The 68114-nt window shown below is 38.4% G+C and overlaps 8 protein-coding genes, 1 long non-coding RNA gene and 1 pseudogene across 16 annotated transcripts; 5 read left to right on the plus strand and 5 right to left on the minus strand.

Annotated features, from left to right (window-relative positions):
* Window positions 1-385: 385 nt before the first annotated feature.
* Window positions 386-4641, minus strand: LOC137715971 (YTH domain-containing protein ECT2-like; annotated as a pseudogene).
* A 1169-nt stretch (window positions 4642-5810) lies between these two features.
* Window positions 5811-10395, minus strand: LOC137715970 (YTH domain-containing protein ECT4-like). Of its 6 annotated transcripts, none has more exons than XM_068455348.1 (9): window positions 10165-10395; window positions 9491-9561; window positions 9217-9319; window positions 8969-9042; window positions 8257-8850; window positions 7313-7900; window positions 7012-7224; window positions 6781-6927; window positions 5811-6656 (listed from the first exon to the last, which is right to left on the minus strand). In XM_068455348.1, the coding sequence occupies exons 1-9, from the start codon at window positions 10190-10192 to the stop codon at window positions 6420-6422; spliced, it is 2055 nt and encodes a 684-aa protein (XP_068311449.1). In that variant the 5' UTR covers window positions 10193-10395; the 3' UTR covers window positions 5811-6419. The 6 variants fall into 6 exon arrangements, with proteins under 6 accessions (XP_068311449.1, XP_068311445.1, XP_068311447.1 ...); XM_068455344.1 differs by having other exon boundaries at window positions 9217-9373; XM_068455346.1 differs by having other exon boundaries at window positions 9491-9564.
* A 1517-nt stretch (window positions 10396-11912) lies between these two features.
* Window positions 11913-15650, minus strand: LOC137715544 (subtilisin-like protease SBT3.18). The gene is made up of 10 exons (XM_068454892.1): window positions 15567-15650; window positions 15386-15480; window positions 15156-15253; window positions 14855-15022; window positions 14089-14762; window positions 13814-13881; window positions 13488-13730; window positions 13197-13311; window positions 12855-13068; window positions 11913-12707 (listed from the first exon to the last, which is right to left on the minus strand). The coding sequence occupies exons 1-10, from the start codon at window positions 15648-15650 to the stop codon at window positions 12088-12090; spliced, it is 2379 nt and encodes a 792-aa protein (XP_068310993.1). The 3' UTR covers window positions 11913-12087.
* Window positions 15651-24710: 9060 nt separating this feature from the next.
* Window positions 24711-28110, plus strand: LOC137715850 (probable serine/threonine-protein kinase PBL16). Its single transcript, XM_068455200.1, has 6 exons — window positions 24711-25268; window positions 26255-26562; window positions 26652-26787; window positions 26874-27010; window positions 27264-27387; window positions 27586-28110. The coding sequence occupies exons 1-6, from the start codon at window positions 25205-25207 to the stop codon at window positions 27963-27965; spliced, it is 1149 nt and encodes a 382-aa protein (XP_068311301.1). The 5' UTR covers window positions 24711-25204; the 3' UTR covers window positions 27966-28110.
* A 4046-nt stretch (window positions 28111-32156) lies between these two features.
* LOC137715547 (uncharacterized mitochondrial protein AtMg00240-like) lies at window positions 32157-33220 on the minus strand. Its single transcript, XM_068454895.1, has 2 exons — window positions 32890-33220; window positions 32157-32227 (listed from the first exon to the last, which is right to left on the minus strand). The coding sequence occupies exons 1-2, from the start codon at window positions 33218-33220 to the stop codon at window positions 32157-32159; spliced, it is 402 nt and encodes a 133-aa protein (XP_068310996.1).
* Window positions 33221-38963: 5743 nt separating this feature from the next.
* LOC137714914 (chaperonin 60 subunit beta 2, chloroplastic-like) lies at window positions 38964-43091 on the plus strand. 2 transcript variants are annotated; one of them, XM_068454074.1, is made up of 15 exons: window positions 38964-39104; window positions 39439-39672; window positions 39767-39892; window positions 40230-40367; window positions 40445-40540; window positions 40686-40928; window positions 41016-41250; window positions 41421-41590; window positions 41686-41763; window positions 41853-41924; window positions 42030-42134; window positions 42252-42344; window positions 42422-42514; window positions 42628-42754; window positions 42840-43091. In XM_068454074.1, the coding sequence occupies exons 2-15, from the start codon at window positions 39445-39447 to the stop codon at window positions 42851-42853; spliced, it is 1818 nt and encodes a 605-aa protein (XP_068310175.1). In that variant the 5' UTR covers window positions 38964-39104; window positions 39439-39444; the 3' UTR covers window positions 42854-43091. The 2 variants fall into 2 exon arrangements, with proteins under 2 accessions (XP_068310175.1, XP_068310176.1); XM_068454075.1 differs by having other exon boundaries at window positions 38970-39109.
* A 1872-nt stretch (window positions 43092-44963) lies between these two features.
* LOC137716295 (pumilio homolog 12-like) lies at window positions 44964-49724 on the plus strand. Of its 2 annotated transcripts, XM_068455733.1 has the most exons (9): window positions 44964-45298; window positions 45486-45536; window positions 46090-47807; window positions 47997-48159; window positions 48391-48554; window positions 48644-48902; window positions 49123-49237; window positions 49347-49390; window positions 49476-49724. In XM_068455733.1, the coding sequence occupies exons 3-7, from the start codon at window positions 46171-46173 to the stop codon at window positions 49228-49230; spliced, it is 2331 nt and encodes a 776-aa protein (XP_068311834.1). In that variant the 5' UTR covers window positions 44964-45298; window positions 45486-45536; window positions 46090-46170; the 3' UTR covers window positions 49231-49237; window positions 49347-49390; window positions 49476-49724. The 2 variants fall into 2 exon arrangements, with proteins under 2 accessions (XP_068311834.1, XP_068311833.1); XM_068455732.1 differs by having other exon boundaries at window positions 44964-45536.
* A 1494-nt stretch (window positions 49725-51218) lies between these two features.
* LOC137716113 (protein MET1, chloroplastic-like) lies at window positions 51219-53775 on the plus strand. Its single transcript, XM_068455508.1, has 7 exons — window positions 51219-51732; window positions 52053-52159; window positions 52303-52397; window positions 52520-52596; window positions 52794-52914; window positions 53165-53224; window positions 53304-53775. Exons 1-7 carry the CDS (start codon window positions 51323-51325, stop codon window positions 53445-53447), a joined length of 1014 nt encoding a protein of 337 aa, XP_068311609.1. The 5' UTR covers window positions 51219-51322; the 3' UTR covers window positions 53448-53775.
* Window positions 53776-58233: 4458 nt separating this feature from the next.
* On the minus strand, window positions 58234-62771 carry LOC137715787 (lysine--tRNA ligase, chloroplastic/mitochondrial-like). Its single transcript, XM_068455135.1, has 14 exons — window positions 62473-62771; window positions 62129-62347; window positions 61869-61980; window positions 61497-61605; window positions 61182-61239; window positions 60965-61033; window positions 60336-60443; window positions 60059-60151; window positions 59810-59914; window positions 59455-59661; window positions 59146-59240; window positions 58969-59059; window positions 58684-58857; window positions 58234-58587 (listed from the first exon to the last, which is right to left on the minus strand). The coding sequence occupies exons 1-14, from the start codon at window positions 62734-62736 to the stop codon at window positions 58495-58497; spliced, it is 1797 nt and encodes a 598-aa protein (XP_068311236.1). The 5' UTR covers window positions 62737-62771; the 3' UTR covers window positions 58234-58494.
* Window positions 62772-63681: 910 nt separating this feature from the next.
* Window positions 63682-65936, plus strand: LOC137715923 (uncharacterized). Its single transcript, XR_011065611.1, has 2 exons — window positions 63682-64043; window positions 65576-65936. It is a non-coding gene; the product is annotated as an uncharacterized lncRNA (long non-coding RNA).
* Window positions 65937-68114: the final 2178 nt, after the last annotated feature.

The following is a 68114-nucleotide window of genomic DNA, read 5'->3' on the forward strand; positions in this document are numbered from 1 at the left end:
TTTTGAGAAGATAAAAAAATCTGCAATTTTGTTAAAAAAAACATAGGTTTTAGGCGGGCTCGACTCACGCAAAACGAGACAGACTTAGCTCATGCAAAACGAAGCGAACCATGACACGTAAAACAAGGCAGGCTCCGCTCACAGAAAACAGGGCAAAGTTCTGGATGCAAAACGAGGCAAGCTCCGCACACAAAAACGAGACGGAATACATCGCACAAATGTGACAACCACGTCAGCTCCTAACGGACCAATAGATGGAAAATGTAAGATGTATTATATCGAAATAAAATAGTATGTTAGGTATGAAAGTGAAATTTTTTGAAGATATGTGAAACTCAATTTTGTTTTTTCACAAAAACTAACAGCTATAATTCGTTTTTCACAAAAACAATAAGCTATAAGTCACGATTTTTTATCTAAATTGGTTGTTTGTCCATGTGGCACATGTGATAACACATTAGTAAAAAATTGACACATCATCATTTAACAATCAATTTAACGGATGTGTGACATTACAACGAATCCGTAAGTTGATGTACTGCAATGTTCAAAAGATTTTAAGGTATAAATTTGCCATGTGACCCAAATTTAAGGGTGCAAAATGTAATTTACACAAACAAATAGAAAGCCACAAAGCCAAGCCATTTTCACAGCATAAGGGCAGATTCTAGCATACAATCAAGGGTTTTATCCCCCGAAACAGCCAATAATCTCCCCACAAACAAGGAGTAGCAAAAACAGCATAAGAGGGAGATGGGAGCAACTATTGTTAAAACAAACCGACCCACATTAAGAATAACCTGGCGCATGGAAATCTCTAAATTACACCTATTCATACTCTGACTAATAGACTTCACTGAATGCAGTCAATCCTACTAATAAAACCTTCAATGGTACGAGCCACTAATGTGCATTGAACAAACTAGCAAACTAGCAACCATTTGCAACCTCTTTTGTTACGATCATCTTGGTCACAGCTAGTTCTGGACCCTTGGGATTACCTCCTGTTTCAGCAACTGATCCATTCTCCGACAACTTCAGTTCTTCACCAGTCTCAGCACTTAGTGTCGTTTCCTTGATCAAATCTAAGGCAGTTCCCAATGAATCTAGTAATTTGAGCGCCTCATTTAGATAATCAACAGAGAATACAATCAATTCTTCTCAATCAAAGTGGCTTAATTAATAGCAATTATAAATGTAGCAGTAAGAAAAGAAAAAGAGCTTAATGCATACGAAACAGTTGCATCGCATGGAGGTCCTGAAGGGAAAGGATAAAACTACGCTTCTAAAATAAGAATTACTGGATGAAGGGCAAAAGTCTTGCCTGTTTCCGGATCTGCTGCTTTGCTTTATTTTCCTGAATTGTCTTCTGGCGAGCTTCATAGAACTCAAAATCATCCAAAAGGCTTGTTTTACTGGAATGATCCTTGAATATCTTGATCATTCTAAGCCCCTGCTCTGGCTTGACCTGTGTAAACACATAAAGCTTAACCCCAGACAAGATAAAGGAATAACAAGATGAAGAAAATAAGTAGACATACCTCTTGAGTGTCCCTGCTGTTAGCGACAGGTTTGTTTTCATTGTTCTCTAGGATAATGTGCTTTAGCAAACTGTTGGGTACATCCTTTACAATGTGCCACTTAACTGGAAAACAGCCAGTCCACTTGTCTTGTTGCCAATATTCCACATTCTTGTTAAAATCTACCAGCCCCACCATCTCTGCTATGCCAACAAATTGGCCACTGGCATTCACCTAGGGAAAGAAGAAGCAGCTAAGCCAAGGAAAGCAACAAATGAAATAATGGACTAATGCAGTGGATAATGGTGCTCACCGAGAAAAACAGAAACACAGGGCAGCCACCTGATTTCTCCTGAGCGTCCTGGTACGCCGCATGAAGCTTATTGTTTCCATTTGGTGTGCTGGCCCAAACATTATACTTGACACACTTATGGACATCATCCTCACTATATGACTTAATAACAAAGAACTTAGCATCAGCATAATGATCACAGATATCTGTCCCGATGTACTGCTCCTGCTCTGCCACTATGCTAATTGCATCCTTCTCATCATCAGCTTTATTCAGCGGCGTGTTACTCCCCTTAACTGCTACAGCATCAGGTGAATTTCCCTTTTGATTTCTTGAACTTTTACCTCTAGGTCCCTTGTTCAACTCATCCAAGCCTTCTAAGTCCTGGTTACCAAAGCGAAAGGAACTGCCTTGCCCGCTGATTTTATACTTGTTTTGAAGAGCTGTCCACCCACTTCCATTTCTATGCATACCAAAACCATTGACTCCAAATCCCATACCAAGGCTAATTGGGTCCCAATACTGACCATACAATTCATTGGTATACATTCCATTCACAAGTCCGTTAGCTGTATCCATACCGTACCCCATCCTCGTGTGGTGCAAACCCTACAAAGTCACGTAACAGAAATCCTTGAGAGGCCACCTCCAAGAACAATCTATAAAAGTCAGATCATTCGGTCAAATATAAAATCACTCCACAATAGATGAAATATGACCTAAAGCATAACTAGTAATAAAAAAGGAGGGTTGCAATCGGATCAATCAATTTTCCAGTGAGGTGAACTCCAAGAGAAAAGCTACTACTACTACCCATTTGGTTCCCCATCCAAATTCAAAAGGGAAAAATCTGAAGCTTGTAGTTAACTCGCTGCTCAATTAACCAGATCACAGGTAAATGTGTTTAATATCACACAGATATACTAGGTACAAACATTTGAACAGAAGATTGATTAATCCTAAGAACGGGTCAGCGTGACATTTCATTCCAATTTTACTTGGAGATCTGTCCCAACTTTCTCGGATCTAACTATATATGTTTCAACTAGCCGGGAAGGAGGGAAGCAAAAAGAAAGTAGTACGAAATGTAAACAGTGATAGGCAAGCGTACCATGAATTGAGAATTTGATCGGGAAGTCTGATTCTTGGAAGATGGAGTTCTGTTGACTGTATTTCCAGTCATTGGTTTACCCAGTCCATTTGAACACATTGGCCATTCAAACCATGGGGTAGGAGTTAGCAACCCATCAAAACCATATATTGTATCAAAAGTGTCCACTGAAGGAACCCTTTACATTCAGTGATGAGTTTTTATTTGTTGGTTTTGAGAAACCGGAAGGAGTATTTCCCTTCTTGCCCACACTGGTCGCAACACCATTAGGATTCCCATTAGCTGTTCCCACAAGTGAGGGCTTTTGGCCAGCATCCTTCGCTGTAGAGACAGTCCCCTGGGAAGGAACAGCTGAATTAGGGGTGTGTGAACCACTGTTAGGTTTAAGCTGCTTAAAATACGGAGGATATTGGTACTGCTGAGGTCCATAAAGCTGACCATCACTTCCAACAGTTGAAACTGGGGACCCCGATGTCGAATATGTGCCGTAGGGTGCATAACCATAACCATGATGACACAAAAGAGTTTCTCAGAAAATATCCACCTTAGAATTCAAATCACCTGAGAGGTGTAAGAATATTTAAACAGAAAAATACAACTCTGGTAGGTAGAGACCCTTTGACAAAACAGACTACGTAGAACTCACAGAATTCACATCGCTTCCATTTGGATTAACATAACTTGAGATCCCGCCCCACTCATTTCCAGTCCCACCATAGCCTATAAAACCCAGACCATCAACAACAGAATCATCAATACCATATAAACCATAAGAGCGTTCACTGCCTAATGGGTTTTCAACATGACAATGGAATTCGAAACTCGTAGCTGAGCACTTATATAATAAAATCCAATAACAGATGTGATAATGGAAGACAGCACATAAGCATTACCTCCATAGTAATAGGCAGAAGGTGTGTAACCATTAGGGAGATAGCACGCAGATGGATTCATAAAATCCTTATGTAATGGGGATGTAGACTGAACATAAGACTTGCTCTTAGCAGTCACGACAATGGGCTGAAAATCACGAAATTGATAATCAAGCTCGAAACACAAATTCACTGATCAATCGATCAATCTCCATTACAGTTTATTCACATGTTAAAACGAAAAAAGTTTATAATTATTTTAAAAAATAAAGACGAGAGAATAAGCGCAGAGACGAGAATTACCTTCCTGGCAGTGGCAGGGTCAGGGATATCATCAGGTCCCTTGGTCTGAGATTCCAAGGCCAAATTCTGCAGCAAGTCTGCAGCTTCTGAAGAAAACCCTGAGGGTCAAGGAAATACAAAATACAACAGTAGATACAAACAAGCGGAAAATACAACTCATATAAAAATAAGAGCAGAACTTTTTTTGAAAGAAATACAAAATCCCAATTCAAAAGTAGAAAAGCAACAGCTTTTATGTCACAGAGAAACCCTAATAGCACTCAAAGACGAAGCAAGTGGCAGATCTAGTGATGTATCCCCACACATACATCTATAACAAAGCCAACATTCCTAAATACGAAAACAAAAAGTTGAAAGAAGCCCAAAAAACGAAGAATCAGTGCAAAGTGTAAGGATACGATCCGCAGGCGGGGAAACGGTGGTCGCCACGACGAAGAGTGACTCTTGAGAGAGCGGCCTCAGCTGCTTGCTTAAAACACGAAAGGGTTTTAGGGGTTTTACAGGGGTTTTTGGGAAGAGGGAGAAATTTATAGATGTCTTGGTTTAGCAGCGTCCCTAACCAAGTCATTCATTCAAATTTGGCTTTAGCCGTGGTATTTATATTTTCTCTCTTTATGGAAGATTATATTTACACACCCTAAATTACTTCTCCCACATCTTTTTAATTTTTTAATATTTTCCTATCAAGTGTTAGTGATGTGTAGAAACTATTAAAAAAGTATGAAAGAAGTAATTTGGGATGTGTGAATATAATCTCTCTTTATAATATGAATTATGGAATATCCTTTTATCAACCAATCCCAACAAAAATATTATGATTTATCTAAATATATGAAGAAAAAAAATTCTTCGTCTAAAGGGCTAAAGATATGTTAGATTATTTACATCCTTTTTATCTTGACAAAAATAACTTTTTAATTTCAAAATATTGTAATTTATAAGACGAGAATTCAAATTCGAGTATAAATACATTATGTTGATCAATTAGTCGAACAAGCATGACACATTTAATATTTTGTATTGGTACAGGGCGAGTTTGGGCCAGTATTAGCCTCGATACAACAATATAATTCTATTAGATAACTTTTCAAAAATAGAAAACTCTATGATTCGAATATTCATAACCCTAATTTAGTAGGCCATACCCTCCTAACCGGTTGAGCTAATTTCAAAGACTTTAGACTTGAAAAACTTCATAGACACCAATGATAAGGGACATTTGGATCCTACAACAAAATCTACAAGTATTTTTCAGACATGGTGAGGCAAATATAGCGACAAATAATTTTACTCGTACTTTTAACTAGTGTTTGGTTCAGAAAATTTGCCCTACGTGTTACTAATTTACTAGGGTGCAATTTTAAACGGTTGGATTAGTATCCAACGCGACTCTTCATCGTAAGCCCTAGCAAAGAGAGGAAAGAGAGTGAATGGTTTATAAAAGTTATTTACATATGAATCATGCATACCAGACCGTAACAAAAGGGCCAGCGGAGCTTATCCTCTTCTCCATCATAATTCGTAAGTTAGGTTCCAGAGGCTGCGATGCTATTGCTTTCAACAAAATAAAACTAAAGGAAAGAAAAAGAATAGCTACCATACCAACTTTTACAAGTAGTCAAGTTATCCCCTTTGATTTAATTTTTGGCACTAAAATTTTCAGCAAAATAATTCTATGAGCACAACAAACAGAGACACGACACGAAACAAAGTAAATTCTTAAAGCTGACTATATTGCAATATTTTCCCACCTTGCTTCTAGCTCACTTACAAATACAAACGCAAAAAACTTACTCCCCAACGGAGGAGGAGGTATGATCTAGACATACAAGACAGGAAATAACCAAACTAGTAAAAGGCAAAAGGTAAAACATGGAGAAAGTTAAAAAAAAATTAAAGAAAAAAAAAACACATAGTAGAGATATAAGCACGACTGGAATAGAAGAAACCCTAAACCCAAAATCCTAGGCAACCCAAAACCTGTTAGAGCTTCTGCGAAAACACCTGTAAATAGACAGCCCAAATGAAAAACTGTGGGGGAGGGAGGAGGGGTGGAACTACTACGATTACTCGGATCCCTAGCCTGCCTCAAGAACAAGATACAAGAAATTCTAGACATTATTGACTTGCCATTCCTCAATGAACTATTGACTATTCTAGCAGGGCAAGTCATGGTCATCAGGACGGCGGTCCACACAAGTAGGCAGAGCATTGGATACTAGTTTTCTTCAACATATTCATTAACACCAGCACACTTCCAACGCAAACCTTTACAAGAACACCACAAGAGCATGGACCGCCATTACGCAAGGCAGAAACTATCAACCATTCGCAACCCCGTTCGCTACAACCCTCTTCTCTGACACAACTGGCTTAGCACCCTTTGGGGCATCTCCAGATGCAATTGATCCATTTTCTGCAACTGTCGGGTCCTCACTTCCATTCACAGCCGGAACAGATTCCTTGGTCAACTCGGCGGGAACCTCCAATGAATTTTGAGTCTTCAGTTGCCCATTTGCCACCACTTTCTTCTCATCATTGGTTTTTCCTTCCCATACCTGTTTTTTGGTATTTTCAACAGGGTAAATGTCAAGTATTTGGAATTGTTAAACTTTATCTCCTAACAGCAAAATAAGAAAGAATACAAAAGGGGTAGCAAAATTAACAGGAAGGCATATTTACCTGTTTCTGAAACTGCTGTTGCTTAGCCTTCTTCTCCTGGATTGTCTTCTGACGGGCTTCATAGAACCCAAAGTCATCCAGAATGCAAGTTTTGCTTATATGTTCCTTGAAGATTTTAATTATTTTAAGCCCTGGCTCCAATTTAACCTACATAAACCCATAAGATTAACATTCACAAGGGAAGAATAAAGAAGGTCAAAGAAAAAATGAAACACTAAGATGTGGACATACCTCCTGAGTGTCCCTACTGTTGGTAACAGGCTTGTTCTCATTATTTTCAAGAGTAATGTGCTTCAGCAAACTGTTGGGAACATCTTTAACGATATGCCACTTGACAGGAAAACAGCCATTCCACTTGTCTTGCTGCCAGTATTCCAAGTTCTTGTTAAAATCAACGGGGCCCAACATCTCGGAAAGGCCAACAAACTGTCCACTGGTATTGACCTAAAAAGAAAACAAGTAAATTACTACAAACCCAATAAAACTTTAATTTATAACCTCACAAGTCCTAACAGCAATGGATGATGCTTACCGAAAAGAGAAGAAAAACAGGGCAGCCACCAGATTTCTCCTGAGCCTCCTGGTACGCAGCATGAAGCTTCTTGTTGCCATTTGGCGTACTGGCCCAAACATTGTACTTAATGCTCTTATGAACATCATCCTCACTGTATGACTTAATGATGAAGAATTTGGCATCGGTATACTCCTCGGGAAAATCTGCTTTGTTGTATTGTTCTCGGTCTGGGACACTGATTTTTTCCTTTTCCTCATCATTACTAGGATTCGTTGGTACCTGCCCTTTGATTGCTAATGCATTAGGGGCAAATCCCTTTTGATTCTTGGAGCTCTTCGCCCGAGGTCCCCTGTTTAGTTCATTTAATCCATCCATGTTCTCATTACCATATCCGTAGTAGCCACCATTTCTTCCCCTGGGTTTATACTTGTTGTCAACAGCAAGCCATGAGCGTCCATTGGTTCGTGAATCATAACCATGAGACCCAAAGCCCATACCAGATCTAACTGTGTTTCCATAGTGACCATACAGCTTGCTTGGGTACATCCTATTTATAAACCCTTGAGATGTACCCATTCCTGACAATGGCCTTGGGTGGTGCAAACCCTGTGGATAAAATAAATGAAATTTGTTTTGTAAGGGTGAACACATCTCAGTAGAACATTTAAAGTAAATATTCAGATTCAGCTGCACAGAACATCTATTAGATTGGAAGACTGCTAAGTGTTAACCATCAAGGCTTCAACAAGTTAAAGGATATCCAATAACAAGATTCCTCCCTGCCTTAGATGTTCTCACACCAAAAGGTTAGAGGTTTGGTTTCCAGCCAAGGCCAAAATTGAACAGTCATGTCATACAATGCAGATGACATTTCCACTGGTGGAATAAGGTAGTCTCCAGAAGTAAGACTACGAAGCAAAGTATATAAAAATAATTAAATATAAAGCATATGACCAACATACCATGTAATGAGAATTTGGACGGTAATTCTGATTCCTCGAGGACAAATTGGTATTGCCATTGGAGATTGACGAAGTAATTGTTGTACTTGTCACTGGTCTAGGTTGCCCATCTGAAAAAAGTGGGGCATCTAACCATGGAAGAGGAGAACGCAACCCATCAAAACCAAATCTTGGGTCTTGGTATCCAGGAGTAGGAACACGTCCTGGCAAAGCACCCCTTCCATATGAACCATTGGAGTTGAAAGACGAGTTTTGATATGTTGATAAGGGAGCTGAAATGCTATTTCCTTTCACACTTCCACCGTTCGAAATGCCGTTAGAAATTCCATTTGCTGTTTCCACAGAAAGAGGCTTTTGGTCAGCAGCTGCAGAGGTGGAGACATCAGTTTGAGGGGCAGCAGGGCTGGGAGTGTACGGTCCACTGGTTGGAGTCAGAGGCTGGAAATAAGGAGGGTATTGGTACTGCTGAGGTCCATATAACTGACCATCATTTCCCATAGTCGGAACAGGGGAACCCGCCGGAGAATATGGGCCATATGGTGCATACCCATACCCATGGTGGTATAACAGAGACCCGTTGTCCCCATAAACACCCTAAAAACACACAAGCAGATTACAAAAGTATAAACTTAAGAGAATGAACTTACTCATGTTAAACCCAAATCAAACTCAATAACCATGAAACATTACCCAAAAGGGAAAAAGAACTTACAGAAGTCATCTCTACTCCCTCAGGATTTACATATCTCGAGTAGTCATCCCACTCATTGCCAGTCCCATCATAGCCTAAAAGAAATTCACAAAACCATCCATATCATACACATGAATTACCTTATCAAAAAATACACATAGAATTTCCTTATCAGAAAGTACACATGAATTTCAAGTAGAATCTAACAATCCACCAATAAATCAATAAACCATTCTCAAGCTAAGAAAGAGTTCAGCCGTAAGTTTTACCTCCATAGTAATACGCAGTAGACGGATAACCGTTCGGGAGATAGCACATAGATGGATCCACAAAATCAGGTAACAAAGGGGTAACAGAGCGCTCTGATGGGATCTGTCCATTTGCAGCATTGCCAGAATCAATAGAACCGTATTGGTTAACAGAAGGCTGAATGAAAATGAAATTAACCTTAGAATCACACATAACGTAAATGGCAGAATGTTTCAAATGCAGTTTGTTAATACTTTTTCACGATCCAATTCTTGTGGTCAAATTGTACGGTACCTTCTTGGTAGGCTCAGGAATTTCCAGAGTCTTGGTTTGAGAGTCTAATGACATCTTCTGTAGCAAATCTGCTGCTTCTAAAAAACGTAAACAGTGAAGGAAATACACAATTTTATAAAATCGATCGAGATGTCTAATTGTCAGTGCGTGTTTTACTGTGTCTATTGTAATAGTCATATACAATCTACAAACACAAACAAAATATAGGTCCTGGAGCAATGAACATAGCTTGAATTTTACCACTTTACGCGGAGGTAAAATTCAACAGTAAATCATTCAGTCCATCCACAAGTTATAAACAATTCAGAAAAATCACCTGATATGAAACTTCAATTCAATCAAGTACACACCAATCTTTACTTATCAAACAACACCAATTTCAAAAAATTAAGCAAACCAATACCAAGAACTTTAATTGTTACACATACAGCCATAAATTTACAGAGACGGTCTACAAAACCACAAATCAAGCATAAAAATCCAAAAATCAACACAAAGCGCCACAATTCAAAAGCTAAACAAACGCCATAGAAGAAACTCACTGCGATCTACAAATTTAAGGTAGAGAAGATCTAGTTTCATCGAAAACCAATCACAAAAGAACAGATCCAATTAGAATAAGAAAAATCGAAAACATACAATACCCAGATGGCTAAAGTTTTAGATTAGGATACGTTCCACAGGAGGAGCAACGGTGGCCATGACCGTCAATTGATAGCTAGATCTTCTACTTCTCCTTCTCTGCCCCAAGTATTACCAAAAACCCTAAATCCCAGAGAGAGGTGATATGGGTTTTAGCAATCGGAGAGAGAAATCTCGATGCTCAGAGACAGAGTCCGAGTGAGAGAGAGATAAGAGAGAACAATGGGTCTCACAGCCGCCAAGGGTTTGGGTTTTTGGAAAGAGGGTTTTGTTCATCCAAAAGCGGTGATTCAAATAGCACCACGGCTCCTCTACAACACTCGCATTCAATCACCTGCGGGTCACGTTGTGAGCTCATCGGGCCACTCCTATAGGGCAGATTATCCACGTGGCCTTTAGTAATTGGGGCTCCACAATGTCCTTTTTGGTCTTTCCGGGTCAAGGTGAAATGTGATTGGCTTGGTGATCTTAATCTGAATCAATCTATCCCTCTTAGGAGGAGTTTGAAAACCCTAATTACAAAATGACATCGATGTCCCCGTCGCACTCGGGTATGTGGTAAAACCCTACAAAGATCTAGGATGTGATATCTATACATCTTTTTTTACTTTTCACACATTCTTTTAATTTTTGGGTGTCGGATTGGATAAACTGAAAAATATCAACGGACAAAAATTAACAAAAGATATGTAAAAAATAAAATAAAATGTGTGGATAGCACATTCCAAGATCTATCACGCAACGATAAAATAGTCTCTTCCTCTTCGAGGCATCAATTGACAAGTACCTTTTGATTTTTCATAAGTTCACCAACGATCATTCTTCTACGGTTCTACTCTCTCTGAGTTTGTGAAATTAAAATAAGCTAAATTATAGTTACTTTTTGTCCATGTAACATAACCTTGATTCTCTTCGATAGAAATGAGGAGGGTCCGATTGTGCACCGTTCACCTTAATAATCGAAAAATATAACTAATTCGGTTCAGTTCTAACTAAAATAGAAAAAAATTCTAATACTTGCTCGTCATTTCATGTGGCTATGCAGTCCAACAGACAAATAGAGAGCTCAGGGAATTGCATTTTTTTTCCAAATTCTATATGGTCTCTCCTGATTCTCTTTAAGACTATCTCCAACCGAAAGGGTTAAATATAATCATGTCCAGAATTATAGCCTGACAAAATATTATTTTTAAATTAATAATGTCAGGTCATACTCATATATCATCTCCAACAGTAAGGGCTAAACATAACCCCTCAATAATTTATTAGGTTTAAGTTATACTTTAAATTTATTGCTTAATTTAATTAAACTGACATTAGATGTTTTCAAATTTAGCCGTTAAATTTGAATTAATTATTGCTTAATTTAATTAAATTGACATTAGATGTTTTCAAATCTAACCGTTGAATTTGAATTAATTATTGCTTAATTTAATTAAACTGACGTTAGATGTTTTCAAATTTAGTCGTTGAATTTGAATTAATTATTGCAACTGATGAGCTGAGCGCCAAAATAAGGGCTTAGTGGAGAGCCACATTTAGCCAGCTAATACCTATTTAGCCAAATAATAGCCTAATGAGCTCTATAGAATTATAGTCTGGTCATCGGTTGGAGATGAGTTTTTTGTAAATGAGGCCTTTTTTTTTTTTTTTTACTTGTAGACCTCTAGCCCTCTCTATTGAAGATAACCTAAAGAGTCAGTAGGACAAATATTTTCTGCATGCCAGGGTCAACCATCACGTTTGACAAAGTAAATCATAAAACATGACTCAGGACGTTTTGTTTATTACTTTATTGTCCATAATGATAGAAATGTTACAACTAAATTTATCCCCTAGAATTGAAAAATATAAAAACAAAAAACCAATTTAGTGAGTTGTTATTGATGAAAGTCGTCGTGCACATCGAGTGCAGAATAACTTTCTAGAGTGCCAATAATAGTTCTCAACGACATTTAAAATGAGCTTAAATTACGATAGTAGGAGTGATGCAAATATTCATAAGAGTCGCAGCATGTAGTGTTGACAGATACAACCAAGGGACTCCTGACCTTGTGGAAGCCATCGGACCACGCTATTTCTCCAAAATCATATCTCCCTTGAGACTTCTTATGCGGTTTGAGCGTCACATAATAAGTGTTTTCTAGTTTGAACCATGAAAATATCAAAACTCTAGGCCATATTTGTACCTCTACTCCATCAGGTTCCAAAACGGTACAAAAATAAATCGCATTCTTATTTTTCCCCACGTTACGGACGCTTCTTTTGATAGTCACGGTGTATTGGAGATTGGAAACTGTGATGGAGGGGTAGTTTATGTGGGAATTTGAAGTTGGCACTTGAGGACAGCTTGTATCAGTTCCGGGAGAGCAAAGAACAATCTTATTGATTTGATCACCGGTGTAGCCAATGTTGCAGAGGAACAGAATGTAATCGCGTGTTTTCATGTCGTAAACGAGGCCTGGATCCATCGCTTTGATGGGGTCAATATGGCCGGCACCAATGTCAAAGGGATCGGAGGCTTTCGTTGATCCATCTGCTAGAATGCTGTCAAGGGATGTGTCCCTCGTGTTTGCTGTGACAAATGATCATGAATGATTATCAATAGCTGTTTTTGTACGTGCATACTAATAGAATGTGAGCATCCATATCAAAACCAAGAATTTTCAAGCACTTTATGCAAGACTTTACATCTCCAATTTGAGATACTCTCAACACTTACCTGTTGTAATGAGAGCAGATCTAATGGCTGCAGGAGACCAATTTGGATGGGCAGATTTGATAAGGGCAACGACTCCGCACACATGAGGGCATGACATTGATGTTCCTGACTGAAAATTCCAGCTCACAGAACGTTTATCATCAAGTGTCAAAGTGGGAGATGTTTGAGGAGGCCATGCTGCCAATATATTGACCCCTGGACCACTTATGTCTGGCTGTTTGTAATGCGCCATAGTGGGAATGGGGATCATGTTATGTTACTGTATAATGCATATACATATAATCGGCCGTATAAAAGTACATCTTATGGTATATATACACTCAGCGTGATGCAGATTGATACCTTGAGAATATCAGGTGCAAGTGAGCTTGGTCCTCTCGAAGAAAAGTATGCAACTCTAGGCGCTGGAGACTTACCGATGACAGTTTTACTAGCTTCTATCTGCACGACAGGTTTCCTGTGTAGTATTGTGGTATAGTTCACAATATTAACACATGTCACGAATTTGAAATGTAATCAAGTTTGTCGACAACTTTGCCAACAATTAGTTTTTAGTATCGACAATATCAATAATATCAACAACATATTTACATTTTTAAAAAGTGCAGTTGACCACTCTAGAGAACTACTTACGTGGGAGATTGAGCAAGATAGTGCTTGATTTTAGTCCCCTGGTCAAGGTTGACATGGACTGAGGGAATGATGTCGATATCAACCTGCCTCGTCTCAGCTTCCACAAAGATCAAACCCGTTGCATTCGCTTTCTTGGCAGCTACTTCTGCCTCATCAATTTCGTATGGTCCTATGCTTGAGAAGCATAGAATTACTCTTCCGACCGCAAACTTTGATTTTATCCAATTCTCTGGCCTGCAAACCCTGCATTTTGATTTAATAGATTACATAGTTAACGAGTGATTAATAGATCAGATGGAAAATTATGAGAGAAAGAGAGAGGTCACCCATTGACAAAATATGTGGTTGCATCTGCTAATTTTGCCTTAATAGGTGTGGTAATAAAGCTTTCCCCCTGTACAGAAATGGAGCTTTATGGATGACTCAACTAATTAAAGTGCTGAAATATGTATCAACTATCAACGAAATGATTAGGGCTGTGACCCACTGTTAATTAAATTAGAGTATCACCACAAAGAAAGTAAACTTTGACTTGTTCATCATTGGTTCATAATTAACATGTAATGCCATGTATAATCCATGATTTATATGTATTGATTACCATAACAAAGAGCTTATTGTCTAGGATTATTCGGGTTGGAAACATTCGATCAACAGAGGAAGCAGCTACACAAATTCCCCAAGGAGCAACATTTGAGACCTGTGAGGGATCTGGCCCTTCATTACCTGCAGAGAACACCACACTAACACCTAACTGCATTGCATGAAATGAACCAATTGCAGCTTGTGATATAAACAGCGGCAACAATGGCGGCTTTGATCCAAACGACGCTGATATCACGTGAACTCCATCGTGCAAAGCATCATCGAAAGCTGCAAGAATGTCTGCTTCAGAGCACCTCCCATCATAGTCCTTTCCCCAACATACTTTATACACTGCTAGACGAGCCCTCGGTGCTCCTCCCCTAGCGGTTCCTGAGGCTAAGCCAAAGAAACTTGCATTGTTTTTCACTATTGAACCCACTGCTGTTGAGGCTGTGTGTGTACCATGACCTAAAAAATCTCTAGCTGATCGATATTCTGGATTCCCACTCTTGTTTAGCGGCCCATATTCTTCTTCAAAACCTTTGAGGTAGTAGCGAGCACCAATTAGCTTGCGGTTGCATGCTTTTTCTGGCTCAAACATTTCTCCTCTAGCACACCCTCCCTTCCAAGTTGAGGGGATAGGCCTCATCCGTGGCTCTTCCTGGAAACTATCGGATTCAGGCCATATACCTAAACAGATGTTCAAACTATAAAAACTTAGCTTGGTTTTGTCAATGGTAGAAAATGTGCAGCTTTCCCCTAGTAATTAATTTAAAAGAAACCTGTATCGAAGACCCCAACAATGATGTCGTCACCATAGGCTTGTTGCAATGGAGTCCCTTCAGGACTAGTGCTGCTGCTGCTTAAGGTAAGGCCTAAGAAGTCCCAGCTTCTAGTTGTGTGCAACTGCATTGTCTCACTTCGAAACACTGATATCACTTCTTCCATCTCTGCAATTATATATTAATGCATGTTTTTTAAACACTGAAGTTAAGCTTATTGATTTAAGGTGCACCATTCAACTCTTTAACAAAGCAGCATTAAAAGCAGAGAAAAGAAAAGGGTAATAATTATCTAGCTTACGGGCCAAGGCGGTTGCTTGAGAAGAATTGAGCTTAGCTGAAAACCCCGAGAAACTGTGCTTGTAGCTATAAAGCATGGATTGCTTAACATCTTCTTCACTGAATATAACGAGTACAAAGAGAGAGATAAGATCACCAAGTTAAGTGATGTAGTGGTTGAGAAATAGAGCCAGAAGGAAATGAGTTTGAAGCGCTAAATAGATGGGCGGGCCAAAGAATTAGAACAAAAACCTTGCAAAAACTTTGGAAAGGAGATGAAGATGATGGTTTGAGGTGAGGTGAGGAACATGAACATTGTAGTTGTGCCCCAAATAGACTATATAAACCTGCAGAGACCAAATCAGTGAGTAAACAGGATAATAATTAGAAAGGAGGCACGAAAAGGCGAACTGCTTTAGGGGAGAAAAGTTACATGAGGTGTGGAAGTTGAGTGAGTAAAATAAAGTGAAAGTGCAAGAAAAAGGCCCCAAAAACACTGAGAATTATTAGTAGCCATTGTCTCCTGCGGAAGAATCACATGGCTGGTTGGAGATTAAATAGAGTTGTACTAATCTGCAAGTAGATGGCCTTCCAAACAATGCATATCGTGCGTGCAGTTGAAGGCTTTCAAAAGCTGCAAGAAACATTCGCTCATCATTGATGATATTTTCTCTTCCAAGCTACAAACTCTCTCCCCCTCTCTCCTTGGCCCTCGATGTTTTCGCACATGCACCTATATGGAGTACTGTACCTATTGTACCTCCATCATAGTTATACCATCAATGCTGCTAAGAAAAATGCATGTGCCCTTCATGATACTAGCTATAAATCTTTTTCCATGCAGTCCCCTTTTCCTTGTAAACAAATTAGTAGAAGTATGATAACTGCATCACTTTAATTTCAACAGTTCTCGAGAAAGAAAGCACATCACCTCTAGAATCTTATCAAGTGCCCTAGCTAACTACTACTACATATTAGGTTTTTTTCCCCCCCCCCCCCCCCCTTCAACTTGCTGAAAAATGAAACCTGATTAAAAATCCGTGACAGGAAATAAAATCTAGAGTCATAGTCCTGTTTCAATGCATTAATACCCTGATAAGAAAATTAATTTGACATATCTAAACATTGATGCCCTATACTTTTTTGTTACTTGCTTTTGAAGTTTGCAACCCTGGTTTTTCGGGTTCTTGTCCTTCTAAGCTACTGTGGTTGCACCTGTAGGTTACTAATTTATCCTGCTTTCTAGCTTAAAAAGGTCCGTAGACTGCGTGAGTATGGATCGATTACACCTCACAAACTTGCATAAACACATTGCTTTTTAGTGTTGCCCCAAGCTATGCTTATCTTTAAACAGAATGATTAGCAGTTTTGTTGTTCATTTTCCATTTTCCTAACAGAAATCTGTCTGGAGAAGCATAATATTCAGAACATTGATGATTCCCTAGGATATACACCTATATTGAGAGGATCAGTTAGCTTGATAGAGCACGCATGCTCTGCACAGCGATCTGGTATTATTCAATGAAGATATACTAATTAATTTTACCAGAAGAAGCAAAGTTATGGTTAATCAAAATCAATACCATTGGCAAAATGTTTCCTCATCCGTACAGTGCGTGAATTGATTCTAGTTCTCTCTTGCGTGATCGAAGGTTTTTAATCAAGAAACTAAGACTTTCGGAACACGATTTAACCTTTCAAGTTCACATCATTATCAAGTCTTCTGCCATGCTAAGAACTTGCTTTATTGATGTTGCATCCTCATCCACAGTAATCTATTATTGCAGCTTCATATGGCATCATAAATTCATAATATGAGTGATAGAAAGCATACATCTAGTTTGCTTTGATAAGCAGGAATTTCAAGTTTGGTACAAACTTCTTCCATTCTTTCATTTGACATTAAAAATTTTCTTAACTCTATTTGTATGCTATTCAAGTTTAATATAATGTTCGGTGTGAGGAAGTTAAACGTTGCTGCAGAATTAGCAAATCACATTTTCATGTCTAGGACAGAAATTAAGTATATATGCAATGGCTGTCAGCTGGGCAGAGAACTTGGCATTGGATGAGTTTCGATGGTCACTAAATCTCTTCTCTCGAGATTAAACTTCATATGTTCGAAAGGAAAAGTACACAAAAAAAAAAAAAAAAAAAAAAAAAAGATTTGCAACATTAAACTTTCTCTCCTAATCCCCTAAAGAGGACAGACAATCTCAAGATTGGAAAAGCTTATTTATAAACATATTGGTAGATAGCAACATATACCTTTCAATAAAGTTTTGCTCCATTAATTGTTTTGATATTGGATTTAAAGTCCTTTTTCATGGCTGATTTTCCGAAAACAAAAATGAAAAGACTTGATGCTTGACTGGACAGATCTTCAAGAGCTTATTTTCTCCGTAGCTAAACGGATGGATTCCTTGGAAGATTTTATGGTGCAGTGGATCATGGAGATGTGCTGCGACGAAAGAAAACTAATTATCCAGTGAATTACGATCAACACATAAATTTCCACTCCTTATGCTTTCGAAAGATAAGAGAGTGCTACCACCCGTAAGTTTCACAGCCACACAAAGGTTAAGATTTTCCAACTAAATCAAGGGTAATCTTTACTTTTCGTCTTTAGGTTGGCTGCTGACTATGTCTGAAGATTCGAAATTTAGTCTGATACATCCTTTAAATCATGGCCGAATTAAGCTGCCGGACGGATACCCCCACACCCTCTGGTAAGCGTGTCATAAGGAAGTTTGTCTTATCATCGAACCCGTCCGGACATCAGAATCGGATTACATATTCATGTATATGTGATTTGAAAATACCCCTATTCCTATCCATTTCTTTTTGGCTGAGTGATTTTGTTAGCGTGAGTCAATATTAGGAAAAATAGGGAATGTAAATAATAGGAGTCCTTTATTAAGTAGGTTTGTGTATATGTTATTTGTTTCCTTGTAAAACTATAATAGTACTGATGTATATATATTTCTAAACAAGTAATAGAAGAATATTAATTCCCGTAAAAGTTCTATTTGGTATCAAGAGCCAAAACCCTAGTTTTCTTTTCCGCTGTGCTTAGTTGACCTTATTTCTGCAAATCTTCTGCAGAAAACAGGGTTGCCGTGTGGGTGTGGTACTGCTGTGTGTGCAGTCTGTTGTTGTATATTGCTGTGCAGCACAATACCTTGCTGCTGCCGTGAGGGTTGTGTACAAATTGTTGTGTTTTTCTGCAATTGTACCGTGTCTGTTGCTGCTGCCGTGTGTGTGTGTTGCTGCCAAGACTTCGTGTGCCATGCTGTTGCTTTCGTAAAGGGAAACACACAGCAATTTTTTCCCGCTGCATCCTTGCAGCAAAGTCAATTACTTGCTGCGTGCTGCTGGTGTCGTGAGGAACGAAGGAGAACAAAGACTGCAGGAAGAGACAACTGTTGCATGTGTGCTGTGTGTTTTTTGTTGCAGCGTATTGTGTCTTTGCTGCTGTACTTATTGCAGCAAGTGTGTCGTGTATTATATTTTGTATTGTGCCTCGTGGGAATATTGCTCTACTGTTGCAATCTGCTTGCTGTCTGTTTTTCCGTGGGTAATTGCCGTGAGTGGCTGCTGCTTGTTTGTTCTTGCAACTTGTGGTTCCGTAATTGGTAGGGTGTTGTGATTGTCGTGTACTTGTGATTGTCATTTTGCGTATTATTAAATGGCAGGTTGGATTTTAGATTCTGGTGCAACGGATCATATGACATATGATAAAAATATGTTTCAATACATGACCACATCTCACAGGAAAAATATATCAACTGCCAATGGTACTTTGGCACCCGTGTGTGGTGCCGGCACTGTGCATCTTACCCCTACACTTCCCCTACATCATTGCTTGCTTGTTCCTTCTTTATCCCATCATCTGTTATCCATACCACAGGTTACTGAACAATTGGATTGTGTTGTTCTAATGTATCCATCGTTTTGTCTCCTTCAGGATATTCAGACTAAGGAGATAATTGGGCGTGGCACTAAGAGAGAGGGGTTGTACTATGTGTACGACGTCGTTTCTGGCAGAGCTAATGCGGTTCGAGTGTCCCGGTCTAGTAATTTACAAGAAGTGTGGTTGTTGCATCGTCGGTTAGGGCATGCATCTTTTGGGTATTTACGGCATATGTTACCTAGTCTATTTAGTGGAATAAATGAATCAGACTTACATTGTGAAGTATGTATTCTTGCTAAAAGCCATCGGGCTTCGTTTCCTCCTAGTATGAATAAAAGAGCTTTACCGTTTGAACTTGTGCACTCTGATGTTTGGGGACCATCTCCTGTTGTTACTTCTTCTGGGATTAAGTGGTTTGTTACGTTTGTTGATGATTGCACTCGTATGACGTGGTTATATGTGGTGAAAAATAAGAGTGATGTTGGTATGGTATTCCGAACCTTTTCTCAAATGATTCGAATACAATACTTATCTGTAATTAAAGTTCTTCGTTCTGATAATGGTGGTGAGTATCTTAATTGTGAGTTTTCGGAGTTTCTTTGTGATCAAGGCATTCTCCATGAAACAACCTATCCCTATACTCCACAGCAAAATGGAGTGGCTGAACGGAAAAATCGCCATATCTTAGAAACGGCACGTGCTCTACTTCTGGGCGCGTCTGTTCCTAAGATTTTTTGGCCTGAAGCAGTTACTTATGCGGTCTACGTGATTAATCGTATGCCCTCTCGGGTGATTGACTTTCGAACTCCTCTTCAAGTTCTCACTCAACATGTTTAGGTGATGTCTACTCATACTCTCAAGCCCCGGGTATTTGGTTGTGTGGCTTATGTGCATATTCCGAAAATTCATCGCACTAAGTTGGATCCGTGTGCCCTTCGATGTGTGTTTGTTGGTTTCTCATCTCACCAAAAAGGATATAAATGTTATCACCCTGAGACTCGGCATATGTATGTTACTATGGATGTGACCTTTTCTGAATCGGAGTTTTTTTATGCCCCCGTATCTTCATCTTCAGATCACCAAGGGGAAAGCTCTAGTGGTGATCTGGAATGGTTAGACTTGGGAGAAAATACTGTGGTTGATGTTGAGGCCGTGCATGCTGATGCCGTGCCTAATGCGGCAGTGATCATACATGCCGTGCCAGAAGTTGCTGCCGAGAGCAGCATGCAGTCAGAAGCAAAAGATGCCAGCATGCAGTCAGAAGCAAAAGATGCCGAGAGTGATCCGCAGTCAGGACAGTTCATTGTCGAGCCTACTTGTGTAACCCCCTCTCTCTCTAGCTCCACGGTGATGCCCAATGATTCTTCTCTGGATAAACCTGAGGTAAGTATTGTGGATGATTATGTAACTAATGCAAGTACTGATGTAAATACATATAAGCTGCCACCGAGACAAAATCCGGGGGTGCCACCTGACAGGTTTTCTCCGGAAGGCAAAGTAAAGTATCCGATAGCCAACTATGTCTCATGCAATGGTCTTGCACCAGAGCGTAAGACCTTGATAGACAATATGGAGGCTATTCAAGTACCAACTCGTGTGGATGAGGCTCTAAAGGATCCAAAGTGGGCAAATGCAATGGATGAAGAAATGTTGGTGTTACAGAAGAATAATACCTGGGAGGTGACATCCTTGCCGGAGGAAAAAAAAACAGTTGGATGCCGGTGGGTGTTTACCGTCAAATACAAAGCCGATGGATCAATAGACAGGTACAAAGCAAGGTTGGTAGCTAAAGGATACACCCAAACATATGGTGTAGATTATCAAGAGACGTTCTCTCCGGTTGCCAAGATGAATACGGTACGTGTTCTGATTTCTTTAGCTGCTAATATGGACTGGCCATTAAAACAGTTTAATGTGAAAAACGCTTTTCTCCATGGGAACTTGGAGGAAGAAGTATATATGGATTTTCCTCCTGGGTACAGTGCTGGTAGAAGTACCGAAGTATGCCGGTTGCATAAGTCTCTTTATGGGCTGAAGCAATCACCTCGTGCATGGTTTGATAGGTTTACTCAAGTTATGAAAAAGATTGGGTATTATCAGAGTCATTCTGATCATACATTGTTCGTTAAACGGAGACAGAAAAAAGTGACAGCTTTAATCATCTATGTGGATGACATGATTATTACTGGAGATGATTGTGATGAGATTTCAAGATTACAGAAGAATCTTGCGGCTGAGTTTGAAATGAAGAACCTGGGGGATTTGAAATATTTTCTTGGAGTTGAAGTTGCTCGATCTTCGAAAGGTATTTTCTTGTCACAACGTAAGTATGTTTTGGATTTGCTAAAAGAAACTGGTATGCTGGGATGCAAGCCAGTAGATACACCTATTGTTGAAAAACATCATCTATGTGTGGATTCGAATCAGAAATCAGTTGATAAGGGGAGATATCAGAGACTTGTAGGGAGACTAATTTATTTGGCTCATACACGGCCTGATATTGCCTATGCAGTAAGTGTAGTAAGTCAATTTATGCATTCACCAGGTCTAGATCATATGGCTGCTGTTATGCGTATATTAGCATATTTAAAGTCTGGACCTGGGAAAGAAGTTCTATATCGGAAGTATGGACATTTGAGAATTGAGGGGTTCACGGATGCTGATTGGGCAGGAAGTGTAGGTGATAGACGGTCTACTTCGGGATACTTTACGTTTGTAGGAGGAAATTTGGTTACATGGAGAAGTAAGAAACAGAAGGTAGTATCAAGATCCTCGGCTGAGGTCGAGTATCGAGGGATGGCTCACGGCATTTGTGAGATTCTTTGGCTTCGAAAGCTTCTTGAGGGGCTTGGGTTCAAGCCAAAGGAAACCATGAGACTATACTGTGATAATAAGTCAACAAGAGATATAGCTGATAATCCGGTACAGCATGATAGGACAAAACATGTGGAAGTTGATCGACATTTTATTAAAGAGAAGCTTGAAAGGAAGATTGTGTCAATACCTTTTGTGAAATCAGAGGAGCAACTTGCAGACGTTCTAACTCATGCAGTATGTAGTCGAAGGTTTGATGACTCACTTGTCAAGTTGGGCATGTGTGATATCTACACACCAACTTGAGGGGGAGTGTTAGCATGAGTCAATATTAGGAAAAATAGGGAATGTAAATAATAGGAGTCCTTTATTAAGTAGGTTTGTGTATATGTTATTTGTTTCCTTGTAAAACTATAATAGTACTGATTTATATATATTTCTAAACAAGTAATAGAAGAATATTAATTCCCGTAAAAGTTCTATTGATTTTCAAGTCATGGGATTGAAAGGCAAATTACAAAGGAAAATATCATAAAATGAGGGGAATTAACTAACTCCCGTTGGAACGTATCATTTGTAAAATTTCTCTTACATGTCTTTGTCTCTGAATTCTAACATTTTGTGACCATTCTCTTTATAATTTGGAAATCCGTTATCCAAACATAGTCATGTAGTGTTTTGTAGAGATGGGAAGGGATGTGACCAAAGTTGTAATCAGAGAATTCCAACTGAGCAGCTGCAGGAAGCAAATAAATAGATCAATGCAAAGTAGCATTGCATATAATGCTTGATTTCAAATAGTGATTAATGAAATTAAACTGCTTTTTAATTGTAATTTTGGTTTAGAAGCAGCAATATATAGTTATAATAAATTATATAATCCTGATCATTCTCTCGGTACAATGTTAGATCATGTTAATTAGATTATGATTAAGAGCAGTATTATGCATCATTTTATATGCATAAATTGCCATTAGATAGATTAGTTAAGCACTATTATGAAGAGACAAAGACATTGATGTTGGAGGCCACGTGTGGCAGTGGTGGTGGAGGCTGTGGAGCTAAAGCATGAGAGAGAGAGAGAGAGCGAGAGGGCGAGAGAGCGAGAGGTGGTGAGCCCTGCATTCTTCCATTCCTTCCATGTCAATCTCTGGTCATCTCATATCCAGAGGTTTCTAGCCAGTCCAAAATTGAACAACTTTACATGCACCACACAGGTTGAAGTCTGTTACACATCATATCATATATTGAGGTTGGAATGGACCCCACTATTCACTATTAGCTTTTTGAAAATGGCATGCAAGTAAATTAAGTAATAGTTTAGCATGTCGTTGAAAATGAAAAAAAATTGAACACAACACGAAACGTGTTAAAAGAGTGTCATGTCAAAAGAAAATAAAATGCCGAAACTTTTATTTTTTTTGTGAGATTAATCTGACAAAATAAATTGTCATGCGTCTAGACCAAAGATCTTTTTAGAAGAATAGACATTGATCTAAATTAAGTTTATCCTACATTTCCAATTTGTTGTTGCCAGGTATGTTTAGTGTGGGTGATTAACAATTTAACAGCTACAATTTTTTGAAGGAAGTCACATTTCCCTTATTAAAAGAAAAGTAATATAAGTACTACGCAGACACATTGAGATACATAAAAGTAAATTCAAATATTAAAAAAAATAACATCAGATATTTACATGTACTGTCGATTTCATAGCACAATACACACACAAGTGCCTTACTTGGATCTGCAGAGACCCTTGATTGTAGGAAATGTATGTATCTACTTAGAGAAGAGAACTCGCAGAAAATCTGGTGCCAGTTTGTTACACCTATTTCCTAGGTCTCCTATAAAGTGGAAGACAAAATGGAATAATAATAAATTATTAGCAAAAAGAAACAGGTAGAGATATACGAATATAAATGCTTCTCTTGTTTGCATTTTTCAAAAGGTGTGAATCAAAATAATTTTAGCGATTGTATGTTTACATTGTTACAAGTTAGAATAAATTTCAATAAATCACTTTAAATGAACCTCTTGTTTGTATCATTTAAACGTTGTACTAAACTCGCACCCTTTCAAAATCTTGTTAGCCAAGATTAGAGGAGAAATAAATTAATAAAAACCATTTCCTGATAATTGGGAGAAAGAAAATATATTTGACTACAAGATTTGTGTCCTGCATATTACTTCACATTATCACTGTAGGTCCAGCTATAAAAGCGAAGAAACTAGTATGTACTCGTCTTTAAGCTGACTCAAATCTTTTCCCCATTTTTGATGCCTCTTTGAGCAAGTTATGGTTAAAACCCAAATGAAACGTGTTGAGCTTTTTTTATATTTTTTTATTATTTTTTTTTTAAACATACTTGATTTTATGCTCGTGAGATAAGATCATTATCCACAAATTGCTCCAAAGTGGGTGGTTATTGTGTTAATACTAGGCTCCATAAAGTTTCTCTAAGAGCTTTTTTTTAGTACGCTAGTTGAAATAGAATAAATTGCAGCAAATCATTGTGAGTTTACCATGACGATTATGTTTGATTTATCAAGCGTGTTGGCTTGTGATGTTACGTATTGGCCTTGTGCGGCTAAAGATCCTTGGCACCAGGAGGAAAACCTTATTTTATTCATGCTGGTGTCTTGTTGATGTGGCCTTTCCTAAGTTTTGATTGATGGGCTATGAATGCAAATTTGTCCTTAATTAGCAGTAACATAAAAATGAAAGTTAGGTAAAGTCAGCAGCAGCTTGACTCGCAAACTGCCTATTGGGTACTAATAAAGAGTGGGAGCAGAAGAGGCCAAAACAAATGAGGAGGCATAGATGGGCTAAAGTGAAGAGGAACAGAAAGAAAAGAGATAATGTGCTGGAGAATGATGGAAAAAGAAAGACGGGTGGGAATTGAAATCCACCATGGACGCGCACTAACAAGTTACAAGAACGCACAATACATCTTTGAATCAAAACAAACACTAAAAAATAATAAAAAAACTCTCTCGACTAATGTGGGCCCATTTCTGCCATGGCCGAGAACCAGCACCCACCTTAACCCCCTCTTCCCTTCACTCCATCATTACCTTACCACCAAGAAGAAGAATTCTCCCTCACTCTTTCTCCTCCTTCCTCATTCTTCAACAATTTCAAACTCACAAGAATAAAACAATTTCCCCACTTAAAGCTCTCTCTTTCACTCTTTTGGCTCTGCTTTTGGAATTTCATTTGTCTTCCTTTTCTTTGCTTTTCATTTGGGGGTCTGGATCCAATTCATCCTTGTGGAGTGGTGATGAGTGGTTGGTGAGGAGGGAGTGGGGATTTGTGGGGTTGTTTTCTGGTTTTGGAAATAATGGGGAATTGCTGCTACAGGTGGGAGCCTTCTGTTTACAGAGTCTCTTCCAATGCAAAGTCAGGTTAGTCCCCATTATAAAGCTTGCTTCTTTTTTCTGCTTTTTTTTTTTCCTAATTAGATTAATGAGAGATTAGAGTTGAACCTCACCTTGGTTCAATATTCAAATGATCAAGCTCTGTTTTGGATCCTCATGTATAATTAGTAAATTAACTTCTGTGCTGGTTCCTCCTCATGCAACAGGAATTTCAATTCATTAATCAAATTGATAGACTCTCTAATGAAATTGGAAATCAAGGTTGCAATTTTTTAGGATGATTTACATAACCATATGCAAAAAGATCATTTTTTTACTCCTTGGACTGAGTTATACCGAAAACCCAATATTGAGCTGATTCTCTAATTTTTCATTACCATTTGCTGATATTGAAGTAGGTAATACTGTTTTTGTTGGATTCTCTATGTACTCCTTTATGTTTTGAGAAAAAAACAAATGAACAAGAATATGCTTTTTCACCTTTTCTACATGGCTGGTTGAAAAGGTGATGGATTTACCTTTCCTGTAGGAAAGTGGATATTCCACATTGCCGGTGCCTTGTTTCTTATCTTGACTCTTGATAGTATGTCTGTTCATTCTAACGAGTTTTCAAAAGCACATCCTTTCTAGGTTCAAACTGTACTTTACGGGACCATTAATCTTTTAGCTTCGTCCTGGTCCGTTCGACGATGATCGAAGATTTATCTTTACCCTCTTGTATACAATTGTATCTAGAGCTAAACTTGCATAGGAGACTAAAAGATTACACATTTTGCTATAAAATATTAACTTTGGTTTGTAAAAAAGAATTGCATGTTACTTTCAAAATGTTGATAGTACATACTCTACTGTGCCATGCCAGGGATTTATATTTTAATTGTTTTTCTTTGTTCTTTCTATATGATGAACTTTCAAGTTAGTTGTGGTGGGAAACAAGCTTTGATGTTTGCTTGTTGTCGGATAGGATTTGGATGGTCGGATGTGTCATGTTATGCTCTCAATTTTCTTTTCAGAGTCCCCAAAAGACCAGAGCCCATCAGTGAAACATAGGGAAGATGATAGTAAGTTACCATCAAATCCTGAAGAAGTTGAGATCCTACGTCGTGATTCAGCTGCAAATCCTTTGATTGCATTCACGTTCAGTGAACTAAAGATTATCACTGCAAATTTTAGGCAAGATCAGATGTTGGGTGGCGGAGGATTTGGAAGTGTGTATAAAGGGTTCATTACTGAGGATTTAAGAGAGGGGATCGACCCCCTTCCGGTAGCTGTTAAAGTTCATGACGGTGATAACAGTTATCAAGGACACAGAGAGTGGCTGGTAAGCTTTGTGTTCTACCTTTTAACTCATTAAGAAGAATAAAGAAAAGACAGAACATCAGTTTCATTAAGATTTTTGTGCATTTCTAGGCCGAAGTCATATTTTTGGGGCAGCTTTCGCATCCAAATTTGGTAAAGCTCATTGGATATTGCTGCGAGGATGAACAGAGGGTGCTGATATATGAGTATATGGCTCGGGGCAGCGTGGAAAACAATTTATTCTCAAGTAAGTATATAAGTATTTTCTATCCCTCTTCTTCTATATGGCTGGGGATTAAGTCTTATCTCACATGCATATCTCCCTTTTTACAGGAGTGTTGCTTCCTCTGCCATGGTCCATAAGGATGAAGATTGCATTTGGTGCAGCTCAAGGACTCGCCTTTCTCCATGAGGCAGAGAAACCTGTCATCTATCGTGATTTTAAGACATCTAATATTCTGTTGGATCTGGTTAGTATACTTGAATTTTTTTTTTAAAGAGAATAAATTACATCACTTGGGACATATACCAATTACTATATCAGTTGCTCTAGTCTTGATTTCCGAATTCAATCCTGGTATAAATTGTATTCTCCATTGGTCATAAGAAAATCATGGATTGATGGAGTGAGCAGATTTCAGTTACTGCAGCACACGTATCATTGATCTTCTGAGTAATTTCAATCAGATTATAATTGCACCTTCTTTGCATGCCTCAAAACAGGACTATAATGCAAAGCTCTCAGACTTTGGCCTTGCAAAAGATGGACCGGTGGGGGACAAGTCTCATGTTTCTACACGCATAATGGGGACATATGGATACGCAGCACCGGAGTACATCTTGACGGGTAAGTTCTGTTACAAATTTAGACACGTCTTTTGGGAATTAGGAAGGTCCTTCGTAAACCACATGGAGATGAAGTCATTTCTTTGTTCCCCATAACATCCAAAATCAGGATTGTGTTGTTAAAATCGACAGTTGAACTCATATTGGGAACCAAAGATCATTTGACATAGTTACTATATATCCATCTCCCTACATGCAGGCCATCTAACTCCTAGAAGTGACGTTTATAGCTTTGGTGTTGTTCTTCTTGAACTTCTGACCGGTAGGAAATCTTTAGACAAGTCACGGCCAGCCCGGGAGCAAAACCTTACTGACTGGGCTCTCCCGATGCTAAAAGAGAAGAAGAAGGTGCTCAACATCGTTGATCCGAGACTAGAAGGAGATTATCCTGTTAAAGGAGTTCAAAAGGCAGCCATGCTAGTATATCATTGCTTGAACCGAAACCCAAAAGCAAGGCCTCTAATGCGAGACATTGTTGACTCTTTGGAGCCTCTGCAGGTCCCGGAGGAAGTTTCTGATAAAAAAACTGTAACCCAGTTTCCGGATGCTGAAACTAAAAGAAAAGAAGAATCACTGTAACTGACATGCATGTGATGTTTGGTTTGTTAGCTTCATCTGTAAGCGTCTGAGAAAAGATATGGCTTTTGTGATGATAATTTGTAATTGAATTATTGTAATTTTGCGTAAATATCAATCTAAAAGCATACATTCTCTTGTTGATAATGTATTATTACTTTGATTGAATATTCATTTGACAAAAACACACGCACACTAGCGTTATATACAAATACAAGAGCGATCTAGCAGTCACAAGTGAACAAATTCCATGTTCAAAATCCCCATAGCATGAAGAGAAGACTCTTTTAATTACCTGATGATTTCTGCACGCCAATATATGATGTCGTATATGGTGGTGAAGGTACGGATATACGTTGTAGCAGAAAGAGGGGCCAACACCTCCAGATCCATGTAAAAATCGTATGCTATTAATCGTACCTTGAAATGATCAAGTCACCGTGGAAAAGTTGCAGCTATTTACAGTCGACGGTACATACAGACAAACAGCAGTCATAAAATTTGTAATTTGGTTTCAATAACTATTATTTAAACAGGATTTGTTCTATATATAAACGACCTTGTTTAGACAGGATTTGTTCTATATGTAAACGACCTTATTTAAACAGTATTTGTTTTATTTTTTTCCTAGTTTCCACCTACTTGTTCTAGTATTTTTGGCTTACTCACTTTCCTTGCGATTAAGGTCAGCTGTGGTTTTACTAATCCTAGCAGGCTAAGGACTAGTGCCCTATATATCATATATCAAAATATTACTCTACACTTGTATTTCCAATCATATCAAATTATCAATCAAGAAATATACAAAGGTACCGTTGTCACACATGAACATATTCATGGTTCAAAATCCCCGCCAACCAAAAATATGCGATGTTTGTCACAATAATCAAGAGGAGCCGGAGCCTAGCGCATTTTGGGGGCAAATATGCTGTGCGGAACATTACAACGATAACACTCCACGGTGTCGTGAATGCCTTAGATTTAAGCAAGGAGACAGTACAGAAGAATATGTGGACCTCGGCGATGGCAGGAAACTTTGGTCGGATTGCTATGTTATTGAAGCCGTGCGTGCATTTTTATATGTCACTTGATTTCGATGAAGAAGACATTCCTATTTTAATGGTGGATCAAGATGAGTTAAACAGAGTCAACAGACTATATGAACCATCATACGACAAGCCTAAGCCTGACGGCTGAATGTTATCAGGTCCTCCCTTTCCTGCCAACCCTATCGTGACAATTCAAAGATGTTCAAAACGTGGAGAAACATTCAAGTGAAGAAAAAGGTCGACAAGTTAACCATGCTGCAATATTTACCGGGAATTTTCAGGTGCGATAAAAAGGTGATTAGTTTAGTGATTAGATTTCTCCTGAACAAGGCACTGATTATAGTCATGCTTTTGTTCGGACAACCAGATGTGGTCATAGGTGGGATCTTGGCACATGAGATGATGCATGCATGGTTGGCGTTGAGGCTTGGACTTCACAGGAAATTGGAAACATGGGTTGAAGAAGGTATTGCTGTGTAATGGAATACATGTGGATGGAATGGTTTTGTTCGAGTGGTGCCGAGTACTTCTTGTAACATCCCACATCGCCCAGGGAGTGATCCTTATATGTATATTCCCATCCCTACCTAGCACGAGGCCTTTTGGGAGCTCACTGGCTTCGGGTTCCGTAGGAACTCCGAAGTTAAGCGAGAAGCGGGCTAGAGCAATCTCATGATGGGTGACCCACTGGGAAGTTGCTCGTGAGTTCCCAAAAACAAAACCGTGAGGGAATGGTAAGCCCAAAGCGGACAATATCGTGCTACGGTGGTGGAGCAGGCCCGGGAAGTGATCCGCCCCGGGCCGGGATGTGACACTTCTCGTACAAAACCAAAGAGCAGGTGCAATATACAGTCGAGGGTTTAGGCCAGCCATGCATGGAGGCTGTTAAAACATATGGCTTGCATGCTACCCTGGAGCATATCGTTTCAACAGGAAGTCTACCTAAACAAGATGATCACCAAGATCAGATGGAAACCCCTTTGCTATCTAGTAAGATTGAATGATGATTTGTAACTGATGCTTCGAACTAATGAATTCCTTTTCTGCCAAAAAAAAAAGAAGAAAAACAAAAGACTCAGTTTATACTGGTTCGACTTTGTAAATCAACTATAATTAAATGGGAGAATACAAGATAATGTTTAATCACTCTTAAATCCAAAGTCCCGAATGCACATCCAAGCTCACACCCTCACAGTAAAAGGAAAAAAGAAAAGAAAAAAGACAAATGAGAAACTGAAGATGGAGGAACTTTTGTCTCTACTAATGCTTCTTAATCTACAGTCGAGCACCCAAAATAGCCAAGAAACAATCTTCCTTTTGGAACGATCCACAAGATATCCCCTGCTTTTCTTACCCACTGTCTCCCGTCTCACATCAGTGCAACTATATCCCACACAATAAGCACCAAGCAAACGAGAGAGACAACACCAGGCGTCCCGAGAGGAGTGTATGCAAGTCCTTCCCCAACTGCAATCCAACCAGAAAGTAACTACGTGGGGAGACTCGATCAATTGGGTTCATTTCAAGGGCCAAAAAGTAGACAACATGGAATTTTTTATACATGAGTGTCTGCCTGGACATATAAAACAACTTAGCAAAAACTATATGCAATAGATTTCAATTTTCGATTATAGCCCAAAGCTTGTTACCTGGTGATTTCTGCAATATATGATGTGGAAAATGTTGGTAAAGGTACGTAACTACGTAGATGTGTTCTATCAAGAAAAAGGAACCTATTATGCTGTGATATGAAGCAAAGACCTTGTTATAATAAACTGGAAGAACGAAAATGGATCAACACTGTCAAGATCCATGTAAAATCATATGCTATTATCGAGAATTTCGACAAGCCATTCCGTACCTTGAAAACTATTCATTTTCAAATATCACATGCTGCAATAGAGAGTGTTACCTTCATATTTTTCCTTATTACTACTCAACCATCTTTGTTCCGTTTCTATAAATTTTCTATGGAATCAAGACTTGCAGACTGTGCTGAACGCATAAGAAGTGGGCATTATTCAAATTATGATAAACATTGAAAGCATCAGAAAAAATTTAACTTCAAAATGAATTTATTTATAAGTTAATAAATAAGAACCCTTAGCTAACATCATGAATTAGTTTGAAGCTACACTGTTATGTTGGAATTTCTAAGTTCATATATATCATTGATTCATTCTGAAGTTTGAGAATTCAAATGTCCATGTATGCAATTCAAGAATCTGTCCAGAAAATACAACAAACCAAAAAAATATCAGTCCAAAATCTTCAAAAGGATAAGAGAAAGAAAGCAGTTACATATTAATCGATCAACCGTGTGACAGACAATTGCCTAGAGTAGGGGTATTGTAACGGCAGGTGCACTGAATGACGGCTCTGAGATTGGATATTAGCATTCAAAATTAAATATCAGATTTTATTGAACTGTGATGGGATATATCATTGCTGAAATATCAAGAAATTTCTTTTAACTTGGATGCAGTCAAGAGAAATTATTGAATTTGGTGAGTTGATAAGTTGAGCAGCTCATTGCAAAATCAGCACTGAATGAATATTATAAGTCAATTCCAAAGATTAAAATTAAAGAGAAGGAGGAGCTGCCCTTGATTCTGGATTGACAAGTAGAAGGATAAACAATTGTGGAACGGCAGTCACCATACTTTAAAAAGAAAAAAAAGATTACCCTTGATTCTGATATTTGGAATGTGAGAAATCTTGGGCCATTCTGTGCCACTGTCCTTGGTGCATCTTTGCTCCAGAAGAGGACATGCAAAATTTATTAGTACTTGCAATTTGGTGAGGCGTTGCATATCTTCAACTGTTGGTAGACGCAAGAGATTCTTGCACCATCGAATAATGAGGTTTGTAAGGGATGTAAGGTTCCCCAACCACTCTGGCAAAGCATCCAGCCCGGAAAAATCATATATCAACAAAAATGTTAGGGAGTTGAAGTGTTGAATTTGTTGGGAGAGACTTGAGCTTAGGCCACCCCGTCATGCATAATCTTTCAGGGTGCAATAACCTAACTTCAATATCAGGGAAGGACTCAAGCTCCTCCCAGTATCCATCAATGATTTGCGAAGCTTGTTAAGTTCAGATCTGAATCTCCATGCAAGAATGATTTCTTGAGCAGCAAGCGAAGTCATTTGTCAGTATTCCCTCGGCTGAAAAAGTAAGCAGAGATTCTATTGCCACCGTAGTTTCCTTCCATAACTGCACAATACAAAGAGAACAAAATGAATACTAATCCACCATTATTTGTTATGAAAAGTATAACGAGATTGAGTGAAGTCATAAGAACCAAAAGATTGGAATTTTCTGTATATTATTGATATGAACGGGGAAGTAAAATATATACACAGATTATACATGATTAACTCCATGAAAGGAGTTGACTTCCTAACTGAGTAAATATACATAAGGCAAATATACAACAATCAGGGATTTGATTCGTAGATTTCTGAACACTCCCCCTTAAGTTGGAGAGTGAATGTTGTGAAGTCACAACCTATTTTTGAGAGAATTGAAGTTATCGCTTCCTAGTGCCTTCATGAATATGTCAGCCAATTGAATTCGTGAAGGAACATAGGAGGCAGAAATTAATCCAGCTTGTAGCTTCTCTCGAACAATGTGGTAATCAATTTCGATATGCTTTGAGTGCTCATGGAAAACTGGGTTCCCTGCAATGTGGATAGCAGCTTTGTTGTCACAATAAAGGGCAATTGGTTTATCTTGTAAAACCTTCAAAGCACAAAGTATGTATTGCAACCAAGTTAGCTCTAAACATGTGGTTGCCATTGCCCGGTATTCTGCTTTGGCTGAGGAAGGAGAAACATTTTATTGTTTCTTCGACTTCCAGGAAATGAGAGCATCACCCATAAACACGCAGAATCCTGTGACTGATTTCCTTGTTGCCTTACACCCTGCCCAATCTGAGTCACAGTAGGCTTTTAAAGAAAGGTCATTAGTAGCCGGAAATAACAATCCCTGACCTGGACTTCCTTTAATGTATCGCAAAACCTGCAAAGCTGCTTGTAGTTGAGGCTTCCGAGGCTGATGCATATATAGACTTAAGGTTTGAACCGAATAAACTATGTCCGGTCTAGTAGCTGTCAAGTAGATTAATCGACCCACCATTCTTCTATAGTGGATTGCATCATGAAGTAATTCACCATTATCAGGAGTAACCTTTAAGTGCTGCTCCATTGGAAAAGTTTCCGGCTTTGCGCCAAAAAGTCATGCATCTTGTAAGATATCCAAGGAATATTTGCGTTGAGATACAAATATACCTTTCTTAGAACATGATAATTCCAATCCCAAAAAATACTTCAAGTTTCTAAGGTCTTTGATGCGAAATTTTTTGAGGAGAATGGGCTTCAAGTGTTCCATATCTTGAAGATTGTTTCCTGTGATAAGGATATCTTCAACATATATGAGAACCACAGTGAAAGAACTACCTCAGGTTTTTGTAAATAATGAATAATCTACCTTGGACTGTTGAAATCCAGCTTGTTGAGCACTGAAAAACTTGGAGAACCAGTTACGAGAGGCTTGTTTGAGACCATACAAAGACTTGTTGAGCTGACACACCTAGTGATCCCTCTGTCGGCGAAGTCTGAGATGAGGGTCCATGTACACCTCATCGTGCAAGTCGCCATGGAGAAAGGCATTTTGAACATCAAGCTGATGAATAGTCCAATTGAGAGAAGCAGCGACTGCGAGAATGCAACGAAGAGTGGTGAGTTTGGCAGTTGGGGAAAATGTCTCAATCTTATCGACGCCTTCGATTTGGGTGTAGCCCTTTGCCACAAGACGAGCTTTGTAGAGTTCAATGGTCCCATTGGAATGATATTTGATGTGCTAAACCCATTGGATACCCATTTGCATCCAATGGGTTTATGCCCCGTAGGTAAAGGAACCAACGTCCATGTATTATTCTGTTGCAAAGCATTGAGTTCGGTAGTCATGGCCTGCTGCCAATTGGGGTTTGCGGTAGCTTGTAAATAATATGTGGGTGCTCTATGGCCTGAGATAGTAGCTAAAAAAACACGATTTTGCATGGATAGTTGAATATGAAACAAAATTTGATAATGGATATTTCGTACCTTTAACAGGAGATGGTGGTTTGTGGGTTTGAGTAAAGTGTCTAGTAGGAGCAGGCAAAAGAGGAGATGATGGACTGGGATCGGTTGAATTGTCATGTGGAAAGGTAGGAATTGTTGATTCATGGAGAAAGGGAGGAGAAGTGGTGGAAGAGGGGGTGGGGTCCGTATGGGTGGTAGCCACTGAATCATGAGATAGAGGTGTTAGTGTATGAGCGGAAGGTGAAGAAATAATGTGCGGGGTGATGGCCTATGAATCATGAGATGTAGGTGGTGGTGGATGGGTAGAATGTCAGGAAATAATGGGTGAGGTGGTGGCATCTGACTCATGAGATGTAAGTGGCGGTGGATTGGCGGATGGAGAGGAAATAATAGGTAGGGTGGTGGAGCCAACATATTGACTAGGAGAATAAGGGTGAACTATGGGTAAAACAATTTGTGAGTTTTGATGGTGGTCTTCTGGGGTTAGAGATGCGTAGGGAAAAATATTTTCATAGAATTTCACATCTCTACTAACAAGAAATTGTTTTGTCTTCAAATCATAAAGCTTATATCCCTTTTGACCTGTTGGATTGCCAACAAAAATACAACGATGGGCACGTGAATCGAATTTTGGTAGTGGTTGAACAACATAGCATAACAAAGGCACCCAAATACCCTAAGATGACCGAGCTTGGGGGATCGATTGTATAACCCCTCATAGGGTGACTTATCTGATAGTAATGGAGTGGGTAGCCTACTGATAAGATAAACTACAATGAGAACACACTCCCCCCAAAAAATGAGAGTCAAATTGGCTTGGAAGAGCAATGCACAAGCCACAATGAGAATGTGGCAATGCTTGCGTTCAACTACTTCATTTTGTTATGGAGTGTAAACACATAAACGTTGAAATTCAACCCCATTATCAAGGAAAAAATCTCGTAATGAGAAAAATTCGGCTCCATTATCAGACCTTATTGCTTTGATGGGGGCACTAAATTGACTACGAACAAAGGTGACAAAGGATTTCATAAGGGATTGTGTTTCGGACTTATGGTCATCAAAAATATCCAAGTGCACTTGGTGTAATCATCAACAATGGTAAGAAAGTACCGTGCCCCAGAAGTAGATTTAAGTTTGTGAGGACCCCAAATATTATAGTGTAATAAAGCAAAGGGCAATCTTGTCTGTTTAGCCATGGGACAAACATCACAATTATGTTCATAGAAGCAGACCAGAATGAAACAAATTGGAAAGTAATTTGAGCCGAGCTGGTGAAGGATGACCAAGGCGTTGATGCCATATACTGGATGTGTGGGAAACATGACATGAAAAGGGGGTTGTGAAGGTTGTATTTAGTGGTGACATGTAATAAAGACCTCCTCGCTGTTTACCCAAGCCGATTATCCTCTCTTACCCAAGTCCTGTAAAACACAAAAGTCAGGAAAAAGAATGACACAACAATTTGAGGATTTAGTGACTTTGCTGGCAGACACCAAATTAAGACGAAATGAGGGAACCCAAAGAACATTGTTCAAAGTGATATTCTTGTCATAAAGTATTGAGCCAATTGTAGAAATAGGAGCAGATGACCATGTTGGAGTTTGTGGCCAAGTGGACTATCCTCCAAAATGCCTTTCGGCTAAAGAAAGAAAGAAAACATCTTTCCTTGTTTCAAGGAGGAAACAAGGGAAAAGTAAGGAGAAAAAAAGGGAAAAGCAAGGAGGAAAAAAGGGAAAAGTAAAAGGAAAAAGTTTTGGTGTCTTAAACACCCGTGAGGGCTCATTTCGGTTTAAAAAGGAAGAAAGAGCAGAGAGCTCATTTGCCTTTGCAGAAAAAAAGAAAGGAGAAGAAAGAGTTCTTTTTTGCAGAGAGCAAGGGCAAGGGTGAGAGAAATCAAGAGAGCTAGAGTGAAAGATCTCTTGTGAAAGAACTCTTGGTGTAGAGTGAGGCTCTTGGGAAAATTCTGTGAGTGGGTGTACAAGGGATATGGGATTGGGTTATGTCGATTTAACTCATGTGTAACTTGTACTGTTTTTTTTTTCTCATAGTTAAGAGCAATATCTCTCCGAGGACGTAGGCAGGTTTTTGCCGAACCTCGTAAATTTCTCGGTGTCTTTATTTCTTGTATTTTAAACTATTCAACTGTGTGTGATTTTGGTGAGGTTGTAATCTGAATCTCGGTTCCGCACTAACGAACGGGCCAAGGCACAACAGACCAGTGGGTAAATTAACTGAAGGCATGGAAGAACTATGTGTTCGAGTGAAAAGAGAAGAGTCGGATGCAATGTGACATGTCGCACCACTATCCAAAATCCATGTATTAGAAGATACATAATTAATTGATGAAAACTCACAAAAAAATACCCGACCTGCTATATTTGCAAATGCATTGCAATTTTCTGATTTTTGTAATTTTACCATGGATATAACTGCTATAAGCTGTTGAAGTTGTTCTAGTGTGAGCCCAGCAAGCAGTTTGAAAAGATGTGTCCGCTGATTGGAGATAGAATTGGAGTTGATGTTTGAATTTTCTCCCATTCCCATGATTAAATTGTGATTCAAGGCAAGGGAAAAAAAAATACATATATATATATATATATATATATCTCACTCTTGAAAGCTTCAAAAGCACATGAACACAAAAAGGAAAATTAGGAGCCACCATGAAGGGGCTCTGATACCATCATAAGGACCAAAGGTTTGAAATTTTTTGTATATTATTGATATGAACGGGGAAGTAAAATATATACAGGGATTATACATGATTAACTCCATGAAAGAAGGAGTTGACTTCCTAACTAAGTAAATATACAACAATCAGGGATTTGATTCGTGAAGATCGATCAACGCAGACATACAGACAAAGAGTTTTTTTTTTTTTTCTTTTCTGTAGGTAGGAGATGATGATCTGTTGCTTCCAATCCAAGAAAGCTAGCTATCACATACAGAGACTTGAGTGTGTGTGTGTGTGTGTGAGTGTGCGCTTGTAAGTTTGGAACTTTCATAAATTGAGAGCATAGATTATATCTCCTTCACACGTACTTACAACCAGAATTTGAAATTAACAACTCAGCCAGCCTAAGACTCGGATTATATATAGCTAGATTTGACCATTGTGATTAACATTTTCTTTCTAAAACGACGAAACATTCCCAATTTTGTTTTCTATAATGACCGTTTAAGGTAAATTCAATGTGTGAACACGGAAATTCTAGAAACAAGAACATGTATACAAAATAATATTTGTGTTTAATGATTTTGGAGTTACGATCTCTCTCAAATTTGGTCATCTGATTCGATCTCCGTAAGATGTAGATTTGTTGATCCAAGGGCCGTCGAGCCTTGATCTTGGATGAACGGTTAGAAGTTTCTTCAAGGGCCTTTGGGGCTTTGATCTTGAAGTTTGATGGAAGTTTCTTCAAGGGCCTTCGGGGTCTGATCTTGAAGTTTTGATGGAAGTTTCTTCAATGGCCGTTGGGCTTGATCTTGAAGGTTGATGGAAGTTTCTTCAAGGGCCTTGTGGTTTGATCTTGAAGGTGGGCCTCAAAGATTTGGGGAAGAACGAAGAGAGCTTTCTCGATCCTTCGGAATTCTTGGGAATTTTGGATGCTTGAGAGCTTTGGAGTTTTAAAGCTTCAAGGATTTAGAGAATTCTCTTCCAATTTGAGAGTAGAGAAATGTATTTGTGAATTCCTTGATAGGTTTTGAGAATGAATCACCACCACAAATTTTCTTGGTGAAGTGAGTGGTGGTTGTAGGTGAAGTAAGTGGATGTTGTAGGTGAAGTAAGTGGATGATGTAGGTGAAATGAGTGGAGGTTGTAGGTGAAGTAAGTGAATGATCTAAGTGAAATGAGTGGATGTTGTAATTTTAATGCATTGGTTAACATTTATTTTACCGAAATTTCAATGTCTACACAATGACTTCACAATGGTTAATGCTGGAAAAAAACCATTCGACTAATGCATCGATCTTAACTTCAACTGGGATCAAACATTATTTCATTCAATATTCTTTAAATCTAATAGATAGAGAAGTGGCGTTTGAAACATCACTCATCATCTAAAAACATGACTAGTTTGAGTTTAAAAAGGAGAAATGATGTCCACATTAGTCTATAGATTAAACAATTAAGGTGTCAAATCATTCCCTGACAAAATGAGGTCGTATTTTTGTGTTGTTTGTTTTCAAATTGAATAGCATAAAATTCATTTGGAATCTGTCTACTTCATTTATAATTTATTTATTTGATTATTTTTCCCTTTCTTTTTTTATTTTAAATGAAATGACACAACATAAATGATGTGATATTTCAAGTAGATATATAATACTCAGAGGATTCTTTCTGGATCCTTAAATCGTGTCTGTTCATTGTATATCGTGCGATCAGTTTTCGTCATGTAGTATTTATAAAATAAAAATATTTAAAATAATTTTTAACTATACGATATACGATGAACGAATACGATTTGAGAATCCTATGATCCTCACAAAGAGGATCCTGAGCTCATTCATATAATACAAGCAAAGTGTTGCGTAAGAAGAATATCCATGTCCTTGTGGGAATATCTGTATAAAAAGAAAATTCCAAATCCACTAATGTAAGTGTAAACCCCTCTTCGTTGCCATACAAGGACCCATCAATATCTTGAGACAAACAAAAAGCCCAAGATTTAAATTATTTAAGCCCAATACCCCCAAAGCGTCATTCAGAGTTCTGGAGTGTTCGTAAGGAGGACGAACGAAAAGGAATCGGACGGTCCAGATGGAGTTTGGGTCTGGAAGATTCAAGAGCTCAAGGGTGGGGAGTGGGTAAACCTAACGCTCGCTGAGTCGCCAATATAACATAACATTTGCCTCGAGCTCTCAGTCCCTTTCCTTGTGCTCTCTTTTGGGCGTTTCTTATCCAAACCCACCAAAACCCTCAAGACTTTGCTCTCCAGTCTCCCTATCTACCTAAACCCTAAATCGACTCTTCTTCCACTCTGCTGTTTGGCTCTCAGGTGAGGTGATTCATCTCTTCAACCTCTCTCCCTTTCTCTCTCTTGAAGCTCTGTTACTCAATTGTGCTCGTGTTTCTGGTGCTTTTGAGAGGCGGCTTGCTGTCCTATATTCTCTGTTGTGCGCCATCAGTATCAATTGACCCTTTTTCATTTGCAGCTTGTTTTCTTTTGTTTTGTTTTGGGTTTGTTCTTTGCTCCATTTGAATCCAATTCACCAGTATTTTAATCATCCATTTCATTTGAAATCAAAAGACATGAAATTGGTTTTTTCAATTAATTGAATACAGATGAATTTGATTTTTTCAATAATTGCATGTGCTACTGAATTTGACAGGGGTAGATGGCATCCACATTTGCAGCCATGACTTCAGTTGGTTCCTTGGCTGCTCCTAGTGGCCGTGTCGTTGACAGAAAATTCGACAGCTTGTCGTCTCGTGCTTCAATCTCTTCATTCTCTCTCTCTAGGAGGCAAAATGTGGCTATGAGGAGGACACGGGCTCCCAGGATCTGCGCCATGGCCAAGGAATTGCACTTCAACAAGGACGGCTCTGCCATCAAGAAATTACAGGCGAGTCTTCTGAAGAGCAAGGCTGTTAATTTGTTTCCATTCTGTGGTGTCTCTTATCTTACGTGCTCTAACATATAATCTTATTCTTATACAGACTGGTGTCAACAAGCTCGCCGACCTTGTTGGGGTTACACTTGGTCCAAAGGGAAGGAATGTCGTTCTAGAGAGCAAGTATGGCTCCCCCAAAATTGTTAACGATGGTGTAACCGTCGCAAAAGAGGTTTATGATCCTTTCTTTGTGTCACATTTTTGGAGGGAACAAGTTTAAAGCTTTCAAGTGTTCTCCTCTTTGCTTTTATATGTTGTAGTTCTGAGCACATAAACTTAGATTCCTTTATGTTTTGAGCGTCAATGTTTCTTTTAGCATTTCAAGATGTAGTGTGAGATGAGACATGAGAGCAGCACGTTGTGAGTTTGGCAAAGCATATGAGCTAAATGAAGTCCTTTTTTGGTTGGATAGAATACTGAAATGAAACGTATTCACTTTGTCCAAGAGTTTGCAATTTTGAATTTAGGGCAATTTTGAGATTATTAACTTTGTCCTTTTCTGCCTAAAGGTTGAGTTGGAGGACCCTGTTGAGAATATTGGAGCTAAGTTAGTGAGACAGGCAGCTGCCAAGACTAATGACCTAGCTGGTGACGGTACAACCACTTCTGTTGTTCTTGCACAAGGTCTTATTGCTGAAGGTGTCAAGGTTTGTACCGTGGTCTTTGTGATTGCATTGGAGAGAGATTGTGTGAAAACTTCTGTTAACTGAGTTCAATTGTTCAGGTGGTTGCAGCTGGGGCAAACCCTGTTTTAATCACACGTGGCATTGAAAAGACCACCAGAGCTCTAGTAAATGAGCTTAAGTTGATCTCCAAAGAGGTAGCTTAAATTTATTTCTGATTTTTACAGTCTCAACCCTTGACCATGTGGTGCTAGCCTACCATTATGATTTCCTTTGTTTCTTTGCATTGCTTCATAATCCTTAAATCTCCTCAGAACGAGAAAAGTTTACAACTCATTGCAGGTTGAAGACAGTGAGCTGGCAGATGTTGCAGCTGTTAGTGCAGGAAACAATTATGAAGTAGGAAACATGATCGCTGAAGCTTTGAGCAAGGTGGGTAGGAAGGGTGTGGTGACCCTTGAAGAGGGAAAGAGCGCTGAGAACAGCCTGTATGTTGTTGAGGGAATGCAATTTGATCGTGGTTATATCTCACCTTACTTTGTCACTGACAGTGAGAAAATGGCTGTTGAATATGAGAACTGCAAGGTAACATATCCTTTTTCCCTGGGTGATGGAAGTTTAATTTTCAATGTGTTATTTGTGCCTCCTAATACAAGAGTGGGTTTTGTGCAGTTGCTTCTTGTTGATAAAAAAATTACAAATGCAAGGGACCTTATTAACATTTTGGAGGATGCTATTAGAGGAGGATACCCAGTTGTAATTGTTGCAGAAGACATTGAACAAGAAGCTCTTGCAACTCTTGTTGTAAACAAGCTAAGAGGAGCTCTTAAGATTGCTGCCCTTAAAGCTCCCGGGTTTGGTGATCGCAAGAGCCAGTACCTTGATGACATTGCTATTCTAACTGGAGGTACTTTTACGTCTAATTCATTTTTTGGTCTCAACTCTTGCCTAGGTGTCTTGTCTGCTAATAATTCATTACTTCCTCCTGTTTGAATGGAGCGCTGGTGTAACGTATGAGTCTCCTTTATTGTTTTCTGTTTGTAATGTGATATTGAGATACTATTAATTTGCTTATAGGAACTGTCATCAGAGAGGAAGTAGGACTCACATTAGAGAATGTTGGAAAGGAGGTCCTAGGCCATGCTTCGAAAGTGGTTCTTACAAAGGATACCTCCACAATTGTTGGTGATGGAAGTACTCAGGAAGCAGTTAACAAGCGAGTTGCCCAAATTAAGAACCTCATTGAGGTGAAACCCTCTTTCTCCTTCTCTCAAAAAATGCTTATGGATGTTTGTCATTCTTGATAGTCTTATAGCCTTAACAAGTTAAACAATTAATGCAGGCGGCCGAGCAGGACTATGAAAGAGAAAAGCTTAATGAAAGGATTGCAAAACTATCTGGTGGTGTTGCTGTTATACAGGTAAGTTTCGAAATACACGTAGACAATTTGGATTATGATGTATTGCAATGGTAATTCATTTGTATGAACTTTTTCTTGAATTTTCCAAGGTTGGAGCACAAACAGAGACAGAGCTGAAAGAAAAGAAACTGAGAGTTGAAGATGCTCTGAATGCAACAAAGGTAACCCAACTCTAACTAAATCTTTTCATATTAAATCCCTGTTAAGTTTTCTTTCATCTGCGCATTAAAGCACCATCAAAATTTAAATTGTTGGTAATTGTCCAGGCAGCTGTTGAGGAAGGTATTGTTGTCGGAGGTGGATGCACACTTCTGAGGTTAGCATCAAAGGTTGACGCAATCAAAGATACTCTTGATAATGATGAAGAAAAGGTACCATATCTGTTGATTATTGAACTCCCCCAATCTTTTGGGGTTTGACTCAGAAGAAGATTCTGATTATGACTGAAACTGTATTGAATGTTGGCTCAAATCAAATGGTGATTGCAGGTTGGAGCAGATATCGTTAAAAGAGCTCTTAGTTACCCTCTGAAATTAATCGCCAAGAATGCTGGTGTAAATGGAAGTGTTGTCAGTGAGAAGGTATTCTTTCGTTTGGCTCAATATAGAATATACTATGCTTAGTATCTGAATGCTATGTTTGTTGTCTCTTTTTTCAGGTGCTTTCAAGTGACAATCCGAAGTATGGATACAATGCTGCCACTGGAAACTATGAAGATTTAATGGCTGCTGGAATCATTGATCCAACCAAGGTGAGTTTCTGTGCCGAAGCTGTGTTAGATGTTACCTATTATTGACTTCCAGGAATATAATTGAAATCTCATTTACATAATTTACTGAAATTTTGATTCCTTTTATTGTTCAGGTGGTGAGATGTTGCCTAGAGCATGCATCCTCTGTTGCGAAAACTTTCTTAATGTCAGATTGTGTAGTTGTTGAGATTAAAGAGCCAGAGCCTGCAGTGCCTGCCGGCAACCCCATGGACAACTCAGGTTTGTAGATAATCTAGGGCTCTCTATTCCGCTTTTGTCTTTGTCAAAATGCAAATTTGCCAACTTGTTCCTTTTGTTGTGACAGGCTACGGTTACTAAAGTTGATCGAGAATGAGTACGATCTGAGGAAGAGGAGCGAACAAGATCAACCTAGAACCCTAGACCCTAGACGATGGCCACAATTTATTAGAACGATAGTATTTGAATGGAAGAAATTTTTTGTATACATAAAGGATTCCGGTGAGGTTAGCTCACGGGAGTGCGGCGGATGTTGAATTCCTGTTCAGTGTAGCAATCACTGCAAGTATAATTTGAATGGAAGAAATTTTCGTGCCAAGAGTGTTTGTATTCTTGATTAGTTTTGTTTCGTTTGAGTTATTGATAGTCTTTTACATTGAATGGTATGTTCAAAAGAGGAAAACAAGCTCAACGGAGTTGAAAGAGAATGATTAGGCTTGGGCCAAATAATTTTCAAAGGATAAGTGAGACTGGTAAGACGCATTTAATGTTGTAGAGTGTGATTAGGTTGGTGTTTTTACCACGCATGTTGAGTTTTGAACCGATTATAGACTGTTGACGGTATTGTAGGCTTGTTGCTCTCATCTTACAAGGTCATAATCTAGTGGGAAGTCAGTCTAATCACTAATTAGTCAATGTGTGGTTGCTTCCTCCGACCCTACGTCAGTTGCTTGGAAATGGAAAAGCAACAAATATCGAATGTGGAAAATAAGATCGATCTATAGTCCAATCATGTGTTTTTATAAACGACAAAGAAGAAACATTTCTTCATAATTTTTACTTTTTTGGTGACTTGTTTTTGGTCAAGATACTTTTTACTCACTAATCTAAATTTTTGAGATATTTGGTAAGGATTTAATATGGAAATGAAGAGTAATTATATGTGGAAGATGTTATGGAAGGGATAATATAATAGTGATATGTGAATGAATTATTGCTACAATAATAAACAGTTAATAATGATCCGCTTGTTCCGCCTCTCAGTCAGTCAGTCATTTCAACTAGCAATTCTAACTAAATTCTAGTGAGTCAACTAGTCATCTTTCACACACTCTATCTCTTCTCCAGAAACTATAAAGCTTTGGGTCACGTCCACGCATCAAATTGAATTTTTGATATGGCCATTGGCCACCCTTCTCCTCAACTCCAATGCAACTATTAGTAAGATTTTAATTTTTACAGCCTTGTTTTTCCCCTTCAAGAAAAAGTATTCAGAGATTCACCATTGTACAAAGGAAGCGATTTTCATACCCTTTTTTTTTTTTTTTTTTTTTTTTTTTTTTTTTTTAGTTTTAGCTATTATATTGAATAAATCAAAGAGAATTAATGGACATGATTGAACAACGGTGTGTTTAAGGTCAGATCACAAAAAAAAATGTTTATGTCAAAAAAGAAGAAGATGCGTTTATCTTTACCCTTGTATAATACACCGTGGAGCTACTATTAGTAGTGCATTATCTTTCATAAATTATATATCAATTTCAAGCGCATAGCTACATAATTAAGGTGAAGTAGGTATATACACTAATGTAATGTGAACCCAAAGGTTGTTTGCTAGTTGTGGCGATGGGCCCCCTTCCCCTTATATGCACAAAAAGCTAAGGCAATAAGGCACGTATGACATTGCCAATTCATAATGTTATATAATTTGGTAAGAGATGCTAAATTGGGTAACAAGTTGACGCACCAAGAGAAATATACTCTTTCTATATGTTTTTACTCACTCATTATCTCTTACTCTTGGGATGGTGGATCGAATGGTGTGGGATAGCCTCCCTACTTCAACAACCACAAGGTTTTTATTTTGCTTTTATGCTTTACTTTTTAATTTTTAGTGGGTAATTGTAAACCTCAATTATGCCAATTGATAGATCGATGTATTTGTCCTTTTAAATTCGAGTTCGAATCTCCCTTCAAGTATACTAAAATGACATTAGAATACTAGAATTAGAAGACGAACCAATTTCTATGTCTTATACTGCTTTAACTACAATTAAAAGGAGGCCAATATAATAAGCACATTGAAAAGTGATTAAACAAAAACAAAGTGGGTGAGAGAGGGGAGGCATATGAGATGATATATAGAACATGGAACATGGGATGTAACATGCCATAAAACAAACAAGAATAAGAAGCATTCCATCCCCGCATTTTCCATTTTTACATTTTTCGTCCAATTCATGCATGAAAATGGCACATGTGGGCGATTGAAGTTGGTGGTGTTGCCAAATGGCCATCTCTTTTCTCCTTTTCGAAAACTTCTCTCCTTCTCCTTGACGCCGCCTCCTTCTCCCTCACCCCACTTCTCTCCACTCCTCAATTCCTCTCTCACCAACACCACTTATTAACACACACACACACTGTCACTCCCTTTGCACTCCCTTTTATTTTAATTACCCAAAACACCCTCTTTCTCTTCTCCAATTCTCTGCCCAACACTCTCTCTGTATATGCCTCTGTTTTCTCTCCCACTCCGATTCTCCACTGCCACCCCTCATTGCCCTTTTTTTTCCTCACTCCTCCCCCGTACGTCTCTCCCTCCTCTTTCTTCTTTTGTTTGGATTTCCTTATTGGCTTCTTTTTCTTCTGCATTGTTCTTTTGCTGTGTTCACCCGCACCTCATATTGTTGCCTTTTTCTATTTTGATATATTGATTGTGAAGTTTTCATATTTTTTTTGTTCTGAATTATAAATTTGGCGTCTTGATGATCAGGATCATCTGGGTTTTCTCACATTTGATCAGCTATCGAATTCGGGTATTCGGGTATGTTTCTTTCTTTTTATTTAATGGGAATAATTCAAAGCAATCGGATTGATCATCCATTTTCTTTGTTTCGCACGAAATAATCGAGATTTAAAAAAAAAATTAAAAAAATTTAGTTGAAATTATGTGATCATCCTGCTGATGATCCTCATCGTTTTCATCGTTTTCATGCATTGTGTGGACTCTGTTTCTGGACTGAGAGCTGACATAACGGCACTGATTGATTGTTCTTTTTTTGTTTAATGGAATGTTGTCCTAATTTAAAAAAATAATTAAAATATAAAATAAATAGTTGTAAAAATGGTGTATTTTCATGATCAATTTCTCTAGTGGGAGGGGATTTAGCAGATTGAAGTGTCTTTTCATTTCAAATTGGAATTCTGGTGTGGTTTCTGTTTGTAAAATGCGGGTTATTTTTAATTTGGATAAATATTGTAGGACCGTGTCTTGAAATTGATAGTTTCGAGAGCGTTGGTTTTGTATTTACTGATTTTTTAATAATGTCATGTGTGTTTATTTTGAGTTGTAATATTAAATTCTTGCTGGATTGAAGGGTTTATCTTGGGAATTTGCTTGCCTGCTATTGCTTGCTCTGTCTGGCAGAGTGCATTGTTAAACGAACTGCAAATACGACATGGAAGAAGGAAGAACTGAACTAGAGTTTGATGAATTTGAGAAGCTTCTTGGTGAGATACCAAATGTTACTTCTGGGAACACACATTCTGATGAATCTGGAACAAAGAATGCGTCATTGTCTCCCATCTGTGTGAACTCCTGCAAAGGGCCATTGAGTGAAAAACTCCATAACAATGGGAGGATAGATGGGGGGAAGAACTCGGCAAATAAAATTCAGAAATCACCTGTGAAAAGGGTTCAACAAGATGTAACAAATCTACCCGATGATCAATCCTTAACGTCTGCACTCGCAGGACTGAGCTTCAACGGTGCAGTGAATATGGAAGCTGGGAGTCATGTTGAAAATAGTAAATCCTTGCAGAACTACTCCTTTTCAATGAATGGCCAAATCCCAAACAGCTTAAAGACACAGGTTTCAAATATGGATACGCCGGTCATGGTTGTTCCCTCTTTCCAAGCACCAAATAACATACCTTGTGGATTTTATGAGTTTGATGCGATAAATGCAGGCCAAGAAAGTTCAAATATGTCAAAGTTCAATTCTGAAGAGCTTAAGAAACCGCAGGCTGCCTATTCACGGCCCATTGAAAATTTATCTCCTGGTGTTCCTCAAGCTCCTGCAGTGCAAGGTTTTCATTTCCTTTCTAATGTGCCTGCTCCTGGTCTGCAGTTTCCTCTAACATCTGATCATCAGCAGCAATTCTTTCTTGATGCACAATCTCGTATTCCTTACCTACATTCTCAACAGCTAAACCAGAATCAAATTAGTTGGAGGAACATGGAAGAGGAGCAATACTATAGGATGCAGCAGCGATATGTGTACTTGCAGCAGCTTCATGATCAGCGGTTGGAAGCTCAGCATCTGGTTCAAGGGAATGGGAATATTGCAAGCAGGCTCACGTGTCCATCCCCAAGGCACCCCCATTTTGAGGTGCCACTTGAACAATCTAATCAAGAACAAATATGGAACAATTATGTGGTTCCCAGGGGTCCACACCAATCAAATCCCTTTCTTTCATACACAGATTGTAATGGCATTCAAGTTCTTGACAAGGTGGGAAAGCAGAGTTTTCCTGAGAAGATTCTAACACGATCACATGGGATGAACACACTTAAAGCTGTGAAGTTCGGTGCTATTGGAACAGATGAATCACTTACGCATGTTAGCCAGAATGGCAAAGCTCTCCCAAACGGTCATTTCCGGCATGCCTTATCTACTCAAAATACCGGATGCTTTCAATTGGATAGTTTGAACACATGGGGTATGTTCCCTAGTTTAATGCATCTTAAGAATACAGATATGAAGGCGCTACCTCAGAAATATACTGATCTGAAGACAGTGCCTCAGAAATATAACTCCATGGATGAAATTACTGGAAGAATTTATCTAATGGCTAAGGACCAGCATGGTTGCCGCTTCTTGCAAAGAAAGTTTTCTGAAGGCGCCCAAAAAGATGTCGAAAATATTTTTTCTGAGATCATTGATCACATTGTTGAGCTCATGACAGACCCTTTTGGGAATTACCTCATTCAGAAGCTGCTTGAAGTGTGTGATGAGGATCAGCAAATGCAAATTCTTCATTCAATCACTAAAAAGCCAGGGGAACTTGTTAGGATTTCATGTGATATGCATGGGTTTGCTCTCTCTCTCTCTCTCTCTCTCTCTCTCTCCCCCCACCCCCCCCCCCCCCGGCTATATATGTGTTTGTGTGTGTGTGAGTGTGTGTGTCCTCACTCGCTTGTGCATGCGTGTGGGTTATAATTTATCCGCTGCATGTTTTTACTATTTTGATATGATGAAATTGGGGTTCTTCCCAACCACAGGACTCGGGCTGTTCAAAAGGTTATTGAAACCCTCAAAATTGCAGAGCAGTTTTCCATGGTTGTTTCATCGCTAAAGCCAGGGATAGTGACTTTGATAAAGAACACAAATGGAAATCACGTTGCACAGCGCTGCTTACAGTATTTAACGCCTGAATATCGTGAGGTAAAACACATAGTACTTTGAATTATTTTTGAAGTTTATGAGCACATGGGTGTTGCTGATGTGGAGATTTTTTCTTTCTCTGTGCAATGTTGCAAGCGTGATGACTTATTTGTGTCTCTTCTTATTTGTTGTCGGTTGGTTTAACTCAGAGTACCTTACTACATGAATCAGTCTGTAAATGCATTAAATCATGTATCACGGAATGAAAGATGGCAATGGTTTCTTTTGCAGTTTCTTTTCACAGCTGCAACTACTAACTGTGTAGAGCTTGCAACTGACCGCCATGGTTGTTGTGTGCTACAAAAATGCCTTAACCACTCGGATGCTGAACAAAGAAACCGATTAATCTGCGAGATTACTTCAAATGCACTAATCCTTTCTCAAGATCCATTTGGGTACTCTCTTTTCACCCCTCCATTTTCAATGTCCTTAATTTAATACATCATTAACATGGTACGATATCCACGTCATCTTTTGTTTGCAGGAACTATGTTGTGCAATTTGTCTTTGAACTTCAGCTTCCGTGGGCAACTGTAGATATTCTTGACCAGTTGGAGGGTAATTATGGGGATTTGTCAGTGCAGAAGTATAGCAGTAACGTGGTTGAGAAAAGCCTGAAATATGCAGATGAAGAGCGTCGCACACGCATTATTCAGGAGCTGATAGAAAATCCGCGCTTGGATCAAGTCATGCAAGACCCTTATGGAAATTATGTTGTCCAAGCAGCTCTCAGTCAATCAAAGGTAAAGTATTATAGTACATCTTACATTCTATTTCGTGGTTTAAATGAAATTCCTGTTCTTTTACGACGAATAATCAAATTAATAGTTGTGCATTTAACAACAAAATACAAGTGAAGTGATCATACGGCTCTTGATCATTTTTCTAATCTCTTTTTCTTCGGGGCAGCGATGAGGTTTTTCTATGCTTGTCCTTCTGAAATTCTCTATGCTGTTTGAGCAGGGAATCCTTCATTCTAAATTGGTGGATGCAATAAAACCTCATGTGCCTGTTCTTCGGACCAGTCCTTATGGGAAGAAAATCCTCTCTAGCAACATTTTGAAGAAATAAACTTTTGGTATATTGAGACAATATCTTCTTCTTTGACATAGCATTCAAGCTTTATCCATTTTCATTCCTTTGGCATAGCATTCGAGCTCATCGATTTTCTTTCTTCCACATTGTAGGTTTTGATTCGTTGAAAGAATCCCTGTATATCTGTAATAAGCAGGTGAAGAAAAGCTCTAGTGCTAAAAGGTTTCAGTTTTGACCAGATGGAAATTGAATCTTATTCTTTCTGGTTTCTCTCTCAACAGGTTTTGACAATGCCAGAGCAAATCTCGCAGCAGCACACGAGATGGATATGTTTGTAGATTAGCGGATTCGTTTTTGTCCCGTTTCTTTTGGCATAGGAATAAAAAGGAATATGTGAAGATGAAGATGTAGAGTTGTTTGAGCTATGGGGAAACTGTACCATGGTTGGAATTGGAAGATGGAGCAGTGTGTATCTTACTTCTATAGATTATTACTACCAGAAACATCTATGCTTCATCTATGTTTTTGTTGTGTACTATTAGTATTTATTCAGAAACATCGTGTTGCTGTTTATTAAAACCTTATTATGTTCTAACTTAACCGTTGATTTTTTGTTAACGTTAGGTCTTCTATTGCTAATATTCGTCTTCCTTCTGTTGCTAATTTTCTGGTTATTATGGGACTAACGTACAAACAATAAAATGATGCCGTATGGGAATTATAGGACATGTTTCCTTGGGGGATTGAAAGGGGGAAATTTTGTTTTTTTCAAAAGATGTTTGGGGTGATAGGTTGTGTTAGGCTAAATAACCAAAATGGTCCCTAAGATATGCATAACACATCACTTTTCTCTTTGAGATTGAAAATCAATATAAATGGTCCCTAAGATTGTCCACCATTCATCATTTGGGTCCTTCCGTTAAAAACTCTTTGGGCAATTTTCAAAGCTTCGTAACTCAATCGTTTCTTTACCAAATTCGACCCATATATCAAAATGAAGATAGGAAAGTGTAGAACAAGATTATACCATTTGGAAGTCCAATGGTTGTCGGAGATGGCCAAAAAATAGCCTCACAATTGACTGGTCCGTGGAAAAACTGAAAAACTCGCCTGAAACTGGGTAAACTTTAAACGTTCATAACTTCTTCAATGTTCAATGAAATTGAATCATTCAAAACAAAAAATCATACATCTCGATGAGACAAAGAGAATGGTACCTTTCATGATGGCTAATTCACCATAGTTTGGCCGGAAAAATGCTCGAAAGTGGCTAACCATTTTCGAGCCATTTTCCTACCAAACCACGGTGATTTATCTGTTGAAAAAGGTACCATCCTCTTTGTCTCGTCAAGAAATATGATTTTTGTTTTTGAATCACTCGATTTCGTTGAGTATTGAAGAAGTTATGAACGTTTAAAGTTTACCCAGTTTCCGATGAGTTTTCCAGTTTTTCCTCAGACCAGTCAACTTTGAGACTATTTTTCGGCCATCTTCAGCAACCATTGGGCTTTCAAATGATATAATCTTGTTCTACACTTTCCTATCTTCATTTTGATATATTATAGGTCGAATTTGGTTAAGAAATGATTGAGTTACAAAATTTTGAAAATTGCCCAAAGAGTTTTTAAAGGAATGACCAAAATGATGGATGGTGGACAATCTCAGGCACCATTTCTATTGATTTTCAATCTCAAGACCAAAGTGATGTGTTATGCATATCTCATGGACTATTTTGGCTATTTAGCCGTTGTGTTATAATACAAAACAGAGTTGTAACAACATTAAAAACGATAATTTTATGCACGTCTCACAATTCAATTTTTTATTAAAATTTTGCAACCGGTTGTATTTAAAGTTGCACATACTCCCTTGTGTTGTGCAGGAACACAGAAGACCTACCCATTAAAACGGTCGACTTTGGCAACCACCCATAAAAGTGACATGTGGCATCACACCCTTGAACTGAAGACAAGAGACTATTAGAGCCACTAGTCATGGACTCGTTGTAATCCAAAACCTTTTAGACCAAACAAATGGAATTTCCACCCCAAACTTTCCCAGCAACTCCAACATCTTCCTCTTCTTCTTCTCCTTCACCGTAATCTCGGCTAAAACAAGACCAAACATAATGTCTTTAGCTCCAACAAGTCACATGTCTCTCTGTTCTGCACCGCCATTGCCAAGAACTTCTTTGACCAAGCAGCAGAACAACCACCCACTTGTGTTTTCTCCGACCAAGAATTTCTCAGGTCTGAGCACTTCAAGCAGTTTCCTCAGCAGCCGTTCGGTTAGACTATCTATTTTCTTAGTAAAAACATCGGAAACTGAGTCGAAACCAGCAGAGAGTGGAAGTGAAGGAGGAGAAGGAGAAGGAAAACCAGAAGCATATGAGGAGTATGAGGTGGAAGTGGTGCAGCCTTACGGGCTGAAATTCTCCAAAGGCCGAGATGGCGGAACTTACATTGATGCCATTGCGCCCGGTGGATCTGCTGACAAGACTGGCAAGTTTACTGTTGGGGATAAAGTTATTGCCACAAGGTTGTTATCTGATCCTTCTTCCCCTAGTAATTTTGGTGGCTTTATTTGTATGATTGTTGGACAGCATGACTCTTGCTTTGCATATTTCCGAAAATTTATCCGGAAATATATTAAAATGAAATTGGTTACAAACTGTTAATTAACAATGGAATCCGAGGGACAACAATATGTCGATAAGGGGGCATTAAACTGTGGTATTTATTACTATTTTTATTCCAATTCTATTTGGCACGTGCATATTGTTTGCGCTTTTGATCAGTTATTTATGCCAATGAGTTCCTGTGTTGGCAATGTGATCAAAGAGTTCAAAATGCATGCAGTGCAGTTTTTGGGGATGAAATATGGCCTGCTGCCGAGTATGGGAGGACAATGTACACTATTCGCCAGAGGATCGGTCCACTTCTCATGCGAATGCAGAAGAGATACGGTTAGCTCCTTCTCTGTGCCTCGTTTTTACTCATTATCCTCGAGCAAAAAACACACACATTCACTCAAGTTCAAAGCTCATTCCCCTTATATCAATCTTCTGTAACATTGTCTGAGGTTTTCGGAAATTTTGTTTCTTTCCAGGCAATTTAGATACTTCAGGTGAATTAACGGAAAAGGAGATTATCAGAGCTGAGAGGAATTCTGGTGTAATTAGCGGAAAATTGAGGGATATCCAAGTAAGTGAATCATTGTTCCAGTTGCCAGCACAAAGAGTCTGAATTGTTTCTTCATTTTTTAAGAAGATACTTCTAGAAATGGTCTCCAGTGTAGTCTCTATGTGTTTGTAAAATGAATTCAGATGCAAAACTATCTGAGGAAAAAGGAACAAAAAGCGCAGAGAGAAAGTGACCTTCGCCAAGGCCTCCAGCTGTACAAGTATGCAGCTTGATCTTATATCTACATTCTTTCATACTTCATCTTTCTTTTATTGGAAACGTTTCAGTTTCAGTTTGCTTCCATTTATTCATGCTCTTTCTTGATTAGGGCCTCGTACCAAGTCTAAACTTCAGATAAACAGAAATTGATCTCGCTTACAATATTTTGTTTCGTTGTTCTTTTATTGGTTGCAAAAGGGGTGGCAAATATGAGGAAGCATTGGAGAAATTTGAATCTGTACTAGGATCAAAACCAGAGTTAGATGAAGCTTCCATTGCAAGTTACAATGTTGCTTGTTGTTATTCTAAGCTTAATCAGGTATCTAATAAGAATACTATTACTACGATTAATTTGCACGTTGCTTCAACATTTCTCTTGGTTTTGGCATTCAAAGATTTAACCAAGCGTGAAAAATGTTTCCACCTGAGTTTACCTACATTTTGATTTATCCGTCTACAGCTGATGCTGTTGCGTGCATTGAATAGTGTTTTCTGAAGGATTTCCTCACTTTCATATTCATTTTTGCGATCAATCAACTGCTTTGTTTATATTGCAATTCTTTATATAGATACAAGCTGGGATCTCTGCACTTGAGGACGCCCTGAAAGCTGGATTTGAAGACTTCAAGGTAACGGACCCACATTTGAGAATACCATGGTTTATTTCACAGAGATTCTTATGGAATTTATTACTATTACTGTCAACAGAGAATCCGGACTGATCCCGACCTAGAGAATGTAAGAAAATCTGAGGAATTTGAACCTCTATTGAAAAGATTTGACGAATCATTCATCAACGAGAATGCCATCAACGCCATCAAATCTATATTTGGCATTTTCAACAAGAAATAGTGCACTGAGCTACTTCAAAAGTTAAAGGACTTGAGCTGGTATGCATTAGAGCTTAACGGCAAATCAATGAAGGGATTGACCGAGCCATCAGCCATCTGGTGCTTCAGACGGATCAGTTTTGCAAGTATCAATTTGTTCATGGTTTTGGTTTTGGATGAGTTTGGAAGATATTTTTTTCTCTAGTCTTGCTTGCTTCAATCTTTTTCTCTGATGAGAATCTTCTGTTTGTAATTTGCAAGAATTGAAGATAGAAACTTACGAGGGTAACGAAAAGTTTCGTATAGAAAAATTTCATCAAATGACATGAGTGTAAATTGCTTTTGTGTTTGCAAATGTTATTGCATCTTCATCATTTTAGAGGGCAACATTAACTATCTAAATGAAAAAAACTACTTCATTTAGTGTCAGAACTTGTGAGAAGTTTCTTAATCAGAAGAATGCAATATTGTCAACATTCTTATAAACGAATATTGACTACCTACTCTATTGAGTTCTCATAAAACAGTCTTGTGAGAGCTGCAGCTCCGTTGTAATTTGGTAACTCGAAATGAACTAAAACTGAATTTCAAACATTCGAGTTCTGTTCGATTTTAGACTCGCTGCATCAACGTGAATTTTCCTTTCTTTCTCCTGTAATTGCTGCGATTTCCTTAGGAATTTGCACAGTGGATGCTGATTTTCAGAAGTTTCATAAAATAACACAATTGCAGCCTCTTCGGTTGTCGTCTTCATTGTCGGTATCTTCTAGTTCACTGTTCAAGAAACATAAATTACGCAGTGATTAGGTGAGAAACCAAAACCAATTTGAAACATAATAAGATAAAAAAGTGTTACTAAATCAAATCGTGAAAACTATTCAACCCACGATTCATAGAAATTCCGAGAATCTAATTCCGAAAACCGGGATTAAAAAATGACAATGGAATCCTTTGGTTGAGTGGCCAATAACACTGTCGATCCTTTTCTTCAACAGCCGAAAGTAGAATATCCATAGAGAAAGGGACTACGAAGATCACCATCTTTTGGTATTTGTTACATTTTGGAAAAGAAAACAAATTTAAGGATATGTTGCAGATATATTCCTACCACAGATGTCTTGTAGACACTGTTCTAAAAATCCCCGCCTAGGCGCTAGGCGGTTGGCCACTTAATGCCTAGGCATTTGAAAATTAAAAAAGAGCATCTAGACCTGCTAAGATGCCCGTCTAGACCGCCTAGGCACCCGCCTAGCCTGCCCAGACCCACTTAGGAACCCACCTAGGTTGCAACTCACATAGACAAAAAATAAATAAATTTCATTTTGCATATTATTTTTTCAATAAATTGTAAGAGACTTATTGAATACTTAAATGAACACACATTATATGTTTGTTCCCCATATTTTCATTATGTTCCAAAATTTCATAATATATATATTTTTTTTTTAAGTATAAACAGACATTTATTTACACGAAATATAATAAATTTACTTAAATCCTCCTAGTCCACCTAGGCGCCTAGGCGCCAGGCCCCAGCCCACCGCCCAACTAGCGCCTAGCGTCTTTTAGAACCTTGCTTGTAGATATATCTTGTATGTTCTTGTACTTGTGTGATTTACGGTTAGATCTAAGTTGGTCTAATATCGGCCCGATTTTGTGCATCAAAAGAAGTAGTTTCAACAAATCAAATGGCAAATGTACTAGAGATACCACTGTGGCAGTATACCAAAAAGTCATGAGTTGCCATGCGTTTCATATGGTAGTTTGACATTACCGCAACAATGTGATCCCTCCATTGTAGGGAAGTTGTCGTAAAGAAGAATGTGAAGTTGTATTGTAAATTAAGATAAGTTGGGGTGTGAAGATGGGGAGGAAAAGTTTGAAGACAACATGTATGTGGTTTCCACTTTCAAGTTTCAGCTATTAAGTTATGAAAAAAATACACTACTGAATGGACATGTTTGGTTTCAACTTTCGCATGAATGCTACAATTAAGACCAAAAAGGAGAAAAGATCCAAACTATCCAAACAAAGCTAGTATAAATTTCTTTTTCCCTTTTCAGAAGGTGTAACCATGATCTTATCTGATCGATGTAATTCAACCTCTCAGCTTTGTTGAATGGACCTTATATGTGCTTATAAGTAATTGGCTACTCCTCGTATTGTCAATTGGTTTTATTCCTGCTTAACATTCAGAAAGAAGATTAAGCATGATTTTTGAATTCTGATGTAAGATTTTCTTCACACTAGTTGTAGAAATGGGAAGCTGACATATTCAACAATTAACTAAAGAATTCCACCCAAAGAACTTGGGGAGAGAGAGAGAGAGAGAGAGAGTAAAAACCACACCTGCATTCAAATTCCCTAACGTCAACAAGCTGCTTCCCTAAAAAGTCTGTCCACTGCACTCTCTTCTTGAGCACCACCTGTTTTGGAGCACCTGAGTCGGTATTAGGCTTTCGGAGACTACTCTTGAGACAAGGCTGAGCGGTAGCTGGTTGTGGATTCGCATTACCTAATAACCTCTCCTCCTTGATGATCTCAGTGGTTTCTGCATCAGATAAGTGGTCAGATGTCTCAGGAACTGGTTCAAGTTTTGAATTAGGCAAAGGTGGAGATGGAGTTGGGGAATTCTGTAATTTGAGTTGTCCAGGAGTGTATATATGAGGGGAATTAGGCTTGCAAAAGCAGATGAAGGGAGGACAATGAATCTTGCAAAACACAAACCTCATCAAAATATATGTGTGTGTGTGTGCGCGCGCCTGGCTGCCTTCCTTATGATCACACCACATCAACAACTTACCATTACTTCCCCAAATTACTTATTTTGCAGTTCCAGTCTCAATTCTGAAACAATGTGACAAAGTATGAATTTCGCAACCTCCGTACGCGTAAATCTGTTACAACTTCAAAACATAAATGAATTGAAGGCCTATGAAGTCCAACTCCTCAAGAAGAATAACAAACCTAAAAAGTAAAGCATAAAGAAAGAGCCTTGCCGACTGCCTGGCCTATGATTGTGGGAATGGGATTCCCTTTTATAAATTATTAAGTAGAGGGAGGGAACAGGAAGGAAGCAGCAATTATGTCTATGGAGACTGAAATTACGATGATACCCTGCTCTTTTAGGGTTCCACCTCCTCCATCGTGAACATCATGGACACTTGACACTGTTGAGAAGAAACAGAAAATGTAATGAGAGAGCAAGTCTACAAGTTTAGAAAGAAAGAAAGGAAGAAAGAAAGAACGAAAAGAAAGGAAGGGGAAAGGGAAAGGGAAAGCGTTTAATTAGTAGAATTTTAATTAGCTGAAAAGGAAAGCACTCAACAACAAAAAATATTACACAGTAAAAAAAAACAACAAAAATATTACACATAAAAAACAGATAGCTTTTACCCTCTCCCAAATCCAAATCCAAAATCTTTTTACACACACACACACACACACACACATATATATATATATATATATATATATATCAGGATTAAAGAAGAAAATGGTATAATTAAGAGAAGAACAAATCCGATCCAATATAGATATGATTATATTAATTATGATATTAGAAAGAATAATCTAATAGCAATCATTGGTTGGCTCAGATTCGCGAGGCAGGCATCGGGCAATATATACGTACATACATGAATATGTTTTTCTGAATCCGTTATTATATTATATTTATATAGGAAGGTAACCAACGCCATTAACGTCCTATGTATTGTGTTTTGGTTTTGTGTTCTAAACTTGCGAGGGATCAGTATTAGGCATCAGATGACTGATGACTGATGACAGCACAAACATAATTAAATTAATAATTAGCAGATATATATATATATATATATATGGTGATGTTCCCTTAATGCATGCATGCATGCATGCAAATTAAGTCTTAGAACAAGGAATTTGTTTCTTCAGAGGGAAGGGACTCCTCAACCCTAATAATATTTAATGGTTTCTACATTCTTTACTTGTGTTGCCTAGCCAAAGTTCCCACATTTCCTTTTATTTTATGCCATCTCTGTAATATTCCTCTTTCATACTTCCCTTCCCTACTATCTCACATTATATATGCTCATTCTCTTATTTTATTCCTTGGTTTTTTATGCCATATATACCTTGTCTTTCCAATTTGACAACTTATTATTATGCATAGACGAAAAAAAAAAAAAAAGAGTACACCTCGACGTAACTTAATTAACTAGAGCAATGTGCATCCCTTTTGCATCCTAGTTTGAATTCTCCCTCTTAGCCTCCTAGTTAAGAATAAATTAGAACACCGCTCCAATAAAACAGAAATGGAGAGTTTGAGAGTGAGTGAAACAAGTTATAGAGTCAACATCTTTCCTTTATTTTCTGAAAAGTTGAAAAAAAACCACATAATTATAGAAGCCAAAAGAAGGAAGGCTTTGGGCAGGTGATGATGAGTCCTCGGAGAAAAGTAACACACCCGGCAGGTGCAGGCTGGTAAGGTTATGAAAGAGGAAGGGAATTGTTTACCAAATTACCAGACAGACAGACAGACAAACCGACAAGCGCATGTATTGCCCTTTTTCTTTCTTTGTAATATATATCATTATCATTGCGGGACGGGCCCGGGGCGGGCGTGGACAACACAAAGTCCCATCCCAATCCCATCATCTTCGTTTTCATTATTTCTCTCTTGCTCTTGCATGATATAACTACAACTTAAACTTACAAACAAAACAAAAATAGTTTAGAGAGAGAGAGAGAGATGCTATATTTCCATGATTACACGGCACCTTTATAGATGGCACCGACACACCCTCATATGGTCGGATCCGTACATAATGTGAACAAAAGAAGACCACCCAAAATATATTTCCAATGTTATAACCATCTTGTTTACATCTTCCAACAACTAATCTCGTTTTGCCAAAGTCCATTATCATATGGCGGAACCACAAAATTTATGCCCCCAAAGTAGTAAACCCAGGTATCCGCAGCCCGTTAAACTGGACATCAGTAAAAATAGATGAATAAAAAATAAAGCCGTTTGCAGCTTGACCTCAATATAATAACTCATCGTTGGCCCTCTTACTGTCTCAGTCTCCTTATTGCTGAACCTTAAGAACTGGGAAGGCAATTACATCTCTAATGCTCGCCGAGTTCGTTAAAAGCATGACTAGCCTGTCAATTCCAAGTCCCTGAAAATATATATATATATATATATAACTTCTACCCATTAGTTTTCCTATCATTTTCTCCCAAATTACAAAGATATGACAGGATAATGACCGTACCATTCCTGAAGCTGGAGGCATCCCATATTCCAAAGCTGTAAGGAAATCATCATCAAGAGTCACCTCATACGAGTCATCATTTTCCTTTCTTTTATCATCTGCACCATCTGTTTCGGAAATACCTGCTGCTTTCTTCTCATTGTGCTGCCTCACTTGCTCTTCCAAGCGTCCTCTCTGCCAAAATTTCTCACCAACGATAAATTCTCTATGCTTCGTAATAGAAACCAACATAGTGAAATGTACAACAATTGGCAGTAAAAATAAACAATCAGCGTTCATGATTACCTGATCCATAGGATCGGTCAGTTCAGAGAAAGCATTGGCCAGCTCACGACCACAGATGAAAAGCTCAAATCTCTCAGTCAACCCTGCATTTCTAATTTAGAAGAACAAAGGAGTAAGGTGACATGTAAAACTACCAAAATGAACGTAATACGCAATTTAATCGACATGGTATAATACCTTCGGTGTGGCTTGGCCAGAGGAGATATCTCAATAGGATAGTCTAATACAAATGTGGGTTGCAGAAGCTTTGGTTCTACAACAATCTCAAAAACCTGGACGAATGAACAATTAGGACCAGAAAAAAAGGAGACAGCGTAGAACAAAAACAAATTAAAATCCACATTTCAAAAAGTTTCTGATTTTCATCATTGAAATCTGTTCTTTTCATATCAACAGCCTCCCATCAGATGGATAACTCAGCAAACTAATTAGTCAATGCAAATAAAAACCAAGATCAAGAACTATAGATTGTAGATTGAGATCAACCTCATTAAGAAGGTGGCCAATAGATGTGCATGCTTCAATAGAAACTTTGTCTTTGTGATCAAGGTCAGCACCGAGGGTTTTCAGAGTAACTTCTTTACCCACTTTAAGATCATTGCCCAACTCACCAAAATCAATCTCAGTGGATTCTTTTACAAGATTGTGCATGGTTTCCCTCCTCCAAGGCCGCTCAAGATGTATCTCCACCCCCTGCATAGAACATGATACCAGTTACAACATATTAAAAGCAACTTGATATCATATATTACTACTAAGCACATGTACTTTCCAACTTGCTTTTCACGGAAATGTAAACTGCACAGAAATCGTGACACAAGTTGGGTGAAGTCGCATTTACCTGATAGTCAACAGTAAGAGTCCCATGAACTGCAAGCGCACATCGTGTAACAATTTCCTCCGCCATGTTCATCATGCTTTCATAGTCTGAATATGCTTCATACATCTAAGATCAAACTAATACCAATAATGATCAGAGCTTCACTTGATAAAAATAATAAAGTTAAATATATAATAGCCTACACCTAGTAACGCTAATTTGGTAAAGTACACAAAGACGAGTTAAAATAAACAGTAATAATTAATTTACCTCTATAGTGGTAAATTCAGGATTATGACGAGTTGAAATGCCTTCATTCCTGAATATTCGACCAATCTCATACACTTTTTCAAACCCACCAACCTGTCATCCATAGACAGATCTTATTTAATATCTAATTCAAGTGTAAGATAAGGTTAGAAGTAGAGAAAAATAAAACTTACGCGCAATTATTCATTTGTTACTGTATGAAACTTAAACCAATCTTTTATAGAGTTTCTGTGGAACCAGTAATCATTCACATTCCGAACAAAACTAAAGTCCTCACCAGCATTCTCTTTAAGTGGAGCTCAGTTGCTATTCTCAAGTACAGGTCCCTTCCAAGTGAATTATGGTGTGTAACAAATGGCCTAGCTTCCGCACCACCAGCTGCTCCCTAGTTTATCAAATCAATTAAAAACCAAGTTCCAGGTATATGACATTAAAATAAATTCATAAAAATTATCAGAAATTATATATTCCAGGAATTAAATAGAATTTCTTTAACTTATAAATTCAGGCCGGGCAACTATTTCTTGCGTAAGCATCACCAACTGATATGAATAGATGCAAACATGTTAACAAGAGACCAATTTGGATTTCCACTAATTATTTATTTGTCTACATGTCGTTGGAAAGTCTCTCTTAACTTTACAAATAAGTCAATGACTTAACAACCAACGATCAATTGTCATCTCAAGGATACTGTTAAACTTCAAATATAAATTTTATGTTCACAAGATGAACTTCATTTTTCAAATTCTCCAGTTCCACTTTACCAGGAAAAAAAACTTCAGCCAGGCTTTTAATTGAATAATTGTAATCTATGAGCATGCACTATCCAAAATAACCACAGAGCCTATCAAAACAAATAGCTAAAATGCCATGCAAATATGAAACTGGGAGAAATTGCCAAACCTGCAGAACTGGAGTTTCAACCTCAACGAAACCAACAGACTCCACTGCCTTTCGTATCTCCGATATAATCTACTCAGTAAAACAAACAAGTAAATCATTTTCAAGAATAGAAGTATAAATTCAAAACTTATCAAACATAAAAAGGAATATATCAGAAAGTAAAAAACCTAGTAGGTCTTAATTGTTTTCCGGTACGGAGAGAACAGGGACGATTTACCTTTGCTCTTTTCCGGAATACATCAGCTACCTCAGGATTAGCAATCATATCTACATACCTAAATATTAATGGGAAAAATAAGATAGAACAGACACAAAGAATTAGAAACTTGTAGGTAAACCAAAATTTTCACATCTAGTGTAACAATTTACCCAAGCGCAATGGCGTTCTAGGATTCATACAGCCGACCCCACTTAGTGGGAAAAGGCTTTGTTGTTGTTGTTGTAGTGTTACAATTTACAGGAAGAAAGAAAGAAAACTGTATAACATCTAAACATATAAAACATAATGCTCAAAAAGAAAATATCAACTCACCGCTGACGGTAGCGCTTGTCCACATCTGTTAGACCATGATACTTGTCCGGCAGCGGGAGTAGAGATTTTGTAAGAATTGCAAAAGAATTCACATAAATCGAAAGCTCCCCTGAGGAATTAACCAAGAATTTTTGTTAGCTTTCTTTGCAGGACCTTGAGGCTAATATAAACTCTTTTTAGACAAGCATGAAACTTGTTGGTTGGTTTAACATCATTAGCTAATGAAAATTCACAAATAGAAAAAGGCTTTCATTTTAGCTAGCAACTGATCCATAACTCAAGTACACTTGTTGTTCCTTCTACTATAGAGGCCATTAGCCTATCAGCTAAGCTTAGCAACCAAATACAAACAAGAAACGCTAAAGAACTTACCTTTCTCTGTTCGTTTGATGGATCCACTAGCACCAACTATATCACCAATATCAACAAGTGCCTTTAACTGATCGAACTGTTCGTCTGCAAGCCGTTCCTTTTCACAGTAAAGCTGTAACCAAATGTTCATAACTTCACTCACTTTGCTCTAATTTTCGTTTCATTTTACTTAAAGGGTAGATAAAAGAGCCTTTCTTTTTATTTTTAATAAAAAGCCAGGAATGAGATATAAGCATTATAGCAATGCAAGCTTTCCTTACCTGAATTGTGCCGGAATCGTCCCTCAGTGTCAAAAATGCAAGCTTTCCGAATGCTCTGCGAGCCACAATTCTTCCTGCAATGGACACAGCATCCCTCTCGGCTTTTGCCTCTTCACCGTCCGCTAAATCCTTGTATATATCTTGCAGCTGATTAGCAGTGTGAGTCCTTTCCCACCCATAAGCATATGGCTCCAAACCTTTGCTCCTCAGTTCTTCTACCTAAAACCCATTTGGAAATGGAATTCAAGAAAGCAAATTTCAAACCCATAAATTGACTTCCTTCATGTCCCAACACTCTGCCATTGAAGTTTCAGTCAGTCAGAGCTTTATTGGAAAGAACATACCTTCTTCAAACGAATGGCTCGAACAGCGTCTCTATCAGAGGTGGAGGAAGATGTGGATGCCCGCCGGTTGCGGCCGCCGGCTCTGGCGGCGTTGGCGGGAGTGGTGGAGATGGAGGTAGAAGAGCAACAGCGGAGGACAACTCTAGAATACGAAGAAGAATGAGAAAAGGGTCGTCTGAGAGTCGTCGTGGTGGTGGAGGAAGCAACGCGGAAGAGGTGCTTCAATGGCTGCGAGGATAGGCTCCAAAGCTTCAGCGCATCCATCTCTGTTTTTTTGGTTCCAAAGCTTCAATGGTTGGTTGGTCTTTTGGTGTTTACTTCTCACTTCACTTCTTCCGTGGACAAGGGGGCCAACCTGTGGTGGGCTTTGTGGAATGGGCTATCATCTAGCCCGTATTTATGTGATGACCCATTGAAGATGCGAGCCAGTTTCGTGCCCCTGCCGTGAGTTACAGCGGAAGCCAATACATAGCGTAACACTTCTTTACATGCAAACTATGAAATTGACTTGAGATAATGATGTGGTGTCATCTCTGTTGTATTAAAGTTCTTACAAATAAGTTGATACGGAGATACTTTTCACTGTCTCAAAGGAGCAGGGGTTCGTACTTAATTTGTCATAATATAAGTGGATTAGAGTTTTATTTTAAATCTATCTATTTGTATTATGACTCGTAATGTACCAGCCCATATTTTGAATGCATTGAAAAATTTTCTTTATTGTCTTGGGATTTCAGAATTCTGCCAAGGTTTTAAAGACAGCAACACTTGGTTCCTAATTGTTGAGCAAAATGCAGGATGGGTCGTTCTCACTATTTACGAATTATTTGCATATCTGCTACCTGTGACGTAAATATACAAACAATAAACATCGAGGATGAAGAATGCCATCTGCATAATATATCCTTATTTCTTACGTCTTTGTTTATGATACGTCGTTAATATTAAAACAGAATTTCAATATTCATTACCGTAATAGATAACATGTTAGTAACAAATAGAAAGATGAATTGTCTTGTACAAAATCCGTCATCTGTTTTGCCGACATAAATTCTTTTGAGTGTTATATCTACGACTCCAACAGTAAAAAGTAAGACGGAGTGGTGAAAATTGAGATCCATTCAACCAGATAAACCAGAGTCTTGAGTCCCAATTGCCCAATCTTTCAACCAAAAAATAACAACAGAACAGAACAGAGTCCCGTTCCCATACGCACGCGAAGTCTGCAGAGGAGGCACAAAAATGGTGTTCAACAGCGTAATGGTGGAGTCGGTGGCGCACCTGTCGGCGGAGATGTGGCAGGAGTTGGCATGCTTACCGGAGCGCATGAGCAGCCACCAGCTGTTAGATCTCATCTTCTGCTTCCCTCTGCAGCAGTTGGGTCGCCTGGCTTTCTGCCTCTGGACCTTCCTCTGCGTCCCTCCGCCCGACTCCTACTACTACTACTCTTCCTCCGACTCCGATGACTCGTCCACCACCGTCGATCACGATGACTATTACTACGATCCCCACTCTGATTGATCCCCTTCTGCTTCTTCGATTGTCTTCTCCTTCGCCGGCTCCCCTCTACAGTAATTTTCTACCATCCTTTCTGCAGTTTCTTTGATCTCAATTGCTTTGTTTTCTTTTCTGGGATGGTGGGTTTGTGATGATTTTCTTGCTTGATCATTGACTTTTAATCTTGTTATAGAATGACGGGTTGAGTGAGTGATTTGTTTGAATTCATGAATTGGGTCGTTCAAGATTGCTCTTTTTCATCTGATATTAAAATTTAATGGGCGATCAGCATGAAGCTCGAGAAGCTAGATACTAGTATGACAAAAGCGCTTCGCTCTCCGAACAAATGTTGAGAATCAAGTGTTATAAGAGTCGGTTGCCGTGATAAAAAGATGAACTTTGTTAGTGCTTGTGGGATTGACTTGTTATGCATATATGTATGTATGTATGGCAATTTGTTCGAAAAGCAAAGCGCTTTTGTCACCTCCTGCGCTCACTTTATAAAAGGACAAGGGAAAATTTGTATAGAGAGGAGTGCAGGATGCCATTTCTAGAGGGCGAATAATAGCTCCCAAAATTTATCGTCAAGAAGTATCCAAAAGCAAGCTGCACCAGTGGCTAATATTAACCATTGTTTATTCTCTTTTGTTTTGGCTGGAATCTTAATAATCTTTGTTAGGAAGGTTGATTAACTTATTAAACATGGAGTAAGAACTATTCTGTTTCACTCATGACTTGAGTGATGAAACTTTAAGTCAAACTTGATTGTTTCTCCAAAACACTGATCAAGATCTGAGATTTCCTACGATTTGGGTTGCACAGATTCATTTGTCAAATCTGAGGCAGGAGGGATGAAGGTATGGTGAGTTTAAGATTGAATAAACAAATAGTCACATTTAATAAATTTCATGACCGCCTTAATCTTTGGGAAATAGTTGGAATCCATTGTAAATTTAGCATTATGTGGAGTACAGACTATTGCTGTACTGATCTTCAACAAGGACTTGAGTAGTCCAAGAAATGCCGGGGAGCAAGTTGGCAAGATAGCGTTAGCGGTAGTCTTTCATACTTTAAATTGGGAAGTAGAGGATAGGAACGGGTGTTATAAGGCATGCTCTCAGGTTGTCACATGTTTGATGGGCTGTAAAGAGCTTCCGAAGAGAAAAGATCTTGGACATCAAACATGACCTTTTCTAGAAAATGACCCTTTCCTCTTGGTGGTTGAAACCTACTAATATTTGAGAGATGATATTCTGTGCACATTGGCCTGTTAAAGACTTGCTATGTCAAATTGTCAATGTAACCGAAACCAACCCATCTTCTTCATGCAGTGGTATTCTACATAGTCTGTAATTCATTTAAGAAACCCTTCATCTGTTTTCTTTTATTTCTAAAACAGAAGTTCCACATTTTCACAAAAATGATGGGATCCATGCAGCCCCGTCAGAGTTTTTCAAAGAACTGTGTGCTTGTTGGATGTTAGGAATAATAACACAAATTATTCAGTGTTGGATTTGTTGATCACTTGATGCTGCTGCACAGTTTTGTGAAATGTAACTGTTAAATTCTTCAAACACTGGCTAATGCATTTCAGCACTTATTGTAGGAAGATGCAGGATGGAAGATAGATTCTTCGATAAACTCTTTCGTTACAATGCATTGTACAGTTTGTCTGGGAGGGGAACAGATATAATTGAGGAGCAGGCATAACTTTGTGGTAGTTAGATTACTGGTTGCTGGTGGATGAAAAGGAAAATTACTTTCTGAATACAATTAAATTGAGATCCCATTCCTGTGTTTATATGAAAGCTTCAAACAGTCTTAGATCCTTTGAGGTGTTGATTTCTTTGGATCTAATTTTACGTGGAAGCATCGATATTTGATCATACGCTGGTGATGTTGTATTTACAAATTATACGAAAATACCGGATGATATAGTTAAATAATTAGTAACGCTCAACCTTGTACAGCATCTCAGTTTTTGCAGTCGTGTATTTAAGGTTTCTTGCTAATTTGTATTGATTATTTGGATTTGATATGATGTACTCAGGTGGAGCAATAACTGATAAGCTAATGAGACCTAAAAATGGGTAGATTCAAACTCAGAATTATTTAGGTCATTGCATCGCCATAGCAATGAAAATTAGGCACGATGAATTATTCATACAAGGGTTATGTCTTTTTTGAGATTGTTGGTGGAATTTAGAGTGATTGAGACAAATGAAATGTTCTAACAAGTCTGATGATTTACAATACGATGCTAGAGAGGCAGGGAAAGCCTTACGACGCAAGTCTTATTGCTCTTTTAATTGTGTGCCGTGAGCTGAGATTAATGAATCAAGAACTGAGGACTTCCACACTGGAATTCTGCACGGGAAGATGTGTTATACATTGTATGAACTGAAACCTCGGACCTTTGTTTTCCACCAGTGGTAATGCTATTTTCTTTCACTTGTCCTCCTCTGGTAGTACAAGTAAGAAATATGTGCATTAAAACGACATGCTCAGTGAGTTTCCTGCAAGAAACAAGCGACGAGTGAGAGTCCTGGAGACCAACCAATTGAGTATTTGATCTAGAAAACTAGAAGTGAATACTCTCTTTTCTGTTTCTTTTGCTCGAAATGCTCTTTCTTTCTGTTGATGGTGTATCTTCAAGGTTATTTGAATGGCAAATTGAGTTCCTTTCAGGAATGGCTACTTCTAGTGGAATATTGGTGCATAGCGTGTTCCTACTTTTAATTATTCATATGTTCAACAAATCTCAATTCTCGATTGATCTTGCGTCTTACTTAACCAAGGCGCTTCTCGTTTCCCGTCTTTATTCTGGCTTCTGCCTTCCGCAATGGCTGAAGAGCACACTTGACAGTGTGAGGGTGCCAATTAGGCAGCTTCTAATTCAAGGTCTGGTAGTAATGGTTGTGAATTAGTTGCTACATTGGTCTCTTAATTTTTTGGTAATCTGTTAAGTGTAGGGATGATAGTCGTTGCAGAGAAAGTATAGCTGCGACATCCTACATGCATGTTGGTTTTTGAGTGAGTTGAGTTGAAAGCATTAGTGCCTCAGCTTATTCGGTTCAAGATTGGTGATTATCATCTTCAACAACTGAAAAGATTAAGGTGTTCCTCGATTTACTGCCTCATGCAGTTCATGTTTTCTAATCTCCTGGCACATGGCATGTTGCAGATATGACCTTAGCCAAGTTGGCTAGAACAATATGTTTCTTCTCGTAGCCAAACACGGCACATGGCATGCATACACAAGTCAAACATGGATATGTTTGCAGTTGTATCTTAGCTGTTGATTGCAATGTGCTTTCCAGTTTTTCCTTAGCATTAGCTAGACCCTAGAGGAGGCTGTTCATCTTTATCACGTGTGATGCGGTGACGAGAATCCATTTCCGTAGAGGACCTGGATCATGATGGTTGTAGATTATTACCATTGTTCTATCAGCATAGGTAAAAACACAGAGCGACAAGTGAAATAAGAGAGACGTGGTTTAGGCCAAAGAAGAATGCTAACAACATTATTCTTACAAAAAATTAATAGCATTTGAAATCTTTTACTGGTTGTTCAATAAATCTTGTAAACACTAAAATTATAACAACGTTTATCTAACGATTTGATAATTACTTGTTTGGTTCTTTTGTTGCAAAGTTGATCTTTAAAAAGTGACCTAGACAACATACGGTTTCAATCATTAAGTAACATTGCTTGATCATAAAAAGAAATGAGAAAGTAGAAAAAACGTAGTTCCAAATATAAAGGTTTGCTAGCCCTCTTAGGGTAATTAGCCAAGACAATGTGATTACCTCTTTATCCTAAAATTTGATCCTCATTCAACAGATTGTAGTAGTTTAGAATGTGAAATGTTTTCGTAAAGGAAATAATAGAGCTGGCATCATACACCAATCACGGTATATATGGTGTATATGTTCCAAACATGTGGGGCATTGGCTTTTCAATTTTCTTTGTCGTGTCTAATGATTAAGGTAGGTTTGGTGCCCATTGTTAGCAAGTGCTACATTTTCATAGCACAATCATGACGAGGAAAAAGGGAAGTAAGAGGTAGGCTTTAGTTCTTCAGAGAGACTTATCAAATATGCAATTACATTACCCCATTAGAAAAAGGCAATGCATATACCTT

The sequence above is a fragment of the Pyrus communis genome, chromosome 14 (genome assembly GCF_963583255.1).
Source record: "Pyrus communis chromosome 14, drPyrComm1.1, whole genome shotgun sequence".
Lineage (NCBI taxonomy): Eukaryota > Viridiplantae > Streptophyta > Magnoliopsida > Rosales > Rosaceae > Pyrus > Pyrus communis.

What these genes read in the sequence shown, in the direction of transcription:
- LOC137715970 (XM_068455342.1), bottom strand. Translation starts at nt 10,192, where the DNA reads ATGGCCACCGTTGCTCCTCCTGTGGAAC. An exon ending in CGTTGCTCCTCCTGTGGAAC is followed by an intron (nt 9,568 to 10,164) that starts GTATCCTAATCT and finishes TACGTTTTTTAG; the next exon opens with AAGCAGCAGATTTGCTACAG. An exon ending in ACAGTAGGGACACTCAGGAG is followed by an intron (nt 6,928 to 7,011) that starts GTATGTCCACAT and finishes GGGTTTATGTAG; the next exon opens with GTTAAATTGGAGCCAGGGCT.
- LOC137715544 (XM_068454892.1), bottom strand. Translation starts at nt 15,650, where the DNA reads ATGGCTACTAATAATTCTCAGTGTTTTTGGGGCCTTTTTCTTGCACTT. An exon ending in CTTTCCAAAGTTTTTGCAAG is followed by an intron (nt 15,254 to 15,385) that starts GTTTTTGTTCTA and finishes CGTTATATTCAG; the next exon opens with TGAAGAAGATGTTAAGCAAT. An exon ending in ATCTGCTCTCATTACAACAG is followed by an intron (nt 12,708 to 12,854) that starts GTAAGTGTTGAG and finishes CATTTGTCACAG; the next exon opens with CAAACACGAGGGACACATCC.
- LOC137715850 (XM_068455200.1), top strand. Translation starts at nt 25,205, where the DNA reads ATGGGGAATTGCTGCTACAGGTGGGAGCCTTCTGTTTACAGAGTCTCT. An exon ending in GGAAAACAATTTATTCTCAA is followed by an intron (nt 26,788 to 26,873) that starts GTAAGTATATAA and finishes CCCTTTTTACAG; the next exon opens with GAGTGTTGCTTCCTCTGCCA. An exon ending in ACCGGAGTACATCTTGACGG is followed by an intron (nt 27,388 to 27,585) that starts GTAAGTTCTGTT and finishes CCCTACATGCAG; the next exon opens with GCCATCTAACTCCTAGAAGT.
- LOC137715547 (XM_068454895.1), bottom strand. Translation starts at nt 33,220, where the DNA reads ATGGAGCAGCACTTAAAGGTTACTCCTGATAATGGTGAATTACTTCAT. An exon ending in AGGATTCTGCGTGTTTATGG is followed by an intron (nt 32,228 to 32,889) that starts GTGATGCTCTCA and finishes TGTATTGTGCAG; the next exon opens with TTATGGAAGGAAACTACGGT.
- LOC137714914 (XM_068454074.1), top strand. Translation starts at nt 39,445, where the DNA reads ATGGCATCCACATTTGCAGCCATGACTTCAGTTGGTTCCTTGGCTGCT. An exon ending in GTGTAACCGTCGCAAAAGAG is followed by an intron (nt 39,893 to 40,229) that starts GTTTATGATCCT and finishes TTCTGCCTAAAG; the next exon opens with GTTGAGTTGGAGGACCCTGT. An exon ending in GAATCATTGATCCAACCAAG is followed by an intron (nt 42,515 to 42,627) that starts GTGAGTTTCTGT and finishes TTTATTGTTCAG; the next exon opens with GTGGTGAGATGTTGCCTAGA.
- LOC137716295 (XM_068455732.1), top strand. Translation starts at nt 46,171, where the DNA reads ATGGAAGAAGGAAGAACTGAACTAGAGTTTGATGAATTTGAGAAGCTT. An exon ending in CTTTCTCAAGATCCATTTGG is followed by an intron (nt 48,555 to 48,643) that starts GTACTCTCTTTT and finishes TTTTGTTTGCAG; the next exon opens with GAACTATGTTGTGCAATTTG. An exon ending in CAGCTCTCAGTCAATCAAAG is followed by an intron (nt 48,903 to 49,122) that starts GTAAAGTATTAT and finishes CTGTTTGAGCAG; the next exon opens with GGAATCCTTCATTCTAAATT.
- LOC137716113 (XM_068455508.1), top strand. Translation starts at nt 51,323, where the DNA reads ATGTCTTTAGCTCCAACAAGTCACATGTCTCTCTGTTCTGCACCGCCA. An exon ending in GCGAATGCAGAAGAGATACG is followed by an intron (nt 52,160 to 52,302) that starts GTTAGCTCCTTC and finishes GTTTCTTTCCAG; the next exon opens with GCAATTTAGATACTTCAGGT. An exon ending in GTTATTCTAAGCTTAATCAG is followed by an intron (nt 52,915 to 53,164) that starts GTATCTAATAAG and finishes TTCTTTATATAG; the next exon opens with ATACAAGCTGGGATCTCTGC.
- LOC137715787 (XM_068455135.1), bottom strand. Translation starts at nt 62,736, where the DNA reads ATGGATGCGCTGAAGCTTTGGAGCCTATCCTCGCAGCCATTGAAGCAC. An exon ending in GACAAGCGCTACCGTCAGCG is followed by an intron (nt 61,240 to 61,496) that starts GTGAGTTGATAT and finishes ATTAATATTTAG; the next exon opens with GTATGTAGATATGATTGCTA. An exon ending in TTGGCCACCTTCTTAATGAG is followed by an intron (nt 59,241 to 59,454) that starts GTTGATCTCAAT and finishes TCATTCGTCCAG; the next exon opens with GTTTTTGAGATTGTTGTAGA.